The sequence below is a fragment of the Lontra canadensis genome, unplaced genomic scaffold (assembly GCF_010015895.1).
Source record: "Lontra canadensis isolate GAN:19392208 unplaced genomic scaffold, GSC_riverotter_1.0 scaffold66, whole genome shotgun sequence".
In the NCBI taxonomy this organism is placed as follows: Eukaryota; Metazoa; Chordata; class Mammalia; order Carnivora; family Mustelidae; genus Lontra; species Lontra canadensis.
The window spans coordinates 10,612,036-10,683,345 of NW_022631060.1; the positions used below are offsets into that span (position 1 = coordinate 10,612,036).

General features: G+C 49.3%; 3 protein-coding genes across 3 annotated transcripts; all 3 read right to left on the reverse strand.

Annotated features, from left to right (window-relative positions):
* Positions 1-11,713: 11,713 nt before the first annotated feature.
* On the reverse strand, positions 11,714-23,641 carry LOC116880618 (putative uncharacterized protein DDB_G0291608). Its single transcript, XM_032879927.1, is given in 5 exon segments — positions 11,714-11,933; positions 18,514-18,560; positions 18,562-18,966; positions 18,968-19,168; positions 23,594-23,641. Coding segments are annotated over 5 exon segments (921 nt in total).
* Positions 23,642-26,863: 3,222 nt separating this feature from the next.
* Positions 26,864-39,656, reverse strand: LOC116880619 (serine/arginine repetitive matrix protein 5-like). The gene is made up of 4 exons (XM_032879929.1): positions 39,583-39,656; positions 27,319-27,440; positions 27,274-27,283; positions 26,864-27,215 (listed from the first exon to the last, which is right to left on the reverse strand). Exons 1-4 carry the CDS (start codon positions 39,654-39,656, stop codon positions 26,864-26,866), a joined length of 558 nt encoding a protein of 185 aa, XP_032735820.1.
* A 182-nt stretch (positions 39,657-39,838) lies between these two features.
* On the reverse strand, positions 39,839-46,791 carry LOC116880620 (serine/arginine repetitive matrix protein 2-like). Its single transcript, XM_032879930.1, has 4 exons — positions 46,477-46,791; positions 41,464-41,633; positions 40,366-41,006; positions 39,839-39,984 (listed from the first exon to the last, which is right to left on the reverse strand). The coding sequence occupies exons 1-4, from the start codon at positions 46,789-46,791 to the stop codon at positions 39,839-39,841; spliced, it is 1,272 nt and encodes a 423-aa protein (XP_032735821.1).
* Between the last annotated feature and the right edge of the window lie 24,519 nt (positions 46,792-71,310).

A 71,310-nucleotide genomic window follows, 5' to 3' on the forward strand; every position in this document is an offset into this window, starting at 1 on the left:
AATGAAGAAGCTGTGTGAACGGCCGGGACTCACTCACTTGAGAAGATGTTCGGCAGCATGACCTTCAGAAAATTCAAATCAGGGACTCCGGGGGGGCTCAGTCGGTGAAGCGTCTGCCTTCGGCTCAGATCATGATCTGGGGGTCCTGGGATCGGGCTCCCTGCTCAGTGGGGAGTCTGCCCCCCCTCTGTCTGTGCTCGCCCTATCTCCGTCTTTCAAATAAATAAATAAAATCTTTAAGAAAACACAAATTAAAGGCGCAATGACACGCCCCCACACACTTGATAGGGTGACTTAAAGTTACTAAAAATACCAAGTGCTGATGAGGATAGAAACGACCAGGTCTATGATGCACCACAGGCAGGGACAGCCGCTCTGGCTGGAAGGCAGCTTGGCGCTCCCGAGAAAGTGAAATGAACAGTCCTGTAGGGCCCGGTGACCGCTTTCTGCGTATTCTCCCTGGAGGACGTAAAACCCAAAAATCCACACACACAGGCCTGCAGCAACTCGAGCACCCAAAAAACGGAGGCGGCTCCACGCCCTTCAGTGAGTCCCCAGACAAGAAAGCTGTAAGAGCTGTCACTTCGTCTCTGGCGTGGGACGCTGACAGCTTGTAGGCCCAGCCTCCCTCTTCCTCTTCCGCCCGGAATCGGGACAGGCTGATAGGGAAGCCTGGTGCCCCCACTACGGTGCCGGCCGGCATCCCTGGGCGTTCCCAGCCAGCCCCGCCCTTTGCCACCTGAAAACCCCACACCATCTCCTTGCACTGCTCTCTCAGACCCTTTCAGGCCTGCTTGGGAGCCACGCTGCTCTCGCCAGGAAGCCTCCTGATGTGAGCAGAACGTGCCATGTCACGCCAACACGCCAGTGCACCGTACCAGCCACACGCGGGCCTCGGTGCGTGTGGCTTCGTCTGTCTTGACGTCTAGACAGAAGTTCGCGTGGAGGTCCACCTTGTCTTTGCGGGGCTGAGAGGCGAAACGAACAACACAAAAAGCCCCACCCTCGCGAAGGCGAACAGCGGCAGGAAACTCAGCCGCCCAAGGGAGCCATCGCCCAAGGGAGCCATCGCCCAAGGGAGCCATCGCCTGACCCACACTGCAACGTGGACGCACCTCGGTGTGTTAGTCACCGTGAGCAAGAAGTCACCCAGGCGGGGCCACACGCTCTGCGGCTACGCTTACCTCACACTCCCCAGCAGAGTCACTCCCAGGGTGGCCAGGGCTGAGGACTGTGGGGACAGTGGAGTTATCCAGGGACGGATGAGGGCGTGTTTTTAGGGTGACGGGACAGCGCGGAGTCTTGGCCGCGGTCATGCTTCTCTGAAGGCTCAGAGCCTCACAGACGATGAATGACAAGGCGGAAACTGTGGGACCCGAGGAAGTCTGTGCCCGAGCACACTGTGCTGCCCCGATGTCAACTTCTAGTGTTTGACAATGTCCTGTGGTTACGAGATAATTGAGCAGAGAGAGTGGGGGTGTCCGTGTCTCGGGGGAACCGAGTTTCTACCTGGGAAGATGGAAAGTTCTGGAGACGGATGGTGGGGACGGTGGCACAGCATGAAGATACTTGGTGCCCTGAGCTGTGGACTTAGACACGGTGAACACGGTACATTTTATGTTCTCTGCACTTTACCACAATAATAAAAAACAAATACTACCATGGGAGGGAGCAGGGTGAGGGGTGCAGAGGGCACCCGAGAGGACTTTGCATTTCTTGTGAGTCCTGAACATTTCAATATGAAAGCTGGACTTTGTAGGTGCTCCGCAGGCTTGTATGATGAGTGATGCGATCACCCACGTACCCCCAGACCCCTGGGGGGATCTGCCCTCCTGGGTTTCAAGCCTTCCTGGGACTGGCGACCTGCTCATTCCTTTCCTTTCTTCCTGCCGCCGCGAGGATGCCCGTACCTGCCACGTCTGCGTCGCCTCAGCACTGTGGTTTGGAAGCAGATAACTTATGCTCTGGTTTCCCTGCCCTCAAATGGAGAGGAAATTTGCCCCAGGACGGGTCATATCCCAAGTGTCATCCATCCTTGATTCAGATGGTTCTGTGATGGGATTTGGGACTCTCGACCTAATGGTGTTTGATGCGACCTGAGTCTGTAACGGGCTGGGAATTTAGGGGCTCTCGGGATACAGTGTGTGCATCCTGCACACGGGACAAAGGTGGACGTTTGGGGTCCACAAGGCAGACAGTCGTGGGCTGAATGGTGGCCCCCCAAAATTTAGGTCCTGTCCTAATTCCTAGAATCTGCGAACGTTCCCTTATGTAAGAAAAAAGTAAATGTGAATCTTATTTTGAAAAAAGGTCTTCGCAGATATAACAAGTTAAGGATCTTGAGGAGGGGACATTGCCCAGATTATAGGCGGGATATAGATGCCAACAGGTGTCCTTACAAGAGAGAGGCAGAGACAGACAGACAGACAGAACAGGAGGCAGCAGTGTGACCAAGGACAGTGTTTGGCATGAGATGGACATAAGCCCAAGATGCCACCAGTAGCTAGAAGAGGACAAAGAACAGCCCCTCCCCTAAACACCCCCAGGGAGTGTGGTCCTAATACCTTGATTTAGGATCTGGCCTCCAGAAGCGTGAGAGAATAAATTCTCTTGTTTTAAGTCAGCCAGTGTGACGTAACTTTTGACAGCAACCAAACCCACCTACCCAGTACTTGCATCGAGAAATGGACCTGGACCCCAGCTCTCGGTTCTAGGTGACACATCCAGTATGGGGCTCGGTCCTGTTCCTACCAGAGCTGCCACAGAGCTTTCTGCTTTTTTTTTTTAATTTTTATTTTATCATATTACCTTTGTCACCATACAGTACATCATTAGTTTTTGATGTCGTGTTCCCTGATTCATTGTTTTCATATAACACCCACTGCTCCATGCAATCCGTGCCCTCCTTAATACCCATCACCGGGCTGACCCAACCCCCCTCTCCCTCCCCTCTAAAACCCTCAGTTTGTTTCCCAGAGTCCATAACCTCTCATGGTTCATCTCCCCCTATCTCTCCCTCTTCATTTTCCCCTTCCTTCTCCTAATGTCCTCCATGCTATTTCTTATTTTCCACAAATAAGTGAAACCATATGATAATTGACTTTCTCTGCTTGACTTACTTCACTCAGCACAATCCCCTCCAGTCCCGTCCACGTCGATGCAAATGGTGGGTATGCATCCTTTCTGATGGCGGAGTGATGTTCCATCATGCATATGAACCACATCTTCTTTATCCATTCGTCTATTGAAGGGCATCTTGGCTCTTTTCACAGTTTGGTGATTGTGGACATTGCTACTATGAACACTGGGGTACAGATGGCTCTTCTGTTCACTACATCTGTATCTTCGGGGTAAATCCTCAGTAGTGCAATTGCTCTAAAGGCAAAGGAAACAAAAGCGAAAATGAACTTCTGGGACTTCGTCAAGATCAAAAGCTTCTGCACAGCAAAGGAAACAGTCAACAAAACAAAGAGGCAACCCACGGAATGGGAGAAGATATTCAAAAATAACACTAGAGATAAAGGGCTGGTATCCAGGATCTATAAAGAACTCCTCAAACTCAACACACACAAAACAGATAATCATAGCAAAAAATGGGCAGAAGACATGAACAGACACTTCTCCAATGAAGACATACAAGTGGCTAACAGACATGTGAAAAAACGTTCATCATCACTAGCCATCAGGGAGACTGAAATCAAAACCACACTGAGATACCATCTTACGCTGGTTAGAATGGCCTGAATTAACAGGACAGGAAGCAACGTGTGTTGGCGAGGATGTGGAGAAAGGGGAACCTCCTACACTGTCGGTGGGAAAGCAAGCTGGCGCAGCCACTCTGGAAAACAATGTGGAGGTTCTTTAAGAAGTTAAAAATAGAGCTTCCCTACGAGTGTTCCGCTTTTTGATGGACACGTGGGGTGTGAGCTGTCCTGTGAGCCCAGCACTGACCACAAGAGGCCACTGCGGGCTTGAAACAGGCGGGTGCCTGAGGACCTGAAGCATTTACTTCACCGGACGTTTTACCAATTTGAATACAAACAGCACCCTGGTTGGCGGCAACCTTAGTGACAGCTCAGAGTGGGCCTCTGGTGCTGGCACGTCCCCCTGCCCAGCTGTGGATCTCATCTCCTGCACACCTTGCTTCGGGGAATGCGGGGCAGAAGGTCCCACATTCGGACTCTGTAGAAGCATCCGTAGCCCACACAGGCTGCAGAGCGTCTGCTAAATGGACACCAGAATGAAGGACCACAGTGAGAACAACATTGGGGGTGGGAGAGTGTTTATTTGGGGATTTCATGGTGCAGCTCCTGCCTCAGTACACACACCAGAGGGATCAGGGAACAGGAGCCAGCCACACAGAGATGCTCAGGAGTGGGGCCAACTCTTGGTGGCAAAGGGTCCCTCAGATTAGGAGAACCCACCATCTGCTGCTCCCCTGGGACTTGGCTCCCACTGGAGTCAGAGGTGAGACAGGCAGGAGGATGAGGCTTAGGGGCAGAGTATCTTCAGGAGGAGGGATGGGCCAAGAGGCTATCATATCTGCAGGAGTCCAGGTCAAGCCAGAGCCCGAGACGGGGCTGGTGTCGGGTCCCCGCAGGGGCCGCAGAGTGACCTGGGCAAAAATGTATGGTTCCCCAAGAACAGGTAAGAGGGACCCAATTCTACCATGTGAATGACGTCTGTCTTCTATAGCAGCAGAACAGGGTCCTCCTGGGTCTGTAGACCAAGTTCCCTCACACAGAGAGATAAAGGCTCCAGAAGTGAGCTTCAGGATAGGACACGTAAAAGGAGCTGATTCAGGGAAATCACAAGAATACAGGTTTCACCAAACATTGAGAAAGAAACCCAAGATCTGGGTTCAGAGCTTTAGATCTTCATTGACAGCAAATGGGGACACAGCAGCTGGACTGGGAGCAGCAGGGCTTGCAGCAGCTGGACTGGGAGCAGCAAACGGGGACACAGCAGCTGGATTGGGAGCAGCAGGGCTTGCAGCAGCTGGACTGGGAGCAGCAGGGCTTGCAGCAGCTGGACTGGGAGCAGCAAACGGGGACACAGCAGCTGGACTGGGAGCAGCAGGGCTTGCAGCAGCTGGACTGGGAGCAGCAGGGCTTACAGCAGCTGGACTGGGAGCAACCACAGGAGCCACAGCTAGAGCAGGAACAGGCTGGCACACAGTAGCACACGGGCTTGCAGCAGCAGACGGGGACACAGCAGCCGGAGCCACAGCCCCCACAGCCGGAGCCACAGCCCCCGGAACAGCCACAGCAGCCCATGGTTCTGGTGGGTTGAGGGTGGAGCAGGTCAGAGGAGCAGGTGTGGAGGACAGGTGCTCAGGTGTGGGGCCTCCTGGGCTGGGGCCCTCTATATACCCGCCCAGGGTCAGGTGAGATGCTGGACACAGGGTCACTTCCTTGTTTCTATTCACGTTCTCTTCCCAGGGAAAAAAGTGTCCTTTTAAAATAACATAAATATTGCTTTATGCCTGTGACACAGTTCTTCTTTACACAATGTTTCCCCTCTAAACCTTCAAGGTCAGAGTCCTCTCTTCTCCAGTGATCCTTTGGAAACGAGGCAAGATTGATCGGCTCCCGCGCACCGGGTCCCTTTGTGCCCTAGATAGGCTTCTCTCGATCTTCCAGAAAGACTCATTACAGAGTTTTTAGTGGTTTCTTTGTTTTGTGGGAACATTTATAAATCTTGGGCTCTCCCTATTCATGACCCAAATCAAGCATAATCAGAAGCTATGTTCTACACTACGTCTGAGAGCAGAAGCACCCAAGAGGTCTCTGCCCTTGTCCGTCATTTGGGAATCTGGCATTTTCTCAGGCTCCTGAGTCACCAGGCTTCCCTGGAGCTTGTCTTTGTCTGCGACCCCACGACCAGTCCTGTTTCTGCCCTTCTTGGAGTTCAGTGTTCTCCAGTGTCCGTGCCCCCCCGCCCGGCCCTGTCCTTGCCCCCGCTGCCAGGCTGTGGGTTCCTGGAGGAGTTCCCCTTCTGCCTGTCACTGCCCCTGCTCCCTGCACACCGGGGTGGCATCTCTCTGTCAGTCCCGAGTCTGAAAGGCTCAGGGGCTTCTCTTAGTTCTTCTTCCTTATCCTAGTTTTCCCTTCTTTTTTACAAATTTTTATAGTAAAATACATATAACGTAGAATTTACCATCTTAAGCATCTGTAAAAGATTTTATTTGTTTTTTTGAGAGAGAGCATGAGTGAGAGAGCACAAGCGGGGGGAGCAGCAGAGGACCCCCCACTGAGCCGGGAGCCCGACGCGGGGCTCGATCCCAGGACCCCGGGATCATGACCTGAGCCGAAGGCAGAGGCCTTAACCCACTGAGCCGACCAGGCGCTCCCCCGTCTTAACCATTTTTCAGTGCACATTCAGTGACATTCACACTGTACTCACCCATCACTACTGTCCGTCTCCCCAACTCTTCATTTTGCAAAACTGAGACTCTGTCCCCCTGAGACACCGACCCCATGCGTCCCCCGGCCCCAGCGCCCGCCGTCCACTGTCCGTCCCCGTGAATGTGACTGCTCAATAGATCTCATATGAGTCGAACACCCAGGCTGTGTCCTCTGTGTCTGGCCCATTTTCACTCAGCGTCATGTACCCACGTTTCCTCCACGTTGTAGCAGGCGTCAGGACTCCCGTCCTTGTCATGGCTGAGTGACGGTCCCATGAAGGCTGGACCACACTTGGCTCATTCTCTCTCCCGAGGATGGACAGCTGGGTTGTGTCCACCCCTTCGTGGCTGGGAACGTGGCTCTTCGAGACCCAGCTTTCAGCTCTCCCGGGGACGTGGCCAGAAGCGGGGCCGCTGGGGCCCACGGTGATTCTGTCTGTAACTTTCTGAGCAGCCACCACGCTGTTCCATGGAAGCTGCCCCGGCGGACATCCCCGCCGACACCGCACGGCGTCCCCGTGTCCCCACTGCCTCGCTCACACGTGCCACTTTGTGTTTCTTGGAGAGCAGGCGTCCCACGGCGTGTGAGGTGCCCGGGTTTTCCGCCTTAAGGAACCAGAGAGGCTCAGGGGCCTCTCGCTCGGCTCCCAGCATTTTCTGGTCACTGGACACGGTGAAGCCCCCCTGCCCTCATAAGGGAAGCCTCTTGGGTGTTGTTCCTGCCCCTCCTTCCAAGCCCCTGGAGATCCAGGAGAAGAGTGGGCAGGTGGCCAAAGCTCTGAGTCGGGTCTGCGGGGGCTCTCGCCTGTCCCCCGGCCCACGTGAACTTCTTAAGAATTTCTCAGCGTCTCTGCTCGTCCCTCTGGCCTCCGTCTGGGGCACTTTGACCACCGAACCCCCGACAGGCAGGAGAGCTGCCCTGGGGCTCTTCTCCCCTGGAGTTTAGTGAGTGTTTATTTCCTTGCGTCCCTGCCTCTTTGGTGGGTTCCCCACAACATCTCTGCTCTTGTAGTTTGAGTCGATTTAGTTGATAAGAGCAACGGTCTCTCGTGCCGTTCTCCATCCGAATGAGCGTGCCACCTCCAGCCTCTCTCGGGGGTAAATTCTATCACAGAGAAAGAATATGGACATCTGAAAAAAGACAACTATCGAAAACACGGCGTTTGCTACCAAAAAGAGAAAAAAGCAACTGACCCCCCACCCACCCCGGAGACGTGTAGCACAGATGAGGCACAGTCCCTGATGGTCATCGTCGGGCTGGAGTCGTTGGCGACCCCGCCTGACTGACCGCTCTCACCGGCCCAGGACTGATTTCTTTAAGAGGAATTGATTCTTAAAGCGTCCGTGTATGGATAGAGTCCTTAGGCGAGACACGGAATGGGAGGGAGTATCCAGACCAAGAAGTCTTCACCTCATTCATAAGAACACAAGCAACCCAGCGGAGAACGGACGAAATATTTACAGAGACATTTCCCTGGAGAGGACGTGTGAATGGAAAACGCCCCGGGAAGAAGGCCGGACCGCACTGGCCATTTCGGAAATGAAAACGGAAGCAAGATCCCGTCTCGCACCCAGCAGCGCGGCCGTGGTCCGGGAGACGGGCAGGAGCAGGTGCGGGACAGCACGCGGAGACAGGCCCGGCCGCACGCTGCTGGCCGCAGTGTCACGCGGGGCAGCCAACGTGGACGATGATTTCTGTGAATTCTCAAAGAGTCAAACATGCATTTACCGTGAGACTCACGCGTTCCGGCGCGAGGCACCTTCCCAGAAGGAAACACACAACCACAGCAGGGTCTGCGCACGAGCGTCCACTAACCAAAGAGCCCAAGAGCGTGAGTGACGCAACCATCACCTGTCGCCAGCGGGGGAACAGGGCATCCCGTCCCCACACATCAGCAAGCACCGCGGGCCATGGGGAGCGCAGCAGCAGGCCGGCACCGCAGACCCCCGGTTCGGCGAAAGAAGCCGGACGCAGGGAGCACGTAACGTCCTGCTTCCGGAAATCGTCCCCAGGGGACAGCTGCCCAGAACCGGGGGGTCTCTCACCGTCCTGGGCAGGCGGCGGGAAGAGGAGCCAAGCACAGAAGCATCCGGGATCTCACGGGGGTGAGGAGAAGGTCCCCAAACTGAGCGGTGGGGACACTTTGCCCACCTTCGTCCGTATAATGAACATCACTGATTTGTGCACGAAGTTGTTCTGGGATGCCGGCACTGAGTGTGCTGCGACATGGGGCGGCCCGAAGCAGAGGGAACCGGTGACGGCCACGTCGCTGCTGCCTGCCTGGAGGCGCGTCCGACCGCAGCTGCGGAAAGGGGTCCACAGGGCACGGAGTCGGCGCTGAGCTGGTGTTGGGAGAGGCTGCGACAGCTGGGAGGTGTGGGGACACAGCCCGCAGGAAGCTCGGAGTCTTTCCGAGACAAAGAAGACACACGCGGGAGAGAAATGCCTGGGATTCCGCGGACGCGAGACCCTGCAGAAGCGACGTCTCACCCAGCGCTCCCGGGACAGTAGGGGTGGTGGGCACTGACCGGAGGGGACACTAGGGAAGGTTCTGGGCCGATGGCCGTGTCCTTCATCCCATTTGTGTTGTGGGGACAGGGGTGCACGGTTTTGCTGAAACTTCTCAGAGCCGCGCTACGAACGGGTGCCTCTTAGGGGGCATGAATCTGTCCCGGCGCCAGGAGGGGAAAACGCCTCTATGGGCAAGTGAGGAAAGATCCGCACGTAAGTACCTGCTCGCCGGGGTCTTCCCACGCAGGAACGTTCTCCCACAAACAGGTATCGATTATTCCTAAATTAACCCGCGCATCGACGTGAACCCAGGGAAGAGCCCCAACAAGAGTCCTTTTCGCACCCAAGAACTGACCCTCACGCTTGCGCGTGTGCTGGGGGTCAGTGGCGGCTGACATTCCGTCTGGGGCAGAATGACGTCCGTTCGCGTGCCCTTCGGAATAAAACAACGAGAAGACACAAGTCCCCAGTTAAGAGGAGGAAAGAAAACAGAACAACCACGTCGTACTGGAACCAGAGAGCCGAGCGGCGCGGGCGTGACCGTGGAGGAGAAGCCGCGGCAACGCCCTGGGGGGGGCACCCGGAGCAAGCGGATGGGAAGGGTCGCCCCGGACCGAAGGAGGTAGGGACTCAGCCACAGGGACCCCCGAGGCTGGGCACAGGCTGCGGGTGTGACGAAAACCTGGCAGGCGGTTGAAATTCTCTACAAGAAGGAGTGAGAGCCTTAGATTCCGTGCCCGCTCCTGGGGAAACTGGGGGAGGGAGACCATGGGACACGGGGCACGCTGAGTCCCAGAGTGCCATGCTGGAGTCAGGGACACACGCGAGTACACGCGCAAACTCTGAGACCTCAGCTTCTCCCTCACGCCCTCCTGACAACCCCAGGGACCCGTCATGCCTTCCACCCGAGAGCATGAGCCATTCCTGCACAGAAAAGCAGAGCGTCCCGGAGAAGCGAGACACGGATCCTGCTGCTGGGGGCAGGCCATCCCAACAGCCGACAGGGGAAGCCAAGGGTCACAGTGTGGGAACGTGGCCACCCCCGGGGACCCTGGACGGTGTCTTCAGGTGGATATGATGGTATTTCAAACAGAGAAGAGCCATGAGACCACAGTGGCCAGTTGTGCAAAAGGAAAACACGGCGTCCGAGAGGAATCTGACAAACGTAAAGTCCGGGGCCAGAACGAGGACTCGGGAGAGAGGCCGAGTGCCAGGCTTGAGCAGCGATCCCAGGGTACGGGATGGAAAGGCAGAGGTGAATTCTGGAAGGACAGATAAGGCCCTCGGAGGCCCTAGCGGAGGAGGCCCTCGTCTCAAACCAGCAAACAAGACCTGTGGGGAGACGAGAGGCAGAGAGAGAGGACGGTGCGGTCACAAAGACCCCCTTCAGGAACGTTCCCTGCGGAAAGACCTCTGCTTCCAGACCCACACAGGGCGGCCCAGCATCAGCCCAACAGGCCACAGAAGTAAGAGACCCAGAACCCGGGAGCATCCGGTGAAATCGCAGATGGTTTCCCAGGAAGGGGCCTCAAAACTTCCAGAAAGGAGCCACGGTGGGTGGCCAAAGAGGCAAGGGTAAGTGTCTGGGTTCTCAACGGTCCCGCTGAGAGCCGGAAGGACACAGCAGTGTCATCCCTGTTCTGGGGGAAATTTCCTAGCCCAGAAGGGCGTATCCGGCCAAACTGCGGATCGGGTCTGAAGGGAGAACTAAGCGTCACTCTCGGAAAGGCAGATTTCTCATCCTAGAGCCCCCGTTGCTTTCTCGGTCAAGAAAGTGCAGGAGGGGGAGCCCCGGCAAGACAAGGGAGGAAACCGAAGTAGATCGGTGGGATCCAGTCACGGGGACACGCGTCGGAGGACGCGGCGGGAAGCCCCAGGAAGAGGAGGAAGGAGTAGCCCCAGGATCCTCCCCAAGGAAGCAGCCGGCCAGCCCTGGCGTCTGGGGGCTGACTCTGTGGCCCGGCCCGGGAGCCGGTGCCAGGCGGGCGGGCAGCCGGGGACAAGAGAAAACCCTCAGACCATTTATGCAGGAGACCAGCGGATGGGAAGCAGCCCCGTATTTTAAAATCAGCGCTGAGCTCCCAGCAGAAGACACAGCTGGAAAGTGTGAGGCGGCCGCCATCGCCGTTGCTGTGTGTTTGCCGTAGGCGTGACGCTGGTCCCATGTAACTCGGGTCAGAGCAAAGTGGAAGACCAGAAAGACGGAGGGAGGGAGGGAGGGAGCTGAGGGCGCAGTGGGTCTGCCAGCCGTGACACACGTTGTAGGACCACAGGCACCGCGTGGCACATGGATGGACAGACGTTTGAGGAGAACAAAACACAAGTTTCAGGGGTTTGAATTCTAAAAGAGCCCAGAGTCCGGACGTGGGACAGAAGCCAGATCTGGAATACAGGGCTTCACGCCCTGCACCCAACACAGGGATGACGGAAGGCGATCGCAAGCAGTAAACGTGCAAAAACCGTGACACAATGACGAAGTCTGTAATACCTATTTTTAGTATATGGTCAACAGAATTTCCCTGAGAACACAGCACAGACACAAGGAAGTGAACATATACTCAGGTATATAAAGGCTCCCGGCCCAGGAGACCCCACGCCTGAGCACCTGTCCTCTGCACCTGTTCCTCTGACCTGATCCACCCTCAACCCACCAGAACCATGGGCTGCTGTGGCTGTTCTGGGGGCTGCGGCTCTGGCTGTGGGGGCTGCGGCTCTGGCTGTGGGGGCTGCGGCTCCGGCTGTGGGGGCTGTGGCTCCGGCTGCTGTGTCCCCGTCTGCTGCTGCAAGCCCGTGTGCTACTGTGTGCCAGCCTGTTCCTGCTCCAGCTGTGGCTCGTGTGGGGGCTCCAAGGGGGGCTGTGGCTCCTGTGGGGACTCCAAGGGGGGCTGTGGCTTCTGTGGCTCCTGTGGATGCTCCCAGTCCAGCTGCTGCAAGCCCTGCTGCTCCCAGTCCAGCTGCTGTGTCCCCGTCTGCTGCCAGTGCAAGATCTGAGGCTCTAAGGACCTCAGGTAGCTCCTAAAGACATATGCTTCCCCTCAAGCGACCACAGGTCCATCTGGACCCCCTAAACACTTCCTCTCCGCGTGCTGGACAACAGAATCATCTGACTTGGGACTTATCCCCCAGCCTTTGAGGAAAGGGAACGGACTATTCCATACCCATTCCCTAAAAAGGGATCCCACCCTCCAAGCACTTTTGCCGCTCCTACTCACATGCCCCAGTGCCTGCGCCAGACCGCATGGAAATGACCAGAGCAACAGGGTAGCCGGAAACCCCCCCACACCGAGATCGGTCGTGTCAGGCACCAAGTCTTTGCTTTCCGCCCTCAGGAGGAGCGTGTGGCATCTGCATACGAATGTCTCCTGTACCAGGCCTGATTAAGTCAAGTGTAGTAAGATCCTGAGGGAGCTGGGGGCCCCACTAAATAAACTCTACACCCATAAGCCTTGGTCTCCCTGTGACTTTGTCCTTCCCTCCCGTCTCATCAACAAAACGGACCGTGTTTCCCTCGTCTCACCACTTACGGGGGCGTCGCTCCCCTGTTGTCCACCACTGTCGTTCCACTGTGGGCCCAGGGCTCCTGCCACGCACATTTGTTAAATTAATTAATGAGGGGGTCACTACGTGCATGTGTGAATGAGTAAGGAATTAACGAATGGATTGGAAGGTCCCCCAATAACGGGTCCGTGATTAGAGGAGCGAGACGGATACAAAGTGAAGGTCAAGCAAAGCTTTATTTTGCACCAGGCATTAAGAATCTAACCGACCGGCGGGGGCTGCGCCTCTTACAGAGAGAGCGACCCCTCCCTGCCTTACAGACTAGCCTTTAAGGGCAAAGGCCATGCGGTTGGGCCTGGCCACGCACAGGTGGACAACGAGATTGCAACACACAGAGAAAGCTGCACAGTCATGCTAGGTCACACATGGGGGGCCAATTGAACTACAATTTACCCTAGTAGACATTTGAACCTGCCTATCACCTTGGTCAGCATTGGCGCCCAAAAGGTGCCCAAAGGCCGGGGCCCACACTCCTTGGTAGCTAGGGAGACAGTATGCGCCCCCAATGACTGGATACCTCCACCTGGCCTGACTCACCCTTGTATTTGGGCTCTGTTACCTGGGACTGGTTTCCCAGGCTTGCTTTTAAGTAAGTCCCTGGTGGGGGGCAGGGTCAGTTTAAGTTTTACTGCATAAACAACAAAATCACTGTTTACCCCAAGACGGAATCCCTCTGGCTAAATAGGCCCTCACAGGATGAGTGAATGAAGGAGGCCTCTCGTTAGCGTAGAGGGAGATCCCGCTGAGCCGAGGTGGGTTTCAGAGTCTGTTTGTCGGAGCGGTGGACACGGCTCCTGCCGCAAGAGACGATCGTCCTCAGAAGGGATCCAGCGTGCGATCTCCGTGCCCACCCAGGCCCCAGCGCACGAGCCAAGTCCTCAGAGAGGCAAGTGAGGCGAAAGCAACCTGTGTTCCCAACATGTCCTGTAGGATGAAAGAAGCTGAGCGGCACCTGGGACCAGAGACAGTGTGGCTCAGCGCAGAAGCACGAGCACGTTCTCCGTGTCTGGGCTCAGGGTGCCGGATGCCACAGCTTTGGTTCAGCCCAGGGAGGAACACAAGGGGAGCTCCTCAACCGGATACAGGGCATCCACCAGTACCCACCGCTGACACCACACTTCATGGACAAAGCCTGGATGCTTTCCTTCTAGGTCGGGGACAAGAAAAACGTGCCACATTCGCCACGTCTCGTCCACACTCCACTGCAGGTCTACCCAGGGCAGTAAGGCAAGAGAAATAAATAAAAAGCATCCAGGTTGGGAAAGAAAACTGAAACTCTCTCAATTTACAGAACCCATCATCTTGCTTATGAAAAGCCCCTAAGAAATTCACACACACACACACATGAATTCAGCAGGTTGTAGGATACAATGTCAATATACAAAAGCCACTTGTATTTTTATACACTAGCAAGGAGCAATCGTCATTGAAATTAAGAAAATTAAAAAAATAAAAAATAAAAATAAAGAAAATAATCTCATCAAAAAGAACAAAATACTGGGGCACCTGGGTGGCTCAGTGGGTTAAGCCTCTGCCTTCAGCTCAAATCATGATCTCAGGGTCCTAGGATCAAGCCCTACATCGGGCTCTCTGCTCAGCGGGGAGCCTGCTTCCCTCTCTCTCTCTGCCTGCCTCTCTGCCTGCTTGTGATCTCTCTCTCTGTGTCAAATAAATAAATAAAACCTTTAAAAAAAGAAAAAAGAACAAAACACTGAAGAATAAACTTAACCAAAGAAGAAGAAGAAGAAGAAAGCGAGACTTGCATACTGAAAACTGCGAAACATCATTGAGAGACATTGAAGACCAAGATAGGCAGAAAGGCACCCGCGTCCACGCACCAGGAGATGTACCATTGTTGAAACGACAATCTTCCCCAAACGGATTGGTGGCCTGAACACAATCCTACCAAAATCCCAGGTTGCTTTTTGCAGAAACTGACAATCTGAACCTACAACTCATGAAAATTCAAGGAATTTCAGATAATCAAAACAATCCTGGAAAAAAAAAAAAAAGGTGGAGAGGTCACTGCTCCCAATTTTGAGATGTGCTTCAGGGTGGTGCGATGCTGCTCTGAGGACAGACGCATGGACCAGTGCAATGGAACTGAGAGTGCAGAGATGAGGAGTTACATCCCACGGATCGTCCACAAGCATCCCAAAACAACTCCGTGGAGCCTCTTATTAACAGATCCCACTGAGACAACGAGATAGCCACCATCACAGGGAGGACGTTGGATCTTCGCCTCCCATCCTATACAAAAAGCAGCAACAACCGCAAAAAAACCTCTACCTGGATCAAGTACTTAATCATAAAAGTTGAAACTATAAACCACAGGGGCCCCTGCGGGGCTCCGTCACTTAAGCCTCTGCCTTCAGCTCAGGTCATGATCTCTGGGTCCTGGAATCGAGCCCCACGTCAGGGTCCCTGCTCAGTGGGGAGCCTGCTTCTCCCTCTCCCTCCCTCTACTCATGCTTTCTCTCTCTCTCTCTCTCAAATAAATAAATAAAATTTTTAAAAACTATAAACCACAAGACTCTCAGAAGAAAACATGAGCTAGGTCCTTGTGACCTTAGATCAGGCAACCGCTCTGAGATGTGACATCAAAAGCACAAGAAAAAAAAATCAGATAAATTTGACTCCATCAAAATTTAAAATCTTGTGATTCAAAGAACACTGTCAAAAAAATGAAAAGACAGCCTACAGAGGGGAGAAAATATTTGCAAACCACACATTTCTCAACTGGCTTATATTCAGAATACACAAAAACTCTTACTACTCGAAAAAACTATTTTTAAGACAAATAATCCAATTAAAAATTTAGTAAAGGGTTTGAATAGGCATTTTTCCAGGAAGACACACAAATAGATAATAAGCCAATGAAAAATGCTGAACATTATTAGGAAGCAGGGATGTGCCATTCAGAACCCAGGGAGGTCCCGTTTCACACTGCCTTGGACGGCAATGATCAAAAAGTCAGAAATAACGAGTATTGGTGAGGGTGAGGAGAAACTGGAACCCTTGCGCATTGCCAGTGGGAGCCCAAAATGGGGCAGCTACTTTGAAAACTATTTCGGCAGCTCCTCAAATGGTAAACAGTGTTACCACAGGACTCAGAAGTTCCACTGCTAGACATTCCCAAGAGATCTGAAAACTGAAGTCACGCAAAAACTCGTGCAGTAATGTTCATAGCAGCATGGCTCCCAGCTGCCACGAAGCGGAAATGCCCACATGTCTACCAACAGATGCATGGATAAACAAAATGTGGTATATCTCATTGCCCACGATGGAATGTTACTTAGCCCTAAAACGCTACAAAGTTCTGATCCATGCTACAACATAAACAAACTTCAAAGAAACTACACTGAGGGAAAGAAGACAGACACAAAAGGCCACATAGAACCCCATTTATATGAAATGTCCAAAGTAGGTGAATCCACAAAGCCAGAAAGAAGGTCAGTATTCTCGGGGGGCTGGGTGGGAAGGGAGGAATGGATGCTACCTGCTTACATTACGGGGTTTCTTTGGGGGGTGATGAAAATGTCTGGAAGGAGATGGGAGTAATAGTTGTATTACTTTGTGAATCTACTAAAAACCACTGAATTGTATTCATTAAAGGGTTATTTTGTCATATATGAATTATATCTCAATTTTAAAATTCATGTCCTATGACTTTGTTTTGAAATAACCCGTATAGTAAACATACCAAATCACCCTGCGTTTTCCACGGAAGGTGTGTAGTTGTCACTGACTTTAGACTTTCAAGGTAAAAATCGTAAGTAACCGTAAGTAAATTTAAAGGCAGGACTGACATATTTAGAATAAGTTGGTGTTTACTATATTCGAAGGCTGTATTTATCTGGTCCATATACATTACATAGTAAAAGAGTCTTCGATTTTTAGGGGATTTTAAAGTGTCTTACAGAGGGAAACCACTCCAGTCAGGCATGTAGGGAGTTTGGAAGTGGTCACTTTCAACCACACAAGAAAACGCTGACCTGAAAACCAACACCCTGCGACAGACCCACCGGAGAACAGAGGTCACTGGGCACACGGCTGCCACTAGTACCTGGAGGGACAGAGAATCACGACTTAAAGAAGCAGAGACCTCTGTGGGAACCAGTGCCACAGTGCTGACGTGTCTGAGAGTTATGAACTCCAGGTGGACACAACCAAGATTCCCTCATGCTTTTGGCCAGAGAGGATGGAAGTAGACTTTTTGAAACATGCCAGAGAACTCTGTTCTCAGTAAGGTCTGCCCTCAGGATAAATCATTTTACCAAGCCTAACCTTGCTGGGGTTTTCTCAGAGCCCAAGGGACCTGGAGGGAGGGAAATGCCCAGCTCCAGCCCCCAGCCCTCACAACCAGCTGGTTGGGAGGAGGAGAAACTAGGGTACATGTGTAAAGGTCACGGGCCTGCTCACTAAGAGACTGAGAACACTTCCCCTCCCCCCACACCTTATTAACACACCCCTACGGGCCTGTTTACCACAACTCCACCCACCTGGTACGTCATGTCTGGCTTTCAACAAAGAGTTACAAGGCAGACTAGAAGGCAAACAGCGTAGCTAGAAGACGCAGAGCAAGCGCCCGAGTTGGACCCAGACATGGCCGGGATTTTGAAATGAACAGACAAGGAGGCCGGCAGTGCTCTAAGGAGACAGGCAAGAGCAAACGGGCAAATGTGAGCTGCAAGAAGGAAATCCCAAGAAAGAATCAGAGAAAAGCTGAGATCAAGTACCCCGAGACAGAAATGAAAATCCTTGATGGGCTCTTCAGTAGACCAGACATAATGAGGAAAGAATCCATGAACTCAGAGGCAGGTCAGTAGAAACCTCCCAAATTGGGGGCCCCTGTGAAGCGTCTGCCTTCGGCTCAGGTCATGATCCGGGTCCTGGGATCGAGCCTCCTGTCAGGTTCCCTGCTCAGCGGGGAGCCTGCTTCTCCCTCACTCTCCCTCTGCCCCCCTACCCTGCTCATGTGCTCTCTCTCTCTCTCTCTCTGCTCTCCCTTTCAAATAAATAAATAAAAATCTGAAAGAAAGAAAGAAAGAAAGAAAGAGAGAGAGAAAGTTCCCAAGCTGAAAGAGAAGAGAAAAGTCTGTGGAAATAGAACAGAACATCCAAGAACTGTGGGATTTCAAGACCTCAGCAATCTAAACTTTGGGGGATAAACGTGCTCACGCGTGGTTCCCTGTTCTACCTGGAACGTAAAGGTGGGGAGGCCAGATGGAGCCACCAGACACCGTCCCTGCAAAGAGAATTTCCCTAGACACACAGGTCACTTTTGCCACCACAGCCTCCCCCACTATTTTCCCTACAGACCCACTAGCAAAATGTTCATTTCCAAACCCCATGACCTTGTGTTCTGCTGGTGAAAAGGTCTTAGATCCAGAGGGAGAAATGCTCCCCCCAGGGACACACAGACCTTCCCCTGGACTCAAACTTCAGGTGGCCACTCTGCCACTTTGGGCCCCTCACGCCTCGGAGTCAACAGGCAGCCGGGGGGCTTTGTACTGACTGCAGTGACTGATCCTGATTCCCAGGAAAACTCTGGCCGCTGCCCACAGTGGAAGTACGGAAGAGGAGACCGCGCCCAGCAATTGAAGTCAGAGGAAAACTATGTCCGTGCAGCTCAAGAAGGGCTGCAAATAGCCCAGGCTCTGCACCAGGTCCCAGCCAGAAACCTGGGTGCCACCTGCTCCGAATCCCTAACCCAGATGAGCAGGAGGGACACGTCCCCGCTCCCCACCGCCATGGTGGCTTCTGGCTTCCCCCGCTGCCCACACCCTGAGCCCACCCCTCCCACGTCTCACGTGCTGTTTGGGATTCTGTCGAGACTGTTTAGGCTCCACACAGGGTCAAGAGCTGTGTCGGGGTGACGACCAATAGGGCCCTGAGGCACTGCTTCTGTCTCCCGACAAAACCCAAGACAGGAGCCCTGTCAGGGGATGGAAGCCATGTGCTGGGGGACGTGCAGAACACAACAGGGGTGCTCGGAAATACCAGAACATGTGCATTATTAAATTCTAAAAAATACTTGGAATTTTTCTGCTGGAAAGCGGCACAAACAGGAACCAGGAAGTGACCATGTGTCCAGCATCTCACCTGACCCTGAGCAGGTGTATAAAGGGCTCCTGGCCCAGGAGGCCCCACACCTGAGCACCTGTCCTCCGCACCTGCTCGTCTGACCTGCTCCACCCTCAACCCACCAGAACCATGGGCTGCTGTGGCTGTTCCGGGGGCTGCGGCTCCGGCTATGGGGGCTGCGGCTCCGGCTGTGGGGGCTGCGGCTCCGGCTGTGGGGGCTGCGGCTCCGGCTGTGGGGGCTGCGGCTCCGGCTGTGGGGGCTGTGGCTCCGGCTGCTGTGTCCCCATCTGCTGCTGTAAGCCCGTGTGCTGCTGTGTGCCAGCCTGTTCCTGCTCCAGCTGTGGCTTGTGTGGGGGCTCCAAGGGGGGCTGTGGCTCCTGTGGGGGTTCCAAGGGGGGCTGTGGCTCCTGTGGGGGCTCCAAGGGGGGCTGTGGCTCCTGTGGGGGCTCCAAGGGGGGTTGTGGCTCTTGTGGGGGCTCCAAGGGGGGCTGTGGCTCCTGTGGCTGCTCCCAGTCCAGCTGTTGCAAACCCTGTTGCTGCTCTTCAGGCTGTGGGTCATCCTGCTGCCAATCCTGCTGCTGTGTCCCCTGCTGCTCCCAGTCCAGCTGCTGTAAGCCCTGCTGCTCCCAGTCCAGCTGCTGTGTCCCCATTTGCTGCCAGCGCAAGATCTGATTCTTCAACACACACCCCCGCTGGCTACAGATCCAGTGCCCCGGGCAGAACTCAGGACTCCATCTCAAACCCCTGAGTCACAGCCCTGGCCTGCTGTTTCCTGGAATCAGAAGCAGATGTGTTTGGGGCAAGAATAGCCCACAACACCTGAGAGGGGCCTGTCCCCCTTGCCACCTGTCGTCTCATCCGGGAAGGCTCTCAACAACTCCGTCTCCCCGGTCACCGCAACCTACCAGGATGTTCTGATGACTTCTCCCAGCCCCAGCCCCAGCCCCAGCCCCAGCCCCTGCCCCTGGGCGTCTCTCTGAGGAAAGCTCCTGGTGCTCTCGTCCCCCACATATTGCAGTACAAGAATTCTGAGATTCTTGACCTTGTCAGACCTTTAAATAAACGCATCCATTTCCCACAAGTCCTAACGATAGCATGATTCTTTCCTTCCTGCTTCTGTCAGTCTCCCACTTCCAACCTCTCCCTGGAGTGCCCCCCCTTTGGACTTCCTGGGTCCCAGCAGGGTATCCAGGAACCCCCTCTTCCAGGGAACACGGTGTGCTCAGCATCCCCTGCACGCAACACACAAGCGCCTGGGGCCCAGGAAAGAACATGCCTGACACCTGCTCAGAGCCGACCGGGACTGTGGTGCTAGAGGACAGCAAAGGCCCAGACAGCCACGAGGGCCGCCAGACAACACAGGGAGCTAGGGACCGGCCAAGGCAGGAGTCGGGACAAGCCAACACTCTGGCGTGGTTTGGGGGTAGAATTTTGGGCTGGGGAGTTGAGGGGAAGACAAGGCTGCCCCCCTTGTTTCTGAGACAGAGAACCCAAAGTGACCTTCTCCGTTGGTCTTAGACATAATTTTGCATAAATATCACAGGATAGTATCAGAGTTGATTTAATGGTTTGCAGTTTGTTCAAAAGGGATTTATATTTTCAAATCTTAATAAAACAAAATGGGAAATGCCACGCTATCCATCTATCATGCTTTGAAATTGCTTGTGTCTTGGAGGCAACCAGACCATCTCCAGAAAAGCCATTCTCTAATCAGGGGAAGAGTGAGCTCTCTGCACAGAAACCCATTTCTCCCAAGATCTGAAAGTCTGAAGCCCTCAGACACCAGACGGGTGTGTGGATGTGTGTGTGTGCATGCATGTGTATGTGTGTGTGTGTGACAGTGTGTGCGGATGTGTGCAGGCTTGTGCGTGCATGCAAGGGTGTGTGCACGAGTACGTGCATGTGTGCAACCATGTGCAAGCGTGTGGGTGTGCATGTGTGGCAAGCGTGTGCGTGTCCACATGTGCAAGTGTGTAAGGGTTGCAAGCATGCCCTGTTTTCAAGAGCAGGAGCCAGCACTTTTACCATCAAAGTCTTGAATGAGCCTCTGCCCCAGTATGACCTTTATTTTCAGTGCCACGGTCTCCTGTGGGGAAAGTAAAACCTTCCTGTCCCCTGGGGGACATGGGTCTGGATGAAGAGCAGAGGATGAGGACAGGGAAGGAAACCGACAGTGGTGCTTCTCAGCCCACCTTTGTGGGCACCAGCAGAGAAACATTTCCCTGCTCTGACCCACCCTGGATTCAGACTGGGGCCAGGGTAAGTTCAAGCGACAGGAGCGGCGAGGGTCACCAGAAGCACCATGGGTGAGGGCGGCCACTTCTGACTGTCCTGGGAGAGACCAGGACAAGATAAACCTAAGTCATGACTCTCACGTGGATTGTGAGTGGGAAAGCGAAGCACCTCTCTGTGCTTTCCTCTATTTTCCTGCGACTCTAAAACTGCTCTAAAAAGTCTATTAAAACTAGGGGCACCTGGGGGGCTCAGTCAGTTAAGCCTCTGCTTCCAGCTCAGGTCATGATCTTGGGGTCCTGGGTCCCTGCTCAGCAGGGAGTGTGCTTCTCTCTCTCCTCCCCACTCATACTCTCTCTCACTTGCTTTGCTCGCTCAAATAAATAAATAAATAAATACTCCTTTTAAAAAATATATGGACTGATAAATCCAGGGTGAGGGGATCATTTGCCCCTTGGCTGGGCCTGTGTGGCTGTTAATGCAACATAAAATCACATGTAGCACATGTGGCAGCCGCACCACACAGAGCCCCACCTTGAATGCGCACAGAGCTCAAGCACCCCAGGCATTTTTTCTACTAGCCAGGTCACCCCCTCTGTGATCTTGCGATGGTTTGGGATGAGAGAGCAGGGTTGGTTGCATACAGTCCTGTCACATCTTTTCCTACAATTCTATTTTTAACAAGTGGATTTGCACAGGAACGTTGGAATGCAGTAGTTGGGGGATTTAGAGCAAAGGGTGATCTTTGTTTTCAGAATGATTCTGTGTATGGTTGCTGCGATGTTACAGTGTGAGAATCAAGAGCAGCAACCACAGCGGAAGCAGACCCTGAGATGCAGAGTCAGTGGCATGCCCGCACAGCGCCCCGACCCATGGGCTGTGCTGGCGAAGGCCGTGCTCACATTCGTGAGGGTGCAGAGCGGTGACAGTAATGAGAGAAGCTCCAGGACCATGCAGGTGGAGTGAGCAAGAGTCCTGAGAGGGGCCGTCTGCAAACCAGGAAGGGGCCAGATGCTGCCTGTCGTGTTACCGGGAGTCTGGGAAGCTGGAGTGAGCAAGGGTAACCAGTCAAATAGGGTCAGGCCAAGGGGGGTGCACCTGGCATCACAGTTGTAATACACGGGCTCAAGCACAAGGGTTAGGGTCAGGGTTAGGTTGCCCGCCATCTCCTGGACTGGGTGGCAGAGGACCAAACTGCATAAAGTGCCACAGTCAGAAGGCTGGCTTGCCGGGACTTCCCGGGCACACGGTAGAGCCTGTGTTGGCAAACCTCTTCTATGATGAGCCAGGTGGGACATGCCGCAGGCTTCACAAGTCAGCAGGCCACTGAGGTGAGAACCAGCCGTAGACTATGCAAATGAACAGGCAAGGCTGTTCTCCAGTAAACTTCATGGATGAAAATGGAAGGCTGTACTGCCAGCCCCCGCTGTAAGGGGAGGGGCCCAGGGGTCCAGGGAGAGGAGGACGTTTCGTGGGGTCGATTAGGGATGACTTGTCTGCTCCCCTCCCCCATGAAACACTACCTGGTGAGGTCAGGAGGCCGAGTCCCTGTTGAGGGTTGAAGAAATGCGTTGGTGAGGAGTCTTGGCATCCTTGCAAAGCTCTTTGTGGCTGTCCTCTTCTGGCCAGAGATATTTACCATGGGGGTTGCCACAGGCATCCCAGGCCCCCTCACACCCTCGCAACTCCAGCTGGCCCTTAGCTGTCAGAGGCAAGTGCTCCACTCACCCCAGGAACCTGCAGGCAGGGACCGATGAGACCGAGTGTGCTTTGACCACAGGCATTTATAGCAGGGGTAGCTGATCGGGGCTGGATGGCCCACTGAGCTGCTACTTGATTTTATCAGCAGAAAAACTCTAGGTCCAGTGGCAGAAACACCACCCAAAGCACCATGGTGGAGATTTTCAGCCTCTGGCCACGTTCCTAAACCTGAGTCACATCACAGGTCTGGAGCCCACTGATCAGCAGCAAAGCCAGATCCTCCTGCAGGAGGGCCCTGCAGACAGTAACACGCACGGCTGTTCTCCTCGGCCCCCCTGGAGGGGTCCACAGCCTGGCCCTAGAGAAAGGGCAAGAGGGTCACCAGATACCAGCCTTAAATCAGTGCTGGTCCTCGGGGCCCCAAATACTACAGTGGTGCACTACTCAGAGTAAAGGCCCACGGAAGTCAGCAGGAGCACATGTCGTGGCCTTGGGGGGCCTTAGAGTGGTTCTCGTGGGTCTGTGGACCCATCCTGAGTCTGCGTGCCCACGGGGAATAGATAACAGGAAAACACTACTGACGGAATCTCCGTACTGGTTTCCAGAACAAAAGATAGTGCACACACGCACACACGCACACGCACACACATACACGCACGCACACGCACATGCATGCACACACGTGCGCACACATACACGCACGCACACACACATGCATGCACACGCGCGCACGCACACGTGCACACGCACATGTGCACAAACAAACGCTAAACCAAAGTCAGCATGGCTTTCCCAGGGGAATCCAGAGATCAGTGCCTCCAGTACAGATCTGGAAGATGCAGGACCAATGATCCCAGCCCGCCCTCATGGGCCTCTCCTGTCTGACCTGTACAAAATCCAGATGGGTCTCAGAGAAAGGTCGTGGGTTATTTGAACAAGTGCGTGGTGATGTCACTCACAGCTGCTTTTCTGGGCAGTGACTGACCAGAGATGCAGTATGACCTAGCAGAGGTCTTCTCCTCCAGTCCGCACAGCAGAGATCATCAGGGTAGTAACACACTCCTGCTGTTTCCCTCAATGTGAGACCACGCCTCCACCTGGATGTTCTCCATGACTGCTTCAATGGTCCACATGTCCAGGAACATGACACTGCTCTGCTCCACGATGGAACCGTGTCAGCTGACCCAGCAGAAACACTTCACCCCCAGGAGAAGCCCCTCAGTCCCACAGTGGGACACAGACGTACTCGAGGACAGGTGCAGACCCTGTAACACGGGTGTGGTTCCTATGGTTCCCGCGGTCGGGGAAGCCTCAAAACGTTCCTTCTGAAGTGGGGCAAGGTTGCCGCACCTTCCAAAACACACCATTTGCTGAGCCTTGTAGGATTTTCACATATCCTACATTTGGGCGTGTCAGGTTCAACCATTAAGTAAACCACTTCCAGGTGTTCGCAGGCTCCGCCCGACGGACTTTGCAGGAGAGCCAGGCTGTGACCCAGCTGACCGTTAGAGCCACATGAGCACGTGCACCCACTGGCGCATGAAGTGTCCGTGGTGGGCAAACACTTACCGGAGCCTGGCAGACCCCACGCAGCTGGTCCCCTATGCCAGAAGCAAGCCCGAGTTCTCACCCACACCTCCAGCCACAGACCGAAGCCACAGGGCTCAGCACGAGGGCGGGTGGGGCACTCCACGGTGTGACAGGTCAACCCCCTTGGGAGGAAGCCCCGTGTGGCTTCCATCTCTGTGTCAACCGCAGCCCTGCAAAAGAACCAGGAATGACTGTTCAAAGAGGAAGGCATCCCGCAGAATGGGCCGCCTTGTCTACCTGCCTATGGGGAGGTCCTCTGAGGTGGGTGCCCTCCCCAGGGCACATAGACAGGACATGAGTAACTGCATACTCCATGCCCATTTCTCACCACGGAGCTTCCAGTTGTGCAAACCTTCAGTGGCTTGTGATGGTGCAGCCGTCCACCTCTGGTGCAGAGAGAGGCCAGGCCAGGTCTGGGGGTTCTTCATCCATGGGGGCCATTGGGAAATCTGCTTGAGGCCCCACATGGAGGACAGAAGCTAACCTGGAAGTCCTCCATGTGAGCCGAAGTCCAAAGGGATGGCAGAGGGGACCCAGGAGGCATCTTCAGTGTGGGTCAGAGGGAGCATGAGGGGAGCCACCAGCTGGCGTGCGGGACAGAAAGCACACCTTGGGATTCACGGGCACACGTTATTGAACAAGGACAGCTCACACTCACCGGGACAAGGGCTCGGATAATTCTTATCTGGCTAGTGAAGAAACTGTACTTCAGGAGCTCAACAACGCACAGGACGTGAGATGACAGACCCTGAGATCTGTCTGTTTTTAAAGAATTCCATGGGATCAACCAAGATCTTAGTGGTCTTGGGCCTGGGGTAATGGGTGATTTGTTTCCTTCTCGAATTCTCTACTTGTATTTAACTAAGACTGCATTGTTCTTTCAGATACAATATGTAACACAGTCTTGGTTTCAAGTGTGCAGCACAACGGCCGTGTTTGTACCTGTTGTGATGTGATCGTAGCGTGATCAACACCCATCACCACTCATGGTCACAAAGCTGTTTCTCATGGTGGGAACGTCCAAGAAGTACTCTCAGCGGCGTTCAAATAGGCAGCACAGTCTTGCTGGGGCACCTAGGCGGCTCCATGGGTTGGACATCCCGTTCTTGGTTTGGCTCAGGTTATGATCTCAGGATCGTGGGACTGAACCCCATGTCGGGCTCCATACTCAGCAGGGAGTCTGCTGGAGATTCTCACTCTCCCCTCTGCCCCTTCCCCCACTCTCTCTCTCTCTTTCTCCAAAACAAACCAAAAAACCAAACATGTGACACAGTTGGCTGTTGGCTGTTGACTCTGGCCACCATGCTGTCCGCCACATGCACAGGACTTACCTATTTCACAACTGAAGTTGGTAACTTTTGCCCCTTCACCCATCTTGCCCACTCCCAAGCCCCATCTGGGCAACCACCAGTCTCTTCTCTGTGTCTGTGGACTTGGTCTTGGGGTGTTGTTGTTTTTAGATCCCACATGTAAGTGAGATCACATGGTGTTTTTCTCCCACTATCTCGTTTCACTGAGCATCATGGTCACAGGGTCCATCCCTGATGCTGAAAATGGCAAGATATCCTTCCGTTCATGGCTGAGTAATATTCCATTGTTGGTGTACACCACATCCTCTCTACCCGTTCATCTCCAGCAGACACAGGCTGCTTCCATATCTTGGCTGTTGTCAATAGTGCTACAATGAACATGGGGGTGCAGGGATCTTTTCAAGTTAGTGTTTTGGTTTTATTTGGATAAAGACCCAGAACTAGAAAAACTGGATCATATGGTAATTCTATTCTTCATTTTTTGAGGAACCTCCATACTCTTTTCCACAGAGGCTGCACCAGCTTCCATTGCCACCAACAGGACACGAGGGTTCCCTTTCTCTGCATCCTTACCAACACCTGTTGTTTCTTGTCTTTTTGATTCTAGGTATTCTGATAGGTGTGAGGTGATACCTGACTGTGGTTTTGATTTGTATTTCCCTGATGGTCAGTGATGTTGAGCATCTTTTCATGTGTCTGTTGATATCTGTAGGTCTTCTTTGGAAAACTGAACATTTCTTAATCAGATTGTTCTTTATTGAGTTGTATAAGTTCTTTATATATTTTGGATATTAATCCCTTATCAGATAAGCAATTTGCAAATATTTTCTCCCATTCAGTAGGTTTCATTTTCATTTTGTGGATGGTTTCCTTGGCTGTACAGAAGCTTTTCAGTTTGATGTAATCCCACTTGTTTATTTTTGCTTCTGTTGCCTTTGCAAAGACCTCATTTTTATTTATTTACTTATTTTTTAAATAATGTCTACACCCAACATGGGGTTCCAACTCACGATCCCAAGATCAAGAGTTACTCTACTAACTGAGCCAGGCATGTGTCTCTGCAAAGATCTCATTTCTAAAAATGAAAAATATTAAAATTAAATATGGGCAGTTTGGGTACCAAAAACTACAGCAAAGGTAAGAAAGAGCCTGGGATCCATCAGTTACATGTTGCTACAAGATAACTAGAAACATCATAAATCCTGGAATTGTTCCTTTTTACAGGAAATAAACAAGATGAGGATGAAGACAAATTGAGACACTTAAGAAGGCATCTGTTGGATGAAAGCCAACAGAGGGCCATGGATTCCTGAAGCACAAAAAAAGACATCACTCCAGAAAAATAGCACAAGCAGAAACCAGGAAGTGGCAGTGTGCCCAGCATCTCAGCTTACCCTGAGCAGGAGTATAAAGGGCCCCAGCCCAGAAGGCTCCACACCTGAGCATCTGTCCTCTGCACCTGCTCCTCTAACCTGCTCCACCCTCAACCCACAAGAACCATGAGCTGCTGTGGCTGTTCTGGGGGCTGTGGCTCCTGCTGTGAGGGCTGCAGCTCCAGCTGTGGGGGCTGTGGTTCCAGTTGTGGGGGCTGCGGCTCTGGCTGCTGTGTCCCCGTCTGCTGCTGCAAACCTGTGTGCTGCTGTGTGCCAGCCTGTTCCTGCTCCAGCTGTGGCTCCTGTGGGGGCTCCAAGGGGGGCTGTGGCTCCTGTGGGGGCTCCAAGGGGGGCTGTGGTTCCTGTGGGGGCTCCAAGGGGGGCTGTGGCTCCTGTGGCTGCTCCCAGTCCAGCTGCTGTAAGCCCTGCTGCTCCCAGTCCAGCTGCTGCAATCCTTGCTGCTCCCAGTCCAGCTGCTGTAAGCCCTGCTGCTCCCAGTCCAGCTGCTGCAATCCTTGCTGCTCCCAGTCCAGCTGCTGCAATCCTTGCTGCTCCCAGTCCAGCTGTTGCAAGCCCTGCTGCTCCCAGTCCAGCTGCTGTGTCCCCTGCTGCTCCCAGTCCAGCTGCTGCAAGCCCTGCTGCTCCCAGTCCAGCTGCTGCGTCCCCATTTGCTGCCAGTGCAAGATCTGAGGCTATGTCCATGGACTTCAAGTGGTCCCCCCAGATCTGGGATCTCTAGGAAATGATCAGTGCTCCATACCAAAGCCACTAATTGCAGATCTAAATCCATCTTTTCCAGAATTGGCAGCCCAAATCTCCAGTCCCAGTGGGGTTGCTCCCCAGATTATGAAAGAGAAGTGCATCTAGTCTTACCTTTTGTCCTACTCTAGATCCCCTGCCTCGTTTGCCTTGGAGAAAAGTACTTTCCTCCTCCCTCAACAATTACAGTCCCCTCAAGACCGATCTGCAGAGTCATTACCCCCTGCCCCACACGTGGGACTTGGCTGAGCCTGGAAATACCACCAGGTCAGTGGCTGGAGTCCAGGCTTGGGAGGTACGCACCGCTCTCCCCTCCCCCACACGTCACCAGGCTCAGCTGTGCACCTCCTTCTGACTCCCCTGTGCTTCTTTCACCTAGGAAGGTCCAGAGTGGACCTTGTGACCATGCTAAATAAACACATTTCTAGCTCAAGCACTCTCTGTCTCCACGATGCCTCTTTAATAGATATTCCAATGACAAATTAACAAACACCCGTGCATCACCGATGAGAGTAGAAACAGGTGCAATTATTTTTTCTGAAGACGACTTGGCAATATTTACACCAATTTCACTGTTGTCAGTATTATTTTACTTGCTTTGGGGACATTATTCAATGTAATTATTAAAGAGAATGAAATGCAAAATATAACAATTGAAAAGAAAAAGCAAAATGATCATTATTTACAAATGGTTGCATTGTATAACTGGAAAAAAATAAAAACAAGTCAAATGAATCATACTCAAAATGGAAGTATTCGGATAGAGGGTCAGGCATATAATTAACATTTGAAATTAATATCTCTCTATTCACACATAACAGACAGAAATACGATAAAAGGAAGCCCACCCAGTAAATAGGAGGCTTGTAAGAAACACTTTTAAAAGAAAAGCAGCACTTCTAGTGCTAAAAACTGAAGCTGTCCAGATGGCCACTAATAGCAGGAAAGAATGTTTGTGACATAGTCACTCAGTGAGCTACTTCGTGGCAATGGGAACCCTACGGACACAGTGTTGAGTAAAAGAAGCCATAACGGGGCACCTGGGGGCTCAAATGGTTAAATGTCTGCCTTCGGCTCAGGTCATGATCCCAGGGTCCTGGGGTTGAGCTCGGATGGAGCTCCCTGCTCTGCAGGGAGTCTGCTTCTCCCTCTCCCCACCACTCACACTCACTCTCTCTCTCCCTCATATATAAAACCTTAAAAACAAAAAGAAGCCAGACAAAGGGATATATATTGTATGACTCCTTCTATATGAAGCACACATGAGAAAACAACAACAAAAAACACTAATCTATTTCACTAAAGGTCAGGATAGGGGTCCCTTTATTGGGAAAGTGGCTGGGAGGGGGACACAAAGATAGTTTCTATGGTCTGGTGATGATCTATTTCTAAATCTGAGTACTGGTTACAGGTGTATCCCATTGGTGGAAATTCAACATGCTGCCTTACATTCATTTTTCTCCGTGAATTTGTATTTCAGTAAAATTTTTCGTGGAAGTCTTTAAAAATCTATGTGAAGAAAGCTGGAAATACTGAGACAAACAAAAGAATAGATAATTCTTATTTTAATAGGAAGTTTTAATATTTTAATCAAGTCAATTCTCCCTAAATTAATCTAGACATTTGATCTGAATAAATATACCAAGAAGGTATTTTAAGTAGCTTTGCTGGTTGTAACATTTATACTGAAAACAATAGCCATGAAAATGCTAAAAAGGAAGTGGGCCAGATATCAAAACTTACTACAAAGTATGATAATTCAAACAACCTAACATAAACACATGAAAATCCAGTAGATAAATATAAAAGAAAAGAGATACCAGAAACAGAACCAAACATGCATGAAATACCTACATGAAAAAGATAGCATTTTAAATTCATAAGAAAAAATATCGTTCCATATATGGTGTTAAAACAATTATGTAGGATCTAGGAAAATTAAAATTGGGTGCTTACCTCACCTCTTAATCCAAAAATAAATTCCATACAGAGTATGGGATAAAGACATAAACAGAAATAAAAATAAAAATAATTAAAAGTAAATAGGAATTTTAAAGTAACATTGTAATAGAATAGTTCTCTCTAAGCATGACACAAAATTCAGCTGTCCACTAAAGAAATGAGTGATAAAATTTGGTATAAAAGAAAAATAAACGGGAAAAATAAAAGAAAATACCTGCATGGCAAAAGGAAAAATTTCTAACAATGTCAACAGATAATTAACAAAGAACAATCTGATGTCTGAGGTGCTGGCATCTGTCTTGTCTGACACACAGAACTGACTAGAATGGTGACTTTGTTTAGAAGCCACTCAAAAAAAAAAAAAAAAGCCACTGCAAGCATACACGATCACATGACACATTAGAACCACAGTTCCAGAGCAGATGCCAAGGGGTTTCAAAGATTACAGACTTCTGAGAAACAGGGACAAAATGTTTAGAGATTTTGGGATGGCTGAGAGCACACATACACAAACCCCAAGAAGACACATATCCTCAGAAAAGGTTTGAGAGATTCCAGAACCTCTAGCTAGGCTAATCAGTGAATGTCACCCACTGTACAAAGCCAGTCAGTAAGACTGGGAGGGGTCTTTGGTTTTTTAAATAACCAAGTCTCAATGACAACAATAAAAATGCAAATCATACAAAGAAACAGGGAAACATGGGCCAACCAAATGAATAAAATAAAACCCTAGAAACCAACCAACCCTAAAGAAATAGAGATCTATGAGCTGTCTGACAAAGAGTTTAAAATAAATTTCATAAAGAGGCTCAATGAGCTAAAAGAGAGCACAGAATGACAACTGAATGAAATCAGGAAAATAACGCATGCACAAAATGAGAATATCAACAAAGAGAAAAAATATTTTTCAAAAAAAAAAACAAATACTAGAGCTGAAAAATACAATAATGGAACTGAAAAAATTTACTAGAGGGATTAAATTGAAAACTTGTGAGTTTGAAGACAGGTTGTTGAAATCAAATCAGAAAAGCATGAAGAAAAAAGAATGAAGAAAAGTGAAGAGAGCCTAAGGGATGTGTGGGTCATCAAAAAGGAGATTGATATATGCATTGTGGGAGTTCCAACAGAAGCAGCAGAAGAGAAAGAGGCAGAGAGTTTATTTGAAGAAATAATGGACAAAAAATTCTAATCTGAGGAAATAAATAGACGTATAAATTCAAGAAGCTCAAAGAACTCCAGTCATATTAAATCCAAAAAGATCTACATTGAGATACATTACAAACTGTCATTTGCAATTTTTCCCTTAGAACATATTTCCTGAAGGTTATTTGCTAGGCAAATGGGTATATACATTAAGTGCAGATAAATATATATTTTGAATTACTGATTTGTTTTTGATAAGTAGTAACCCCACATAGTAAATATAACACAGCCTATTGCTGCTGTGCAAATTATCACAAATTTAAAGTCTTAAAACAACACCAATTTATTATCTTACAGTTCTGGGGATAGGAAGACTCACCAGGTCTAAATAAAGGAGTCAGCAAGTCTGCATCTCTCCTGGAGGCTCAAGGGAAGAATCCATTTCCTTGCCTTTTCTAGTTCCTAGGAATTGCCTGTGTTCCTTGGCTCATCCCCAACCCCCTTCCGTCTTCAAAGCACATCACTCCAGTCTCCAGTTTTGTGGTTATTTGGCTCTCAAAGGACCTTCATATAAAGATTCCCTCTCACAAAGACCTTGGTGATTCCACTGGGTACGCCAGGATTATCCAGCATAATCTCCCATCTCAAGGCTGTTAATCACATCTGCACAGTCTCCTTTACCATGTGAGGTAACATATTCATAAGTCCCAGGGATTAGGACATCTTTGGGGGACTGGAATCCAAACCACCCAGGATATAGGATTTGCCCTGGGAATGGATTAGGAGTGAAGGGAAAGGAACAGAAGAATAAGCACTGCTAAGGATGAGTTTATAATATATAAAAATTAAAAAATAAACTTTCATGAGCTAGAGTCAGTATTTACAATAAACAGAAGGATCAGGAACCTAAACTTATAAATTAAAAGAAAAACAATATGAAAAAATGCTATAAACACATATATCTAAAACTATTAAAAATGTAAATAACTGCATTTGTATAGAAAGAATAAACTTTAAAAAATAGATTTATAAGAGTGTTCATAGAGAATTACCAATATGAAATACAATGTCACTAAAATTAAAAATCCAAAATTTCAGTTAAACAGAAAAGTACATACAGATACAGGAGGGTAATAGCAAAGGAAATTAATTGGAATGCAGTATGGAAAAATATTTAAATATGAAAATATGAAATATTTAAATATGAAAATATGAAAAGACCCTTAAGGCTAGAACAAAAATGTTCAATATATAGCTTACGTGAATTTTGGAAGAAGAGTACAGAAACAGTAGATAAAATTCAGTATTTGGACACAATAATCATCCAAAATTAATAAAAGGATGAATTTCATATTGGATAATCACAAATCTAAAGCATGACAAATAAAAATATAAGTAAATCCAAACCTAGTCCCATCATAGCAAAACCTCAGAATACAATGGTAAGTAAAAAAATATTAAAAGGTATCAGAGAAAAAAATTAACTAATAATTCAACTGACAACAAACTTCTCAATGAAAGGGCAAGGAAGTAAAAAAAAGTGGGGAGGGTTCAAATACTAAGCAGAAATTTTTCAACCTGGAATTCTATATCCAGCTGAATTATCAGCCAATAATTAAGTATAAAATAAAGATACTTCCAGAAAAATTCAGACTGATGGAACTTACCCACCATCAGACCTTTGCAGTAGTAACTTATTAAGAATATAATTCAGGAAGAAGGAAATTAAACCGAGAGGCAAGGAACAGGTTACTAAAGGAAACCATCATGTGAGTAGAAATAAATCATGTTGGCTAACAAAAACAAACAAAAAAATCATGACTGCTTTGGGGAGTATTATAAACAAGATGGCAAAAGAAATGCCAGCACTGATAACATGAGTAGCTCCAGAGGAATCCTTGTCATGAGAGTTAAAATGATGCAAGACTCTTCAGTTGACTATGGAGACGTGCGTAGAAAGAAGTTGCTGTGGCCGAGGTCAGAGAGGTTTCCACCTGTGTTCTCCACTAGGATTTTGATGGATTCCTGTCTCACATTTAGGTCTTTCATCCTTTTAAGTCTATTTTTGTGTATGGTGTACAGAAACGGTCCAGTTTCATTCTTTTGCATGTGGCTGTCCAATTTTCCATTTGTTGGAAAACAAAAAACAAAACACCATTTGTTGAAGAGACTTTTTTCCACTGGACATTCTTTCCTGCTTTGTCAAAGATTAGTTGACCATAGAGTTGAGGGTCCATTTCAGGGGTCTCTCTTCTGTTCCATTGATCTATGTGTCTGTTCTTGTGCCAGAACCATACTGTCTTGGTGATTACAGCTTTGTAATAGAGCTTGAAGTCCAGAATTGTGATGCCGCCAGCTTTAGTTTTCTTTTTCAGCATTGCTTTGGCTATTCGGGGTCTTTTCTGGTTCCATACAAATTTTAGGATTGTTTGTTCCAGCTCTGGGAAAAATGTTGTAGTATTTTGATAGGGATTGCACTGAATATGTAGATTGCTTTGGGTAGCATAGATATTTTAAAAGCAAAAGTGAACTACTGGGACCTCATCAAAATAAAAAGCTTTTGTGCACAAATGAAACAGACAACAAAACCTAAAAAGAAACCTACAGAATGGAGGAAGATATTTGCAAATGTTTTATCAGATAAAGGGCTAGTATGCAAGAACTGTAAAAAACTTATCAAACTCAATATCCAAAAAAACACAAAAAATAGAGTCAAGAAATGGGCAGAAAACATGAACAGACATTTCTCCAAAGAAGACATATAAAATACGATACATGAAAAAATGCCCAACAACACTCGGCATCAGGGAAATATAAATCAAAACCACAATGAGATACTATCTCACACCAGTCAGAATGGCTAAAATTAACAACTCAGGAAACAACAGATGTTGGTGAGGATTCAAAAAGAGGCGAAACCTCTTACACCATTGGTGGGAATGTAAGCTGGTGCAGCCCCTGTGGAAAACAGTGTGGAGGTTCCTCAAGAAGTTGAAAATAGAGCTACCCTATGACCCAGCAATCACACTACTCGCTATTTAGTCAAGGGATACAAACATAGTGATTCAAGAGGTCACATGCACCCCAATGTTTATGGCAGCAATGTCCACAATAGCCAAACTACGGGAAGATCCCAGATGTCCCCTGACAGATGAATGGATAAGTAAGATGCAAGATATATATTATTCACCCATCAAAAGAATGAGATCTTGCCATTTGTGTTGACATGGATAGAACTAGAGGGTATTATGTATGCTAAGTGAAGTAAGTCAGTCAGAGAAAAACAAACACTGTATGATTTCACTCATATGTGGCATTTAAGAAACAAATGAACACAGGGGAAGAGAAGGAAGAATAAGATGAAAATTGAGAGGGAGGCAAACCATAAGAGACTCTTAACTCTAGGAAATAAACTTGGGGTTGCTGGAGGGGAGGGGGGGTAGGGTAGCTGGGGGGTGGGCATGAAGGAGGCACTTGACAGAATGAGCACTGTGCGTTATATGCAACTGATGAATCACTACATTCTACCTCTGAAACCAGTTTTTAAAAAGTGAAAAATAAAAATCTTGCAAAAGCAAAAAAGTGTACAAAAAGATTCTTCAGTTGGTAAGTGGGATCAATAAGCTTTAGACTCTACTTCAGAATTAGAATCGCTTTGCCTTTAGTAATGCTTTAACCTTCATTTATTCTCACTCAAAGAAGTTGGTCCATAGTGGAGAAAGATCTGAAGTCGTACGGTCTCTGATTTTAGAATCCTGATTTCCTATGGTTTTTAGAAAACTGGTACCCATGTCCTGAGTTAACTGTGCATATGCTACACAGATTCTTCTGTGTTTGTGTAGAGTAGGGATTGAGTGTCATGACTTCTCCCACATCTTTGCTCTCAACCGACTACCTTCCATCCTATTTCATGGAGAAAACGGAACCCTCAGAAGAGGACCGCCGTAGCTTCGTGACCCACATCTTCTTCCCGTAGCACCTGTGCCCATCACCTGGCCCACCTCCTGGGATAGCACATGAGCAGTCCCTGCTCCAGCCTAAGGCCAACCCCAGCCCAATTTGTCCCTTCTTGTCCATTCAAGGTGTCTCTCCAAGACTCTTCCCCACTCACCTGCATCACCTAGGGAAGCACTCCATTATGATCATGCATAAAATAACTTGGCCTGGGAAAGTTCTGAAGGCGGGTGGTGGTAATAATGGTACAACACGAATGCACTTAATACTACTGACTGTTGGCTTTAAAATGGTGAAGGTGGCAAATTCTAAGTTTTGTGTTTCATTGTTTTCACATTAAAAAAAAACATGGTGCTATTTTTCACATCTTAATCTCTTGAATCCACTTATCTCTCAAACTATTGTCCTACTTCCCTACTCAACTTACCAGGACAGCCTTTGAAAGACTTATGTTCACCGTCTCCTGTTCCTCTCTCCTCACTCCCACCCTTCCTCTTGTGAAACTTTGTCTTAAAAGTCTACTTTATCGGGCGCCTGGGTGGCTCAGTGGGTTAAAGCCTCTGCCTTCGGCTCAGGTCATGATCTCAGGGTCCTGGGATCGAGGCCCGCATCGGGCTCTCTGCTCAGCGGGGAGCCTGCTTTCTCCTCTCTCTCTCTATGCCTGCCTCTCTGCATACTTGTGATCTCTCTCTCTCTCTGTTTCAAATAAATAAATAAAATCTTTAAAAAAAAAAAAAGTCTACTTTATCTAACACTAAAGCAAAAATATACTCTGGTCTTTTGGGTTAATATTTTCCTTCTGTATATTTTCCTGTTTATTTTCAACATTCCTGTGCCATTACATTTATAACTATTCTCTTAACAGATTTTAAAAACCCTGAAAATTTGTCTTGGAAATGATGAGATCAATTCTTTTTCATTGGGATCATGGATATACCTGGCTGGAATTCTTCTCTGTTCTCTCTCTCTTTGATGCTTTCCACTCACCATGTTTTTTCCTTACCCTCCCTTTCTTTAATGTCCTCAATTGTATTAATCTAATTTTTCCTTCTTTCTTTCCACCCCCACTGGAAACTCCAGGGTTTTTAAGAAAGTTTGTGATTTATTTCTGTTGATTTAGGCATGGGTTTCAGTTGTGTGTCAGGGGAAATGTTTCTGGGAGATTAGAGACACGATGTCGAGTACCCACTGCATTGCCTTCCCAAACATGGGAGCCTGAGCGGTGAGAAAAGCTACTGCCAAAACCAGTTAGTGTAGAAACAACTGCTGTCCTTGCCGAACGCGTCCACACAGCCCTCACTGGGGCATGACCAGCCATGGACACAGGACAGTACCACCAGCACCACTTTTTACGATGCCAATCTTTGAGCCAGTTGTCTGGGCAGGTTGCTCCAAATGGACAAGTCTTGGTCATATGTCCCTGCCCTCAAGAATGGAAGGTCAGGAGAGAGAAAATCGGCCATTCTACCGTTTATCCTGGAAGACAACTTGGTCTCTGAATTTCCCAAATACAAGCAAGCGATGGCTCCAAAACATGCCAAATGGTGCCAAAATGCTCTTTTAGCATCGCTTTTAAATATTAAAAGCAATTCATGGTCCAAGGACAAATCCACGAGGCAGACGCAACATTCGCAAACAGGAATGCACCTACCAACACAGATTCAAAATACAGAAAACAAAAATGGAGGATTATAAGGAGAAATGGATACACTGACAAATGTCTCTTAGTAATTAGGAGAAAAATAAAATGTGATTAGTACAATTACAGAAAATTCAAATAGTCCAACTAAAAAGACGTATCCCTGGAATATATATTGAACACAGCGCCCAACAGTTAGAGAACACACGTCCTGTTCTCAGAGACACGTGGAGCATTGGTCAAAATTAACCTTATTACTGAACTGGACCCATTTTCGCACAAGCCCTGAAAAAGACGTCAAAATGCAAAAACCAACGTGATAAATTTGTCCAAAAAACCTTATAAGCATCCCACCCCAACAAATAAGGATGTGTACAAACCAAAGTGATATGAAAATCAACCAGACTGAAAGTACTTCTCCACCGTCATAGCTCGAGCTCCACCATCATAGCTCTGCGCAGGTGGCAAGTACCGGGCATTGCTGCTGCAACAGAAAGCCCTATAAGCAGTGTGAAATATTCCCACCAACTGGAAATCATTACCTGCGATTTTCTTCAACAAAGTGAAACAATATGAAAACAGTGCCAGCTGTTGGATAGCACGTGCTGTTGGTCAGAGAAGTTTGCACAGGTACCCGTCTGGGACTGCCGGCTGCCCTCAGAAACACGAGTGCACGTGCTGGACACTGTGTCCTCGCAGCTCACCACCCCAGTCACCCCCAAACACAGCTGCCTCCAGACTCCCTGAAGGCACCCCCTTCCCATCCTGCTGAGGTCGTCCCTCTGTAACTGGCCGATACTGACCTCACACGGCGACTGGCATTTTTTTCTGTAAAGAATCTAAAGGGAACGAAATGATCGGCCAGGGGCGCCTGGGGGTCTCCGTGGGTTGAGCCTCTGCCTTCAGCTCAGGTCATGATCTCAGGATCCTGGGATGGAGCCTCCCATCGGGCTCTCTGCTCGGTGAGGAGCCTGCATCCCCCCTTCTCTCTCTCTGCCTGCCTCTCTGCCTACTTGTGATCTCTGTCAAATAAATAAATAAAATCTTAAAAAAAAAAGAAAGAAAGAAATGATCTGCCCAATTTAAGGCAGCTCCAGCCCTGCAACACAGGTTCAATGATTTAAGAATTCTGAAGTATATTTTCAAGAATTCACAAGAGAAGTCTGAACACAAACAACATGCAAAAAGTGCATGCAAACGTGGTTCGAGTACAAATGTGTCTCCTGCGTTTGGAAGTACGTTGTTGGACGTTCCAATTAAAAAGTGAGATCGCACTGGATCCTGGGTAGAACATGAGTAAAGCAAACCTTCTTCCACCGTCTTTACATGTATTTGTTAAGGAACTGAAGGAGACCTCACGAAATTAACAGAATGGGAAGTAAGCGTGATAAAATAAGGTATACATTACTCTGACCGGAGACACAGGCGACAGCAAAATTCTCACGTCACACCAAGAGCAGAATCCGGTAACAGGAGGTACGGTTCAAACAGAAGTAATCAAGGCTCATGAATTGTTTGGTCACCCAATTAAGGTACAGTAGCGAATCATAAGTATTTTAGAAAAGATGTCAGCCTCCTGCTGATTTGATGTAAAAATACTGAGCAGCCAGAGACGCTGTTGAGCGTGCCACAGGCCACCGCGAGCGGGATGTCACGGCAGCTGCGGATGGAAGGAGCTGATCGTAAGAGAACGTGAAATCACACGCAACACCGTGTGAAAATAGAAATGCCGGTGCCCGGAGGTTGGCCGCACGTGCGCGAACACCTCTGACACCTAATAATTGACGCGACAATACCACGAGGGCAAAGGAAACTTCCAGACCCAACAATCAAGAAAGAAACCGGGAGCATCAGAGCGATAAGAAAACACTGAGACGTCTTTGTGCTCTCTCTCTAGGAAACAAAATCACAAGATCGTTGCCATATGAAGAGCGACCAACAAGTACCTGGCCAAAACGCAGAGTGGAAGGGCGTAGCCTGGGGTCCGGAGGGCGTTCAGGCCATCAGTTCAATAAAATCATGTTACTTTCCTAGATTGGACTGTGTTGTCTTTGCCAACTTCTTTAAATGTCTGGTCTGTTATGACGTCCATTATTATTATTGTTATTAAACTACAATAAATACACACCCTTCCTCCAAAATCAGAAGCAGCACACAGGGCTTCTTATAATCAAGAGTTTAGGCTTCAAATGAGGCCGACGCTCCGTCAGCCAGAGCAATCTGCAGGACCGGCGTCCCCTACGGCACCTGGGAAAGCTCGGGAGGACGACAGGGGCACTGCGTCCCGGGGGCCCCTGGATGGCACCTTCCCCCTAAAGCCTTTGGACGAGGAATCCCCAAATCCCCCAGGATAAACACCATTATTAAAAAATCCAATTAAAGAAATAAAATCCGGTAAGTAAAATCCTAACACTCTAGATCGTGTGCCGCCTGGAAACCATACCAAGCCCGGATATTTCCAGAACAACTTTGATGAAACATTCAAGGAACATCATCCTCTGCCCATAAACTGCTCGTGGGATGGAAGAAGACGGCACGCTCTCCGGGTCTCTCCTGGGGCGCTTGGTGACTGGGCGGGGTCCGGCCAGAGGCAGATGCCTGACGGAGGCTCTTGTGTGTAAAACCACACAAGAGGTTCAGGGGGTCCGGGGGGCCTGGTGCACCGACTCAAAGTTTTATTCCGTTTCCTTTCTTCCCCATTTTTCCATATGTCAGAGGCAGGAGACTTCCCCCACGGCCTCCCCAGTTTGACCCATGATAAGCTTAGCTTTGGCCCATGATAACCTTAGAAGGAGGGAGACCCACCTTCTGCACAGAACGGAGACCTCTTTGTGAGGTTCACCCAGAGCAACCCCCCCACCGCCCCCACCTGCCCCGCTCCCACCCACACGGTCTCCGCTCCCCACCTACGGAGCCTGAAGCGGGTACCGCCAGCTCACACACACCCCGAGCCCTTTCCCTGCCTTGTGGCCTTTACACCTGCTCCTCCCCCACATGGAATGCCTTTCTGAATGCTGTTTACCGGCCTCACCTCTCCAAGGGATTTTCTGTGGAGGGAGCCTGGGGGTCTCAGTTCGTTGAGCATCTGACTCCTGGTTTCGCCTCGGGTCATGATCTCAGGGTCGTGATCTCAGGGTCGTGAGATAGAGCCCGTGTCCGGCTCTGTGCTGAGCGTAGAGCCTGCTTGGGGTTCTCTCTCTCCCTCTCCCTCTGACCCTCCACCCCTGCACTCTCTCTCTCTCTGCCCCTGCAAAAGAATATTCTCTTGGCCAAACCCCCAAACACACACACAGGAGTCCCCTCCCAGAAGCAGCCCCATCCACCGGGTGCACGAGAAACAAGAAGAAAGCCTTCACCTCCCCGCCGCCGTCCTGGTGTGGCGCCCGCAGGGGGCTGACAGCTCCAGTGCGGGCACGTGGCAGCTCCCCATGTCCAGGACTGCTCTCTGTTAGCTTGCTGCTAAGCATTCACCCTTCTCGGTGGGCCAGCCTGGGCCACAGCCCCTGCCTGCCAGTCTGAGGTCACTGGGCGCCGCCCAGCAACCGATCCTGGCCCGTGGCCATGCAGTCTCCAGCAGAATGCGGGAGCACTGGCCCCCCGCACTGCCCGGGCTCACAGGCAGCCTGCCCATCTCCTCTCCACAAGCCTCGGGGCTTCTCTCTCCAGCTGTCCTCCACGTCCGCCGCGGTTCAGAGCCCAGCTCTCCCGAGCACACCCCAGCTTTGGGGAGAACTCCACGCAGGGCCCCCAGGCCTTATCTGAGGTCCCACCAGGGACAGAGGGAGGGGGGAGGGGGCTGCAACCCAGGCCCGACTAAGAAGAGGGTGTCCCCGTGGGGCACACTCTCATGATCCTGGGATGTTGCCAAACAAAGTCAGAAAAATGTTCAGGCATCTTCAGCAGAAAAACAAACCTCTGCCCAAGATGGGACAGAATGAGCAGAACACCACCACGGCGGGTGAGAGTCCGCGGCTTCTGGGAAGGAGGAAACACAAGGAACAAAGGGCCAGGGGAGGCAGTAACAACAGGGAAGTGACCATGTGCCCAGCATCTCAGCTGACCCCGGGCAGGTGTATAAAAGGCCCCGGCCCAGAAGTCTCCACACCTGAGCACCTGTCCTCTGCACCTGCTCGTCTGACCTGCTCCACCCTCAACCCACCAGAACCATGGGCTGCTGTGGCTGTTCCGGGGGCTGCGGCTCCGGCTGTTCCGGGGGCTGCGGCTCCGGCTGTGGGGGCTGTGGCTCCAGCTGTGGGGGCTGCGGCTCTGGCTGCGGGGGCTGCGGCTCCGGCTGTGGGGGCTGCGGCTCCGGCTGCTGTGTCCCCGTCTGCTGCTGCAAGCCCGTGTGCTGCTGTGTGCCAGCCTGTTCCTGCTCCAGCTGTGGCTCCTGTGGGGGCTCCAAGGGGGGCTGTGGCTCCTGTGGGGGCTCCAAGGGGGGCTGTGGCTCATGTGGGGGCTCCAAGGGGGGCTGTGGCTCGTGTGGGGGCTCCAAGGGGGGCTGTGGCTCCTGTGGGGGCTGTGGTTCCTGTGGCTCCTGTGGCTGCTCCCAGTCCAGCTGCTGCAAACCGTGCTGCTGCCCTTCAGGCTGTGGGTCATCCTGCTGCCAGTCCTGCTGCTGTGTCCCCTGCTGCTCCCAGTCCAGCTGCTGTGTCCCCGTTTGCTGCTCCCAGTCCAGCTGCTGCAAGCCCTGCTGCTCCCAGTCCAGCTGCTGCGTCCCCGTCTGCTGCCAGTGCAAGATCTGATGGCACGGCCCATCCAGGCTTCTGCTAACTTCCTACGGCTGCAGTGTGCAGTGAGGCCCCTGGTCCCATCAACCCCCAAAGAGCTCTCGCCCTCTCACCCATCCTTCCTGCACGTGCCCATCTCCAGCACCTGAAGCTCCGTTCTGCATGACGGGCCACGGCTCTCTCTGCTGTCCCCCGAGAGAGTCTTGCCCAGAGGAAGGGCATAGTCTAATGCTGACCCAGTCCCATAAAAGGCAAGTGGCCCCTTCCAGGCGCTGACCCCACGTTCAGGCTTTACCAGTGACGGGTCAGCAACGTCCCCCACTGGCCCCGCACTCCGAGGAAGCACGGTCTCATCACGTCTGAGCCGCCTCCTCCCACCGACAATGTCCAGTCCAGGAAGGCTCCTTCCTTCCCAACATGTTGCCATATTTGTCTGTTAAAATACACCAAAATCCCCTTTCAATAAAGTCATTGGTCACCACGAAACAACTTCGTTTCATTCGGTTTGACGCTTCCGTTGTGGTGTCTTCACTGCGCACAGATGAACAAGGAAGGTCTCTGGCAATGGGCTTGGGGAAACGCCGGTTGGCCACGTGCCGCCCCCGCGAATGCAGCTGCTCCAAGTGTCCTCCACCGCCCCGAGTGTCCTCCACCAAGGTTTTGGCATGGGGCGTCTCAGGCTTGGTGAGGGGGCACAGAGGTCCGGGCTCCAGGTCAGGACACGGGGCTGGAGTCTTACACCGGTGACCGTCCAGCTGTGGGACCCCCTCATGGGGCAGTGACCTTGGAGTGTTGGGGCCGGCAGCTTCTCTGTCCTGCTCCCCTGGCCCAGCAGAGCCTGGGAAACACTCTCCAGACTCCCTTGCAGCTCTGGCTGCAGACGGGATCAGGCTCAGCCCACCTGCCTTTGCCTTCTCGTGATGTTTGGACAGAAAACAAGGCGGGAGTGCCAGGACCTCTGGGACCTCGTGAGGTGACATTCACAATATGCCCCGATCGATGGGCCTGGTGCTTGTCAAGGTGCAGGGCCTGGATCTGGATTCGGCGGGCAGCCGGCCCTCTGAGCAACCCGCACTGCAGTAGTGGGACGGTGCCTCCCCAGAGACATCTTGTCCTCATCCCCGCACCTGGTGCACCTGCTATGCGGCAAAGGGGGCCTCACGGTCCTCGTCAGCCGGCCCCAGAGAGATCGTCCTGGGTTACCCACTATGGGGTCCTGAAATGGGGAGGGAGCGGCAGCTGAGGCAGCGTGAGGGCTCCACTGCTGGCTCGGGAGATGAGACAGCGGTCCTGACCAAGGGAAGCTGGCGGCTGCCAGAAGCCGGAAAAGACAAGGGGAAGCTGCTCCCCAACGTCTCCACAAATGAACAGGGCCCTCCAATGCCTCGACGCTCACACGAGGAGACCCGCCACGGACTCTGACCCAGAACCGGCGAGGTGACCGTGTGTTATGGCAGCCCCGGGACCCAACCCAGTTGCAGAACTGTCTGTTACCTGAAATAAAGCCCAGTCTTGGGGTATTGGGGTTCCCGTGGCTCTGGCACCCCGGAATGTAATGTAAGTACGGGGTGTGCGTCCCCTTCTCTGAACTACACCAGGTTTCCTCCTGGAGCGGCAAGACCCTGAATCTCACACCTCTTTGACTCGATCCTGTGACGCCCACGGAGTCCCCAAAGGGCCGGTGCTTGGCCAGGGGTCCCTTGACCCAAGGGCAGACACGGGCTGCACCAGCTGTCCCTCTGACCGCATGCCTGTCCCTCGGAGATGGTAGCGGGCCGGGACCCTCATTCCCGCATCCCTGCACGGCCCCCCAGAGCAAACACAGCCACGACATTTCATACCAGCGAACTCTCGCTTCAAGAAATGCAGAAAGAGGGGCGCCTGGGTGGCTCAGTGGGTTAAGCCTCTGCCTTCGGCTCAGGTCATGATCTCAGGGTCCTGGGATCAAGGCCCACATCAGCCTCTCTGCTCGGCAGGGAGCCTGCTTCCTTCTCTCTCTCTGCCTGCCTCTCTGCCTACTTGTGATCTCTCTCTGTGTCGAACAAATAAATAAAATGTTTAAAAAAAAATGAAATGCAGAAAGAAGCTCCTCAGGCGGAAGGAAAACAATCCCATAAAAACACGGATGTGCAGGAAGGAACAGAGAGCCCGAGCCCGGGAACATACGGCAAGGGCTTGTCACAGACGGAGTCATGTCCCCAAACTTTCACACACTGAAGCCCAGCGCCCCAGGTGAGGGGACTGTGAGGGACGGTGGTCTACAGGGGGGACTGTGAAGGGACAGCATGTCTGCAGAGGTCACTACGGTTGAGTGAGGCCATAAGGGCAAGCCCCAGACCTAATAGGACTGGGGTCCTTATGGAAGAGGAGGAGACACCAGATCTCCCTGCTCTGTGCACAAGCGAAGGCCGTGTGTGGACACAGCGGGCCGGTGGCCAACGGCAAGTCGGGAAGAGAGGCCTCACCTGAAACCAAGCTTCCTCTGGGGCGTCCGGCCTCTGGGGTGGTGAGGGAGAGAATGTCTGTTCTTGAAGCCCCGGCGTGGTGCTCTGCTCTGGCAGCCCCAGCAGAGACGGTGACGGATGAGGGAGACGGCAGCTCAGAGTCTACACATGGTCCGAGGGAACCAGCAGGACGGGTGGGGCTGACGCACCCTCGGGCCCCTGGATGGGAGCAAAGCGCCAAGCGTGAAGGCAGGCTGTGTGTGTCAAGGAAGGGACAGGAAACAAGTGCACAGACACAGAAGGAAATTCAAAATAATCTACAAATTCAGTATTCTAATCAAGAAGTAGATTAGCAAGAGCGCTGGGTAAAAGGTCAGCATAAAATCGATTTCCCTTATATGCCAACAACACTTAGAAGAGTGCATCACCCAGATGGCCCACGGACACGTGACAAAATGCTCCACATCACAGGGCCTCAGGGAAAACACATCAAAACCACGACGAGATGCCCTGTGACGCCTGTCAGAACGGCCGGAGTGAGTTGGGAAATGCCAGGTGTCAGCAAGGATGCGGACAAAGGGGAGCCTCGTCCCTGCGGGCCGGATGTGAGCTGGGACAGCCACGCAGGGATGTGGCAGGTAGGGTCCTCGGGGAGGGGACATGGAGCCACCCCCGCCCCAGCGGTCACACTCTGGGGACTCACCCAAAGGATACAAATGTAACGAAAAGGAAGGGCACGTGCACCCGAATGTTTATAGCAGCAATGTCCACAATGGCCAAACTACGGAAAGAACCCAGATGTCCATCAACGGGTGAGCAAATAAAGAAAACGTGGTCCATATGCACAGTGGAATATTACTCAGCCATCAAAAAAGGGGAAATCCTGCCTTTGCAATGACGTGGATGGAACCCGAGGATATAATGCTCAGTGAAATCAGTCGATTGGGGAAAGACAACAATCGACTGATTTTACTCAAATATGTAATTTAAGAAAGAAAACAGAGGGTCACAGGGGAAGGGAGGGGAAAGTATAAACGAGGCGAAATCAAACCATAAGGGACTCATAAGTCTAGGAAACAAACTGAGGGTTGGAGGGGATGGGAATGGGGGATGGGTAACCGGGTGGTGGGCTTTAAGGAGGGCACGTGTTGGAGTGAGCACTGGGGGTCACTCACGACTGAGGAATCACCAACCTCTAGTCCTGAAACCGGGAACATGCTCTATGTTAACTATTGAACTTAAGTAAGTCATAAAAAAGGGGGGAAGTACATTAAAAACCAACAGCATTTATAATTCATCCCCCCAAAATCATATACCTAGAAATGTAAGTCATACAAAAAATTGCACAACACTTTAAAACGAAAATCACGACACGTCACTGGGAGAAATTAAAGAGGGTTTGATGAGCAGAAAGCAGCCTTACATTCACGCGCTGTACTGAAGACCATGATTTCCCCAAAACTCATCAGCACATGCCATCGCGCCACTGAAAGCCCAGAGGATGCTTCTGTCGTCCCGCACTCTGAGAGGCTCGCTCTGAGCGGAGTCGCGATCCTGGGCTCCCACGGGCGCGTGGGGAGCGCGCTGAGGAAGCCAATCTTCCTCCGCCCCGAGTGTGTCCGTCTGTCCGTTTTGTCGCTGCCGGCCTGACGCTCACTGGATGCGTCGACAAGACCGTGTGGGTTTTCTCCCGATTCCCTCACGTGGTTAGTTCCATGGACTCGGGAAACCAACTCCGAATCCCAGGGGTAAAGCCCACTTCGCCAAAGTGCGTTACCCATGTTGTGTTCCACCAGATTCCTTTCCGTTGAGCATTTTTTAAGTTCCCAAGAAGCAAGTGGTGATGGTTTTCTCTTTCTGAGCCTCCCGAGGTTCACACCAGCAGAAACACCCTGCGGACCCGCGTGGCCCGTCCGTGCTCTTCCAGCCGCACGGAACCGAGGGAAAGCGGCCGCGCGGCCCCGGCTGGAGGACTGTGAAGGCAGAGCCAACCGGCACCTGGCGGCAGCTCCGAGCCACAGGGAGGAGCGCAGGGAGGAAAGGATAACGCCAAAGAGCTCTGGGCTCCACAGACTGTGGGGCTTACGTTTTACACAAAATTAGGAGCCACGATGTGGGAAACGTGGGATGAGGAGCGTGGCCAGGGGTCCTCCGTTCTCTGCCACGCAGAACCAGAAAATACTTACAGTTGATGTGATTTTTATGCGTCAGAAAAGTGCATTTTCAGATCCAGGGTAAGCATGGAAAGAAGAGTAAAACGAGCTCGATACCTCACAGGAGCAGAAAGGGTAAAAATCAGGTTTTCTGTCAGTGGAGAGAGAGGACAGACCCCAGGAAAGCGAGGCGTGAAATGGGGCATTTAAGCCTGAATAGTGATGGCAGGAGATGTTGACGCCCTGAGTGTCCAGTTAAAGGACAAGTGTGGACAGGCTAGTTTTTAAAAACGAAACAAAAAACATTTTTTTAAGTTTTTTTACTTATTTGTTTAAGAGAGAGAGCACAGAGCAGAAAAGAACATGAGTAGGAGGAGAGGCAGGCAGAGGGAGGGGGAAGCAGGCTCTCCGCCGAGCAGGGAGCCTGATGTGGGACTCGATCCTGGGACCCTGGGATCATGACCTGAGCTGAAGGCAGACGCTTAATGACTGAGCCACTCAAGTGTCCCTAAACAAAATTTCTTAAATGCTGCTACAACGACACCCGTAGAAATAAAACCACAGACACGTCGACAGCAAAGGATAGGCAGATAAGCAACTTGCAAATAGAGCATTGGGCCAGGATTTCTCCACAGGGAAGGGATGGTGGCCACGGTGAGCATGGGGCTGGTGGCCCCCCTGCACCCGCCCGGCCCAAGAAGGAGACAGGACACCCAGCACCAGACCCAGGTCTGTGCCCAGCCGCTCTGGGGCCAGTGCTCCAGAGGGAGTACGATTCCCGCGGAATGATGGTGTTAATGAGCGATGGACACAGGGCAGAGAAATGGGAGGAGACCAGAGCACACACTGTTCAGACAAGGACCTCCTATCCAGTTCTCTGCCTCATGAGAAATACCAAGTAAAACCCAACCATGCTGTCCACGCACACAGGACGGGAGCCGTCGAGCGGAAGCCCGGCCAGAGCGCGCACAGGCAAGGACGTGAGCGGCTAGAGCCCCCGAACGCGGCAGATAGCCGTGGGAGCTGCCACGGGCCCTGCTGCACTGGGTCCCACCCGCCAACATGGGACGCTGTCCCGAGAGGTAGCGACTCCGCCCTGGGGCGCCCGCACAGCGGAGCGAGCCCCGAGCTTCACGGGTCCCGTGCAGAGATGTCCCCAGGACGCCGTGCACAGCAGCCCAAAGCCGGACCCACGTGTGTACCCGCAGCAGATGGGACACACAAGCGGGGGCGTCCGTCATTTCGAGGTGGTGCTGCTAAGTAGTGAGAAGAAAAGGGCTCCAGGACACCATAAACACACGCAGAGTGGGGTCAGCGAACACGTGGCCTAGAACTCCACAGACGTCAACGTCCACCAGTGGGGGCACAGATCAGGACAGCAGGTCTTTGAGGAGAGGGGATGCCGTCTGCAGAGGGGCTGTGGGCTCCGGGTTTGGCGTGGGGGCCGCTCTGCACCAGACGCAAGCAGTGGGGGCCGCGCGGGGCTCCCTCTGCGGAGCGTCCTGGTCTGTGGGCTCGCAGCGTGCGGGTTTCCCGTGGGGCCAGCACACTCTACCGAAGCACAGTGGATTCAAAAGCAGATGCCGGACCTGCGCTCTTTTGCTTCTGTCCTGAACTCCCGGGAAAACCCACGAGTCCATTCAGCAAGTTTGTGGGGCACCTGTTACGTCTCAGGGGCTCTTCAAGGTACGGGGAAGACAGGAGGGTAGAAGGTTCGCGCTTTTACTGAGCTCCCCTGCGGGGCGGGAGAGGCCGGCGAGCGGAACAGAAGGTCCCTGTCCGTGAATGGGGTGGGTGAGCCAGGAAGGAAGGAAGAGGGCAGGCCGAGCGGGGCAAGCTGAGGAACGGCGACATTTCTGGAGTTAAGACCCTGCTGAGACCGTGTCACTTGAGCAAAGATCGGAAGGAAGTGAGGACATCGGGACAGCTAGGGCAGAAGCCAAGGGCACTGGGCTGCGGGTGGGACGTCAGGAGGGAGCTGGAGACTCGGGAGCCAGAGGGGCAGTGAGAGAACCCGAGGTCCCAGAGGGGACCAGACAGGTCTGGTCTCACAGCCCCTGAGGACACGGGGTCTGTCGTGAGTGGAACGGGCTGCCCAGGGAATATGTAAGGCAGAAAACTGACAGACCAGCAAGCACGTGAGGGTCCCGTGGTGACAACAGGCTGGTGAGGGACGAGGGAGGAGCTCCCGGAACCCGGACCTCACCGGGTGGGTGGAGCGCCCAGGGTGGAAGCCGGCAGACACTGGGTGAAGCAGAGCGGCGGGGGCCGCCCCAGGCCGGCAGACCCCGCTTCCAGCCCCCCCCCCCACAGGCTGCAGGAGCCCCTATGACCTCAGTAGTGCAGACAGCCCTGCAGGGACAGAGGGCCTGGCGGGAACACCAGGTCCTTAAGAGAATAGTAAAAATTTTTAAATCATGCATTTGTTGCTTCAAATAAAAAAATTAATTTTAGTATACTAAATAATAAAATTAGTCTAAAAATTAATTGGAAATTAGCAGTCTTCCAAATCTGCTGGAAGGAGCCAGATCCTGGGCAGTAAATCAATGAGCCCTGACTGCAGGCCACGGGCCCCTCCCCGCAGTGCCGCTGAGAAGCCAGGCCCGTGGGGACTGGGCCGTGCAGGGCTTGCAGGTCTCCTCTCCCCTCGCAGCCCACTCATGGTCAGCACGAAAGACAGGTGACCAGTTCCTAGGAATGCCAAGAAGCAGAACAGGCCAGAGCTTGGTTTATAGTTATAGGGACCACCGAGAGCGGAAGACACCACATTTAGAACGTGGTGCAGCCGGAGCCAGTGAGAGGGACAGAGAGAAAGTCACCAGTCGGCAGGAGTGGCACAACAGGAACCAGGAAGTGACCGTGTGCCCAGCATCCCAGCTGACCTGAGCAGGTGTATAAAGGGCCCCAGCCCAGGAGGCCCCACACCTGAGCACCTGTCCTCTGCACCTGCTCCTCTAACCTGCTCTACCCTCAACCCACCAGAACCATGGGCTGCTGTGGCTGTTCCGGGGGCTGTGGCTCCGGCTGTGGGGGCTGCGGCTCTGGTTGTGGGGGCTGCGGCTCACGCTGCTGTGTCCCCGTCTGCTGCTGCAAGCCCATGTGCTGCTGTGTGCCAGCCTGTTCCTGCTCCAGCTGTGGCTCCTGTGGGGGCTCCAAGGGGGGCTGTGGCTCCTGTGGGGGCTGTAGTTCCTGTGGCTCCTGTGGCTGCTCCCAGTCCAGCTGCTGCAAACCGTGCTGCTGCCCTTCAGGCTGTGGGTCATCCTGCTGCCAGTCCTGCTGCTGTGTCCCCTGCTGCTCCCAGTCCAGCTGCTGCAAGCCCTGCTGCTCCCAGTCCAGCTGCTGTGTCCCCGTCTGCTGTCAGTGCAAAATCTGAGATATAAGCAGAGGCTCAGGGCGGCTCCCGCCAATCCCGGCTTCTGACCACACATGATGACTCATCCCATAGCCCCAACACACCGTTCTGCGCCCATCCCCTTCAGGAATGACGCAGACTGAGTCTTCAGGACCAGACATCCTGTTCCACGTTTCCCTAGGGAGAAGGGGGTCTCCCTCATACTCTGATCCATCCATGGACCAGATTTGACCAAAGAGAAACTTCCTCCTTGCCAGCTCGGCTTTGCCATCTGCAGGCTCCTTGGTCACTGAGCCTCAGAAAACCCACCTCTCGTGTGCTGACGAGGTCCCAGTGCTGTCCCAGCCATGCTCCCTTCCCCACCTCTTCCTGCTCAGCCCTCCTCCCCACCTCCGCTGGCGCTGATCCCTGGAGCCGGGGCTGCCCAGATCCAGCACCCACACTTCCCCCCCTCCCCGGGTATCTCCCCTGACACCAGCTCCTCCTGATGCTCGGTCTGGTAAATCTGACCGTGAACTTTGTGACGCTTCCACATAAACCAATCCTCTAAGAGCTGGGCTCATTCTTACAGCTGTGGTGCGTGCAGTGGTGGAGACCAGGGCGCACTGTCCCGGTGCCTGGGGACACTTGTATTTAGTGCACACGCTTCTCAGAGTTTATCCGGGAGAAAGGACTGGATGCTCACAGATTTTGTGGATAAGGTTGGTTCACACAAAATTGTCTAGAAGAGGATGGGATTAGGAACCACCTGAAATTGCAGGACGGATGCTCGTCTGTGTGATGTGGAGGACGCTGGGCGCGTCGGGCAAGAAGGACCCCAGGAGCCGGGGCAAATGCCTGTGCTCCTTTACAACCTGGGGATACGGTTTTCTTACTACGCAGTGGAAAAAAAGCCGGACACGAGACATTATAGAGCTGTGATCACAGCCGTGTGTGCCAGACAGATGGATGATGATAATCTTTAATAATCTCATGTTTAATATTAAAAAAGTAATAAACTTTAACAAGTGCACAGGGGCGGGACCCATGAGCCTTCCTTACCGTGAAGCGGGTGCTGCTTACACAGGGACGAGCTCTGGGAGCTGTGAGCTCTCGGACAGGCCCTTCCACACTCAAATCCACAGCAAAGCACAGAACAGAAACACAGCGCCCGGGTGCTGTTCTCTGACCCACATGGACAAACAGCTGCGCGCGGCCGGTGCTGGGAACCACAGAGGAGAGCGCGAGCCTGTGGTCCTTGGCAGAGGCCACACCCCGACATTCAGTTTCGGGTGGACCCTGCCCCTCTGAGCCCCTGTTGGCCTTGGCAACACCCAAGAAGAGTGAGGCTGCTTTTCAAGAGGGCCCTGAAAGCTCCTGTGAAACCCAATCCACTTTCCACTCAAAGTTAGGAAACCGTTAGGGGGGCCACAGCGGGTCAGGCCAAGCGCCCCGCGAGGGCAGGTGACACAGAGGTGGCAGAGCCAGTGCCCAGGAAGGCAGGGGGTGTCGGGGAGGGCTCGCGCACGGGACCGGTGCGCTCCCAGCAAGGCTGGACGCCCGCTGGCATCACTCACGGGTGACCACCATCAGCCAAGTGAGTGTGTGAGGACGCGTGGCCGGTAGCGTGGCCTTTCCCGTGACCGCGAGCCAGCAACGCGGCTGTCCCCGCGGCCCCACACGGCGCCAGGCTGGGACGGGGGCTGCGTCTTCCCGCTGGCTCCGGGTCCTCCGCGCAGAGGGCGGGGGAGTCAACAGTGATTAGGACCCGCACGCAGGGGAGCCCCCGGGAAGACATCCGAGAGGGACAAAGCTCATTGGTCACCGGGAGAGGCGGCTTCACAGCCGCCGCACTGTGTACCCGAGGGAGCCCTGGAGGCGCAGAGTCAGCGGCCACAGCAGAGACACGAGCAGCGGGGCTGAGCCTGCGGGACCCGCAAGAGCGCGGCGGATCCCAGCGCCCCGGCGCGGTCCACCGCGTGTCCACACACCTGCGGGGACCGCAGCTCCGAGGCGGCGCGGGGCAGGGCGCGGACGCGCGTGGACGCGGTGCCCCCTCATCGCAGACCCAGCCTGGGAACCGTCCAAGGACCCGCCGCAGGCAGAGCGCGCAAGGAAACGCCCCTGGAGTGGCGGGGCGGAGGAGCGGGCAACGCGGAAAACGAGGGGCTTGGGCTGGACGGGAACCGCGGAGGATGCCACGCGGGAAGGGGGGAGCCCGTGGGCAGCGCACGCAGGAGGCCGCCCAGGCCCGTGCGGTCAGCGGCACCGCTTCCCCCAGCCGCTCGGAAGCTCCGCGTCTCCCTTCGCACCCGGATCCGGGCGTCACGCTGTTTCAGGGTCGGGTCGGCCTCGGGGCTCCAAGCTCTGCCGGGAGCTGGCGAGGACTCCCCGCGCCCGGAGCCCCTCCCCCGCCGTCCCCTTGCCCTGGACCGCAGCCTACCACCTGCCTGCCGGGGTCCCAGCTGGACAGTCCCCTTCAGCGGGTCTCTAAAAACCACAGCGGCTGAGGACACTTCTGAATCCTGTGCCCGAGACCTCTGGGGACGCCCATCTCAGTCACACCTGGGGAGGTGCGGTCCCACCCAAGGCACTGCAGACCAGGACAGCCGTAGTCATAGTACCTCTGGCAAATGAGTCAACTTCTCGTAAGGAACTAAATATGTTTCATTTAAAAAAAAAAAAAAAACTTTTTTGCCAAATAAAAAAATCCATCTTAATACATATAAGGAATTTCCAGAGACCCAATAGCCCAGCTATCTTGAAAAAGAACAAAGTTCAAGGACTCACACTTCTTGATTTTAAAACTTACTATGAAATACAGTAATCAAAACAGTGTGACGCTGGCTTATAGACCAGGGCCAGAGAACACGACGCCCAGAAGTAGCCCTCCCCTCACACAGCCCGGCCGCTGGTCTTCAACGGGAATGCCAAGACCAGTCAGTCACAGCAAATGGTTCTGGAATGAATGGGTGTCCACAGGCAGAGGACAAGAGTGAAGCTGGACCCCCACCCTCATACCATATACAAAAATTAACTCAAAATGGATCAAAGATTTAAATGTAAGAGCTAACACTATAAAATGCAGAGGAAAACATCTATGTAGTCAAAGCACACCACCAAGAGAGTGAAAAGATAACCCACAAAAGGGAAGAAAATATTTTCATATCATATATCAGATAAGGGCTTAATATCCAGGATATTTAAAGAACTCCTACAACCGAACAATAAACAACCTAATTAAAAAATAGGTAAAAGATTGAACACGTTTGGTTCCAAAGAAGACACCACTGGCCTGTTGATGGTCATTAAGTGTTTGAAACCCTTAACCATCACAGACATACAAATCAAAACCACAATGAGTTGCCACCTACAGCTGCAATGGCAGTGACAATTAAAAAAAAAAAGAAAGAATTAGGACAAGTGTTAGAGAAAAGGATTCGGAGCCCTTGTACACAGCTGGTAGGAAGTAAAACGGGGCTGTCACTGTGCAAACAGCAGGGCAGTTCCTCTGACTGTTACACACAGAATTGCCATCTGACTCAGCAATTCTGCTCCCCAGTGTTTCCCCAAAGGAAGCAAGGGCAGAGCACAGACACTTGACACCCAGAGTCACAGGGGCAGTGTGCTCAGCAGCCAAATGTGGAAACCACCAAAGAGCCCATCAACAGAAAACAGGTAACAAATGTGGTCTATCCACACGTGGAATGTTATTCGGCCATAAACAAGAACAGGACCCTGAGCCCTGCTAAAATGTGAGTGACCCTGGAACATGACCCGCCGAGTGCAATAAGTCGGTCACTAAAGGATTAACACTGTCTTACTTCGTGCATATGAAATAGCTAGAATGGGCAAATTCCTGGAGGTGGAAAGTAGATTAGAAGCTATCACGGCTAGGGAGAGGGGGGAATGGGGAGTTCCTGCTTAATGGGGACAGAATTTTCTCTGAGGTGATGAAAGAAATCCAGAAATGGGGGAGAGGTGATGATTCCAGAAAATCGTTAACATGCTTAAAGCCACAGAATTGTAGGGGTAAAATGACTTTAAAATATTACTTTAAAACAACAATAAGTCAACCAAATATCTTATTTAGAAATTATGATTCCCCTGGTATTTTGACGGGGACTGTATTAAATGTCGATTGCTGTGGGTAGTGTAGGCATTTTAACAAGCCCTATTAATATACCAATGGAATTTCTCACAGAGCTGGAACAAACAATCCTAAAATTTGTATGGAACCAGAAAAGCCCAAAATAGCCAAAGGAATGTTGACAAAGAAAACCAAAGCTGGGGAGGAGTCAAGATGGCGGAGAAGTAGCAGGCTGGGATGACATCAGGTAGCAGGAGATCAGCTAGATAGCTTATCAAACCATTGCGAACACCTACAAATCCAACAGGAGATCACAGAGAAGAAGAGCAGCAATTCTAGAAACAGAAAATCGACCACATTCTGAAAGGTAGCACCTGCAGAGAAGTGAATCCAAAGCGATGGGAAGATAGACCGCAGGGGGAGGGACAGGCTCCCAGCAAGAGGCAGAGCAATGGGGCACAAAATCAGGACTTTTAAAAGTCTGCTCCATGGAGGGACAGCGCTCCAGAGGCTAAGCTGGGGTGAAGCCCATGGCCCCAGGTCCCACGGGGTCACAGAAAGATCAGGGTGTCTGAGTGTCGCAGAGCTCACAGGTATTAGAGCGGGGAAGCCGGCCACAGAGAAGGAGCCGAGGAGTGAGCTCTCAACTCGGGGTTACCTTGAACCATAATCCATGGCACAGGCCACTGCTCTGTGAGCGGGGACCCCACAAGATCCGGGGAGACCCCTGGAAGAGCTCAGGGGTCTGCGGGGTTCAGAGACTCTAGGCAGGTCTGTGTGCCAGAGACAGAGACGCTTGGGCACAGGCCAGGTGAGTTTGGAGGGCAGCCAGAGGCCAGGGAGACTGGAGTGATTGAGCGCTTCTCTCTGAGGGCGCACTGAGTAGTGGGGCCCCGGGCTCTCGGCTCCTCCGGGCTGGAGATTGGGCGGCCGCCATCTTCATTCCCGTCCTCCAAAGCAGTACGGAAAGCGCTCAGGGAACAAAAGCTCCCGAAAGCAAACCCGAGCGGATTACTTAGCCCGGCCCCTGGCAAGGGCGGTGCAATTCTGCCCGGGTAAAGACACTTGAGAATCACTACCACAGGCCCCTCCCCCAGAAGGTCAACAAGAAACCCAGCCAAGACCAAGTTCACTTACTAAGGAGAACAGCGGAATTCCAGAGGAGGAGAAAGCAAAGCACGGAATTCATGGCTTTCACCCCATGATTCTTTAGTCTTGCAATTAATTTTTATTATTTTATTTTTTTTCTTCTGCTACATTTTTTAAACTTTTACCCTTTTCTCTTTTAACATTTTTTAACTAGTTTATCTTAACAATACCTTTCATTAAAAAAAATAATCTTTTCTGAAACTTCATTCTTATATTTTATCTTTCATTGTATCTAACTTTATTTTTTGTATACACATAGGGTTTTTTCTTCTAAAAAATTTGGGGTACAACTTCTTCTAATAGATCAAAATATACCCTAAATCTAGCTCCAGGCTTGTTCTAGGCTCCAATCCGAGCAAATTCTCTCCACTTTCTTTTTCTTTATTCTCCCAACCAACTTCCTCTATCAACTCCTTTTTTAGAAAGTTTAAAAAATTTTCTTTTTCATCTTTATAGTCATATTCCATCCCTTCATTGTGTTTACCCTTATATATGTTTTTCATTCTTTAAAATTTTGGGAGTAGTTTCTTCTAAGAGACCAAAATACTACCAAAATTAAGTGGGTGACCCTGTTCTAGTCACCAGTCTAATATATATATATTTTTTTTTCTTTTTTATATTTTTTCTTTATGCGTTTTCTTTTTTAATTTTTTTTTCTCTGAACTTCTTTTTATCCCCTTTCTCCTCTCCATGATTTGCGGTCTCTTCTGATTTGGTTAAAGCACATTTTCCTGGGGTCTTTGCCACCCTTTTAGTATTTTATTTGCTCCTTCATATATTCTTATCTGGACAAAATGACAAGGCGGAAAAACTTACCACAAAAAAAAAAAGAACAAGAGGCAGTACCGAAGACTAGGGACCTAATCAATACAGACATTGGTAATATGTCAGATCTAGAGTTCAGAATGACGATTCTCAAGGTTGTAGATGGGCTTGAAAAAGGCATGGAAGATATTAAAGAAACCCTCTCTGGAGAGATAAAAGCCCTTTCTGGAGAAATAAAGGAACTAAAATCTAACCAAGTTGAAATCAAAAAAGCTATTAATGAGGTGCAATCAAAAATGGAGGCTCTTACTGCTAGGATAAATGAGGCAGAAGAAAGGATTAGTGATATAGAAGATAAAATGACAGAGAATAAAGAAGCTGAGAAAAAGAGAGACAAACAACTACTGGACTATGAGGGGAGAATTTGAGAGATAAGTGACACCATAAGATGAAACAACATTAGAATAATTGGGATTCCAGAAGAAGAAGAAAGAGAGAGGGGAGCAGAAGATATATTGGAGAGAATTATTGTAGGGAATTTCCCTAATATTGCAAAGGGAACAAGCATCAAAATCCAGGAAGTGCAGAGAACCCCCCTCAAAATCAATAAGAATAGGTCCACACCCCGTCACCTAGTAGTAAAATTTACAAGTCTTAGCGACAAAGAGGAAATCCTGAAAGCAGCCTGGGACAAGAAGTCTGTAACATACAATGGTAAAAATATTAGATTGGCAGCAGACTTATCCACAGAGACCTGGCAGGCCAGAAAGAGCTGGAATGATATATTCAGAGCACTAAACGAGAAAAACATGCAGCCAAGAATACTATATCCAGCTAGGCTGTCACTGAAAACAGAGGAGAGATTAAAAAAGTTTCCAGGACAAACAAAAACTAAAAGAATTTGCAAACACCAAACCAGCTCTACAGGAAATATTGAAAAGGGTCCTCTAAGCAAAGAGAGAGCCTAAAAATAGTAGATCAGAAAGGAAAGACAGGAGACAATATACAGTAACAGTCAGCTTATAGACAATACAATGGCACTAAATTCATATCTCTCAATAGTTACCCTGAATGTAAATGGGCTAAATGCCCCAATCAAAAGACACAGGGTATCAGAATACATAAAAAAACAAAACCCATCAATATGCTGCCTGCAAGAAACTCATTTTAGACCCAAAGACACCTCCAGCTTTGAACTGAGGGGGTGGAAAACTATTTACCATGCTAATGGACAACAGAAGAAAGCTGGGGTGGCAATACTTATATCAGATCAATTAGATTTTAAGCCAAACACTATAATAAGAGATGAGGAAGGACACTATATCATACTCAAAGAGTCTGTCCAACAAGAAGATCTAACAATTTTAAATATCTATACCCCAAACATGGGAGCAGCCAACTATATAAACCAATTAATAACAAAATCAAAGAAACACATTGACAATGATACAATAATAGTAGGGGACTTTAACACTCCCCTCACTGAAATGGACAGATCATCCAAGCAAAAGATCAACAAGGAAATAAAGGTTCAAATGACACACTGGACCAGATGGACGTCACAGATATATTCAGAACATTCCATCCCAAAGCAACAGAATACACATTCTTCTCTAGTGCACATAGAACATTCTCCAGAATAGATCACATCCTGGGTCACAAATCAGGTATCAACCGGTATCAAAAGATTGGGATCATTCCCTGCATATTTTCAGACCACAATGCTCTGAAGCTAGAACTCAATCACAGGAGGAAATTTGGAAAGAACACAAATACATGGAGATTAAACAGCATCCTTGTAAAGAATGAATGGGCCAACCAGGAAATTAAAGAAGAATTGAATAAAATTCATGGAAACAAATGATAATGAAAACACAATGGTTCAAAATCTGTGGGACACAGCAAAGGCAGTCCTGAGAGGGAAATATATAGTGATACAAGCCTTTCTCGTGAAACAAGAAAGTTCTCAAATACACAACCTAACCCTACACCTAAAGGAGCTGGAGAAAGAACAACAAAGAAATCCTAAACCCAGCAGGAGAAGAGAAATAATCAAGATCAAAGCAGAAATCCATGAAATAGAATCTAAAAAAAAAAAAAAAATAGAGCAAATCAATGAAACTAGGAGCTGGTTCTTTGAGAGAATTCATAAGATTGATAAACCCCTGGCCAGACTTACCAAAAAGAAGAGAGAAAGGACCCAAATAAATAAAATCATGAATGAAAGAGGAGAGATCACAACCAACACCAAAGAAATACAAACAATTGTAAGAACATACTATGAGCAACTCTACGCCAACAAATTTGACAATCTGGAAGAAATGGATGCATTCTTAGAAATATATAAACTACCACAACTGAACCAGGAAGAGATAGAAAACCTAAACAGACATATAACCAGTAAGGAGATTGAAACAGTCATCAAAAATCTCCAAACAAATAAAAGCCCAGGGCAGACGGCTTCCCAGGGGAATTCTACCAAACGTTTAAAGAAGAATTAATTCCTATTCTCCTGAAATTGTTCCAAAAAATAGAAATGGAAGGAAAACTTCCAAACTCATTTTATGAGGCCAGCATCACCTTGATCCCAAAACCAGACAAGGATCCCATCAAAAAAGAGAATTACAAACCGATATCCTTGATGAACACAGATGCAAAAATTCTCACCAAAATACTAGCCAATAGGATCCAACAGTACATTAAAAGGATTATGCACCGCGACCAAGTGGGATTTATTCCGGAGCTGCAAGGTTGGTTCAACATCTGCAAATCAATCAATGTGATACAACACATTAATAAAAGAAAGGACAAGAACCATATGATACTCTCAATAGATGCTGAAAAAGCATTTGACAAAGTATAGCATTGTTTCTTGATCAAAACTCTTCACAGTGTAGGGACAAAGGGTACATACCTCAATATCATCAAAGCCATCTATGAAAAACCCACAGCGAATACATTCTTAATGGGGAAAAACTGAAAACTTTTCCCCTAAGGTCAGGAACACAGTGGGACTGTCCACTATCACCACTGCTATTCAACATAGTACTGGAAGTCCTAGCCTCAGCAATCAGACAACAAAAAGAAATTAAAGGCATCCAAATTGGCAAAGAAGAGGTCAAACTATCACTCTTTGCAGATGATATGATACTATATGTGAAAACCCAAAAGACTCCACTCCAAAACTGCTAGAACTTGTACAGGAATTCAGTAAAGTGTCAGGAGAGAAAATCAATGCACAGAAATCAGTTGCATTTCTTTACATCAACAACAAGACAGAAGAAAGAGAAATTAAGGAGTCAATCCCATTTACAATTGCACCCAAAACCATAAGATACCTAGGAATAAAACTAACCAAAGAGGCAAAGAATCTGTACTCAGAAAACTATAAAGTACTCATGAAATAAATTGAGGAAGACACAAAGAAATGGAAAAATGTTCCATGCTACTGGATTGGAAGAACAAATATTGTGAAAATATCTATGCTACTTAAAGCAATCTACACATTTAATGCAATCCCTATCAAAATCCAATCCATTTTTTTTTCAAAGAAATGGAACAAATAATCCTAAAATGTATATGGAACCATAAAGGACCTCAAGTAGCCAAAGGAATATTGAAAAAGAAAGCTAAAGTTGGTGGCATCACAATTCTGGACTTTAAGCTCTATTACAAAGCTGTCATCATCAAGACAATATGGTACTGGCACAAAAACAGACACATAGATCAATGGAACAGATAGAGAGCCCAGGAATGGACCCTCAACTCTATGGTCAACCAATCTTCGACAAAGCAAGAAAGAATGTCCAGTGGAAAAAAGACAGCCTCTTCAACAAATGGTGTTGGGAAAATTGGACAGCCACATGCAGAAAAATGAAACTGGGCCATTTCCTTACACCACACATGAAAATAGACTCAAAATGGATGAAGGACCTCAATGTGAGACAGGAATCCATCAAAATCCTTGAGGAGAACACAGGCAGCAACCTCTTTGACCTCAGCCACAGCAACTTCTTCCTAGGAACATCGCCAAAGGCAAGGAAGCAAGGGCAAAAGTGAACTATTGGGACTTCATCAAGATCAAAAGCTTTTGCACAGCAAAGGAAACGGTTAACAAAACCAAAAGACAACTGGCAGAATGGGAGGAGATATTTGCAAATGACATATCAGATAAAGGACTAGTATCAAAAATCTATAAAGTGCTTATCAAACTCAACACCCAAAGAACAAATAATCCAATCAAGAAATGGGCAGAGGACATGAACAGACATTTCTGCAAAGAAAACATCCAGATGGCCAACAGACACATGAGAAAGTGCTCCACACCACTCGGCATCAGGGAAGTACAAATCAAAACTGCAGTGAGATACCACCTCACACCAGTCAGAATGGCTAAAATTAACAAGTCAGGAAATGACAGATGCTGGCGAGGATGCGGAGAAAGGGGAATCCTCCTATACTGTTGGTGGGAATGCAAGCTGGTGCAACCACTCTGGAAAACAGCATGGAGGTTCCTCAGAAAGTTGAAAATAGAGCTACCCTACGACCCAGCAATCGCGCTACTGGGTATTTACCCTAAAGATACAAATGTAGTGATCCAAAGGGGCACGTGCACCTGAATGTTTATAGCAGCAATGTCTACAATAGCCAAACTATGGAAAGAACCTAGATGCCCACCAACAGATGAATGGATAAAGAAGATGTGGTATATATATACAATGGAATACTATGCAGCCATCAAAAGAAATGAAATCTTGCCATTTGCAATGACGTGGATGGAACTAGAGGGTATTATGCTTAACAAGATAAGTCAACCGGAGAAAGACAACTATCATATGATCTCCCTAATATGAGGAAGTGAAGATACAACGTTGGGGGCTTGAGGGGTAGGAAAAGAATAAATGAAACAAGATGGGATCAGGAGGGAGACAAGCCATAAGAGACTCTTAATCTCACAAAATAAACTGAGGGTTGCCCGGGGGAGGGGGGAGGGAGAGGGTCATGGGGTTATGGACATTGGGGAGGGTATGTGCTATGGTGAGTGCTGTGAAGTGTGTAAACCTGGCGATTTACAGACCTGTACCCCTGAGAATAATACCTTATATGTTTATTAAAAAAAAAAATCTTCGAAAAAGAAAACCAAAGCTGGTGGCATCACAATTCTGGACTTCAAGCTGTATTATAAAATTATGATCACCAAGACAGTATGGTACTGGTTCAAGAACAGACACATAGATCAATGGAACAGAGAGCCCAGGAATGGACCCTCAACTCTATGGTCAACTAATCTTTGAAGGAAAGAATGTCCAGTGGAAAAAAAGGCAGTATCTTTAACAAATGGTACTGGGAAAATTGGACAGCCACATGCAGAAGAAAGAAACTGGACCACTTTCTTAGACCACACACAAAGATGAACTCAAAATGGATGAAAGACCTAAATGTGAGACAGGAATCCATCAAAATCCTAGAGGAGAACTCAGGCAGTAAACTCTTTGATATTGGCTGTAGCAACTTCTTGCTAGACACATCTCTGAAGGCAAGAGAAACAAAAGCAAAAAATGAACTATTGGAACTTCAAGATAAAAAGCTTCTGTACAGGGCCACCTGGGTGGCTCAGTGGGTTTAGCCTCTGCCTTCAGCTCAGGTCATGATCCCAGAGTCCTGGGATCAAGCCCCACATCGGGGGTCTCTGCTCAGTGGGGAGCCTGCTTGCCCCTCTCTCTCTGCCTGCTTCTCTGCCTACTTGTGATCTCTCGCTCTGTGTGTGTGTCAAATAAATAAATAAAATCTTTAAAAAAAAAAGCTTTTGCACAACAAAGGAATCAGTCAACAAAACCAAAAGCTGTCTACAGAATGGGAGAAGATATTTGCAAATGACTTATCAGATAAAGGATTAGTATCCAAAATCTATAAAGAACTGATACAACTCAACACCCAAAGAACAAATAATCCAGTTAAGAAATGGGCAGAAGACATGAACAGTCATTTCTCCAAAGAAGACATCCACATGGTCAATAGACACATGAAAAAATGCTCAACGTCACTTGGCATCAGGAAAGTACAAATCAAACCACAGTGAGTTACCAGTTCACACCAGTCAAAATGGCTAAAATTAACCAGGAAAAAACAAGTGTTAGTGAAGATGTGGAGAAAGGGGAACCCTCTTACACTGGGGTGGGAATGTGAGCTGGGGCAGCCACTCTGGAAAACAGCATGGAGGTTCCTCAAAAAGGACTGCATGGAGCACTAGGTGTTATATGCAAACAATGAATCATGGAACGTGACATTGAAAACTAATGATGTACTGTATGGTGACTAACAGAATTTTTTTTTAAAGTCAAAAATAGAACAACCCTATGACCCAGCAATTGCACTACTAGCTATTTACACAAAGGATACAAAAATATAGATTCAAAGGGACAGCTGCACCCCAATGTTTATAGCAGCAATGTCCTCAATAGCAAAACTATGGTAAGAGGGGTAAGAGCCCAGATGTCCATCAACAGACGAATGGGTAAAGAAGATGCTATATATATACACACACACACACACACACACACACACACACAATGGAATATTATGCAGCTGTGAAAAGGAATGAACTCTTGTCATTTGCAATGACATGGGTGGAACTAGAGGGTATTATTTTAAACAAAATAAGTCAGAAAAGACAAATACCATATGATCTCATTCATATGTGGAATACAAGAAACAAAACAGATGAGCATAGGGGAAGGAAAAAAGGAGAGAGAGACAGAGAAGGAAGACGGCCATAAGAGACTCTCAGAGAACAGACAGAGGGTGGGGGGAGGGAGGTGGGAGATGGGCTGGCTGGGGGTGGGGATTAAGGAGGGCACCTGTTGTGATGAGGATTGGGTGTTGTGTGTAAAGTGAATCACTGAACTCTATTCCAGAAACCAGTGTTGCGCTATATGCTAACGAACTAGAATTTAAACAAATATTTTAAAAGAAAAAGAATTACAATTCTCCCTAGTCATCTCTATAGGAGGCAGTGGTGGGAATTGGGCCAGCTCCACCGGCACCTGCAAATAAGCCTGGCCTTCGTGTGCAGCCTGCCAGAGAGAAGCACACACACCTAAGAACTGCAGATACTCCAGTCTCTGAAAATTCAAGAAAAGCTAAGAATCCTAGAAATTAGTTTCTATTAATAACAGTGAAACAAAATGGGAAGAAGTTAAATTTAGAAACATGAAAAAGGATGTCAAAGCCAATGGGAGGTCAGGGATGGCAGCACATACACACACACACACACACACACTGATTGTGCCGTGGAGAAAAGGCACAAACAGGAAGTAGGAAGTCAGTATGTGATCAGCCTGATCTCTGGGCAGGTATATAAAGGGTCCTGGCCCAGAAGTCTCCACACCTGAGCACCTGTCCTCTGCACCTGCTCCTCTGACCTGCTCCACCCTCAACCCACCAGAACCATGGGCTGCTGTGGCTGTTCCGGGGGCTGTGGCTCCAGCTGTGGGGGCTGTGGCTCCAGCTGTGGGGGCTGCGGCTCTGGCTGTGGGGGCTGCGGCTCCGGCTGTGGGGGCTGTGGCTCTGGCTGCTGTGTCCCTGTCTGCTGCTGCAAGCCCGTGTGCTGCTGTGTGCCAGCCTGTTCCTACTCCAGCTGTGGCTCCTGTGGGGGCTCCAAGGGGGGCTGTGGCTCGTGTGGGGGCTCCAAGGGGGGCTGTGGCTCCTGTGGGGGCTCCAAGGGGGGCTGTGGCTCCTGTGGCTGCTCCCAGTCCAGCTGCTGTAAGCCCTGCTGCTGCTCTTCAGGCTGTGGGTCATCCTGCTGTCAATCTAGCTGCTGTGTCCCCTGCTGCTCCCAGTCCAGCTGCTGCAATCCTTGCTGCTCCCAGTCCAGCTGCTGTAAGCCCTGCTGCTCCCAGTCCAGCTGCTGCAATCCTTGCTGCTCCCAGTCCAGCTGCTGCAAGCCCTGCTGCTCCCAGTCCAGCTGCTGTGTCCCCTGCTGCTCCCAGTCCAGCTGCTGCAAACCCTGCTGCTCCCAGTCCAGCTGCTGTATCCCCATTTGCTGCCAGTGCAAGATCTGAGGCTCTGACCACAGACCCCAGGTATCTCCAATCTGAGTTCCCCTGGCCATGACCAGTGAGACATTCCATATTCCCGGAGCCCAAATCCCTGTCCATCTTCATCTGAAAAGGAGTGGCTGAGACTTTGGGCCCAGAGTCCCAGCTCACCAGATGCTGTTCTCTTATCCATCCTGGAATCCCTCCCACTCACCTTCCAGAGGGCCCTTCCTCCTTGTCCACTGCATTTGTATCTCAGCTCCTTGGGATCTGAGCCTCTAAACACCCACCACTCACCCCAGTGAATTTGGTTAGGACTAGGCTTGCGCTATTACCATCAGAGACCTACCTCCCCTTCCCACCACCTGTCTTCTCCACCTGTAACACCTGAGCTGAGGCTGGTGTAGGACTCCTGGGAGGCAGTCTACCCCCAGCTCTGGAGCTGTGAGGGACCCAAACCATCACTCCTCTTCCCTGAGCCTTCCTCCCCAGCCCTGTTCTCTGTCTACCAAGGTCTGCTCCAGACCCTGAAAAGCCCCTAAATAAATACATTGTCAAACCACAAGCCTTGGGCTCCCTGTGATTCCTTTCTTCCTTCTCTTGCAGTTGAAGAAGGTGCCCAAAACACTGGCATGAAAACCAGTGAAGTATATGATGTTACAAGTGTTTAGCTGGTAATGCCTTTTCAAGATGCACATATTCTCAGAATATATCCTTGGGTGCAGAAGCTGAGCTCTCGGACCTGGACCACATCCACCGGTAGGTGTTCTGGCCAAGGCACTCCCCCCACCCCACACCCCAGGCATCAGTTTCCTGGTGGCTCACACAGTTCAGCTACCTGTGGTCAACCTCCATCTGGAAGTAGATGGTTCCTTGAGGTGGTGTCAGAAGTCGAGAGCAGAGGTTATGCTGTGGCCCCATACCCACATCATCCACCTCACTTCATCTCAACACACAGGTATTTTATAATCTCACATCATCACAAGAAGGGTTAAAAACTTGAACTTGGAGCTTCAGGGGGGAGGACAAGATGGCGGCCGAGTAGGGGGTCTCATTTCTTCTGGTCCCTTGAATTTAGCTAGATATCTATCAAACCATTCTGAACACACATGAATTCAACCTGAGATGTAAGATTTATCTGGATCTGCACAAGCAGAAAAATAACATCAACAGATGAATGGATAAAGAAGATGTGGTCCATATATACAATGGAGTATTACTCAGCCGTCAGAAAGGATGAGTACCCAACTTTTGCATTAACATGGATGGGACTGGAGGGGATTATGCTGAGTGAAATAAGTCAGCAGAGAAAAAACAATTATCATATGGTTTCATTTATTTGTGGAACATAAGGAATAGCACAGAGGACATTAGGAGAAGGAAGGAAAAAAATGAAGGGGGGAATCAGAAGGGGGAGATGAACCATGAGAGGCTAGGGACTCTGGGAATCAAACTGAGGGTTTCAAAGGGGAGGTGGGTGAGGGGATGTGTTAGCCCAGTGATGGGTATTGAGGAGGGCACGGACTGCATGGAGCACTGGGTGTTATACGCAAACAGTGAATCATGGAACACATCAAAAACTAATGATGTACTATATGGTGACTCATATAACTGAACCTTTGGGGGAAATAGAGGAAGATAAACAGAGAGGGGAGTGAGCTTCCATAAGCTGGCCACTAGAAAGTGATATAACACTGGAGCAAAATTTCAGGACCCTTGGAAATCTGCTCTAGTGAGAGGCACCCCCAAGGGCACAAGGGATGAATAGGGCAGAATTCTAGGTGGATCATTGTGGTCTCAGGATTCCAGGAGACTCAGAAAGAATGGGGAAGCCTGAACCGACAGAGTACTCAAGCAGTGATATGGGGAGACTGGTTATGGTCAGCAAGTCCAGAAGGGACTTTCAGCTCTGGACACCATAAACCATGAGCCAAGCCAGGAGGGAGACCACCCTCTGCCTGGCCACCCTGAAAAGGACTAGGTGTGGGCTAACATCCTAGGGGAGATGTAGAACAGCTTGTGCCCATGACAGGGACAGCTGTCAGGGTGCTGTGGCCCACAAAGAGGTGCTGGGGCAGCACCCAGCATAATTAGGGAGCTGTGCAAGAGGGTGCACCATGAGCCCACCTCTGCTAGCAGTTGCAAAGTCACAAAGCACAGAGATGCTCATGGGTCTTCATGACTCCCTCGGGAGAGGTGTAGCAGACAAGAGCTGCATGAGTCTGTGGAGTTCCGTACACACAGAGGTGGAGATGGTTTGACCTGGAGGATTTGTTGGCAGGGAAGGGGAGCAGGGTGTACCACGAACTTGCGACTCTGGGCCAGAGATTCCTGCAAGGCCAGATTTGCTCTGACCCTCTAAAGAGACATAGAATGATGCCAGGGAACAAAAGTCACGCAACATTAAGCCCATCCCCCTGACAAGGGGAGGGGCAACTCCCCCCAGGCAAAGATGCCTATGAATCCGAGCAGCAGGCCCGGCCCCCTAGAAAACAGACTAGAAGAAGAGGTGAATGATAAGCTTATTTCCCACAGGATTGTAAAACTCCAGCACCGGGGGAAAATAATATAGGGAGCTCCAAGTGTTCCCTTACGACTTGTCTATACTTTAGGCTAAAATGTTACATTCCTTCTTTAGTTTCTTTTCTTATTTTTTCTTTCTTTTTCTTTGTTTTTACCCTGCTCCCATTTCAAATAGATTCTTACTTCCCAACCTATTTTTTTAATTTTATTTATTTATTTGTGAGAGATAGAAAGAGCAAGAGTAAGGAGGAGAGCAGAGGGAAAGGGAGAAGCAGACTCCCTGCTAAGCAGGGAGCCTGACACGGGGCTCAATCCCAGGACCTTGGGATCATGACATGAGCTGAAGGCAGCTGCTTAACTGATTGAGCCACCTGGGCACACCCCCAACCTATTTTTTTTTTATTTTTTATAAACATATAATATATTTTTATCCCCAGGGGTACAGGTCTGTGAATCGCCAGGTTTACACATTTCACAGCACTCACCATAGCACATACCCTCCCCAATGTCCATAACCCCACCCCCTCTCTCCCAACCCCCCTTTCCCCATCAACCCTCAGTTTGTTTGTTTTAAGTTGCTTCTTAATTTTTTTTTCACATCTATGTTTTAAAGATTTATGCCCCACACTAGCCTGCTTTTCACTCTACTCAATTTATCTTGATATATATAAGTTCTGATTTCTTTGCTGTTTGGGGATATAGTGCCTTCTACCACATAGACCAAAAGTCAAACAAGAACAGGCTGATCACCCTATTTTGTCCATCCTGAGAAATTATAATCTCTCTCCCCACCACCCCCATTTTTTCTTTTTTATTGTTTTAGATCATCTTGGCTTTGGTTGCATACCTGTGGTAGCATTTGACCACTTCAGATTTTTTCTAAGGTGCATTTTGCTTGGGTCATGGTTGATATTTTGGATTCTGTCCATTCACTCAACCATCCCTTAATAGAATGACTAGGAAAAGGAACTCCCAATAAAGAAAAGGACCAGAGACAATGTCCTCTGCCACAGAACTAATGGATATGGATATAAGCAAGATATCATAGATGGAATTCAGGATAGTAATCATAAAGTCAATAGCTAGGCTTGAAAAAAGCATTAGTGACAATATAGAATCTCTAAGAGCAGAAATGAGATCCAATCAAGCTGAACTTAAAAATGTTATTACTGAGATACAGTCTAAACTGGATACTCTAACAGCCAGGGTATATGAGGTAGAATAACCAATCAGTGACCTAGAAGATAAGCTGATAGGAAGGAAGCCGAGGAATATAGGAATAGGCAGCTAGTAGTCCATGAAAATAGACAGAGAGATCAATGATGCCATGAAACATTCCAATGTCAGAATTATAGGGATCTCTGAGGGAGTAGAGGGAGAGAGAGGACAAAAAGGTATATTTGAGCAAATCACAGCTGAGAACTTCCCCAGTCTGGGGAAGGAAACAAGCATTCATATCCAAGAGGAAGAGAGGACCCCACCCAAAATCAATAAAAATAGATGAACACTCTGACATATAATAGTGAAACTTGCAAATCTTAAAGCCAAGGAAGCTATCCTGAGAGAAGCTAGGTGAAAGAGATTCCTTATGTGTGGAGGGAGGAACATCAGAATAACATCAGACCTATCCACAAAGACCTGGCAAGCCAGAAAGGCCTGGCAAGACATATTCAGGGTACTAAATGAGAAGAACATGCAAGAGGGATTGGGCAGCTGGGTGATGGACATTGGGGAGGGTATGTGCTATGGTGAGTGCTGTGAATTGTGTAAGACTGATGAATCACAGACCTGTACCCCTGAAATAATACATTATATGTTAATTAATTAATTAATTAGTTAGTTAATTAATCTTTGAAATGCAGCTAAGAATACTTTATCCAGCAAGGCTGTCATTCAGAACGGATGGAGAGATAAAGAGCTTTCTGGACCAGCAGAAACTGAATGAATATGTGACCACCAAGCCAGCCCTGCAAGAAATATTAAGGGGGATTCTATAAAAGAAGAAAACCCCAAGAGTAATATGGACCAGAAATTGATAGAGACTACCTATAGAAACAGGGACTTTACAGGCAGTATGATAGCACTAAAATTGTATCTTTCAATAGTTACTCTCAATGCAAATGGATTAAATACTCCAATCAAAAGATACAGGGTTTCAGATTGGATTTAAAAAGCAGGACCCATCCACATACTGTCTACAAGAGACTCATCTTGAACCTAAAAGACACCTCCAGATTGAAAGTAAGGGCATGAAGAACAATTTACCATGCCAATAGACCTCAAAAGAAAGCTGAGGTAGCAATTCTCATATCAGACAAATTAGATTTTAAACCAAAGACTGTAGTAAGAGATGTAGAGGGACACTATATCATTCTGAAAGGGTCTATCCAAAAAAAGGTCTAACAATTGTAATTATCTATGCCCCCAACCTGGGAGCAGCCAACTACCTAAACCAACTAATAACCAAAATAAAGAATCATATTGATAATAGTACATTGATAATAGGAGACTTCAACACTCCCCTCACAGCAATGGACAGATCCCCTAAGCAGAAGATAACAAACAAGAGCTTTGAAGGACACACTGGACCAAATGGACTTCATAGATACATACAGAACCTTCCATCCTAAAACAACAGTCTTCTAATTCTTCTTGAGTGCCCACGGAAATTTCTCCAGAACAGATCACATATTGAGTCATACATCTGGTCTCAACTGATACCAAGATTAAGATTATTCCCTGCATATTTTCAGACCACAATGCTTTGAAACTGGAACTCAACCACAAGGAAAATGTTGAAAGGAACACAAACACTTAGAGGTTAAAAAGCATCCTGCTAAAGAGTGAATGGGTCAACCAGGAAATTAGAGAGGAACTTAAACAATTCATGCAAACAAATAAAAATGAAAACACATCAGTTCAAAATCTATGGGATACTGTCAAGGCAGTCCTCAGAGAGAAGTACACAGCCATCCAAGTCTCACTCAAAAAATTAGAAAATCCCAAATGCACAAGCTAACCTCACACCTGAAGGACCTGGAGAAAGAACAGCAAATAAAGCCTAAAACAAACAGAAGAAGAGAAATTATAAAGATTAGAGCAGAAATCAATGAAACAGAATTAGAAGAATAGTAGAACAGATCAATGAAACTAGAAGCTGGTTCTTTGAAAATATAAACCTCTGGCCAGACTTATCCAAAAGAAAAGAGAATTGACCCAAATTAATAAAATCTTGAATGAAAGTGGAGAAATCACAATTAATACCAAGGAAATAGAGATAATTATTATAACTTACTACCACATACCAAAGCTACATGCCAACAAACTAGGTAATCTGGAAGAAATGGATGTATTCTTGGATACTTATAAGCTACCAAGACTGAAACAGAAAGAAATAGACAATCTGAACCAACCAATAACCAGCAAGGAAATTGAAGCAGTCATCAAAAACTTCCCAAAAAACAAGAGTCCAGGGCCAGATGGCTTCCCAGGGAAATTCCACCAAAGATCTAAAGAAGAAGTCATACCTATACTACTGAAGCTATTCTGAAAAATATAAATGGAAGGAAAACTCCCAAACTTGTTCTATGAGGCCAGGATTACACCAATCCCAAAACCAGACAAAGACCCCATCAAAAAGAAGAATTACAGACCAATATTCCTGATGAACATGGATGTCAAAATATTCAACAAGATCCTAGCCAATAGGATCCAACAGTACATTAAAAGGATTATCACTAGCACCAGGTGGGATTTATCTCTGGGACACAAGGGTGTTTCAACATTTGTAAATCAATCAATGTGATGTACTACATTAAATAAAGAAACAGTAAGAACTATATGATCCTCTCAATAGATGCAGAAAAAGCATTTGACAAAATACAGCCTTCTTTCCTGATTAAAACTCTTCAAAATATAGGGATAGAGGGAACATACCTCAATATCATAAAAGCCATTTATGAAAAGCCCTCTGTGAATATCATTCTCAACAAGGAAAAACTAAGAGCTTTTTCCTTGAGGTCAGGACACAACAGGGATGCCCACTCTCACCACTTTTGCTCAACATAATGTTAGAAGTCCTAGCCTCAGCAATCACAACAAAAAGAAATGAAAAGCATTCAAACTGGCAGAGAGGTCAAACTCTCTCTCTTTGCATATGATATGATACTTTATGAGGAAAACCCAAAAGACTCCACCCCAAATTACTAGAACTCATACAGCAATTCATCAGCATGGCAGGATACAAAATCAATGCACAGAAATCAGTTGCATTTCTTTTGTTTTTTTAAGATGCAGCAACAAAAAAAAAGTTGTAGTTCCATGGTCATGGATTGGAATAAACATTGTGAAAATGTCTATGCCATCCAGAGCAATTGACACTTTCAATGCCAACCCTATCAAAATACCATCAACATTTTTTACAGAGCTAGAACAAGGAACCCTAAAATTTGTATGAAACCAGAAAAGATCCTAAATCTCCAGGGGATTGTTGAAAAAGAAAATCAAAGCTGGGGGCATCACAGTCTGACTTCAAGCTATATTATAAAGCTTTGATCATTAAGACAGTGTGGTATTGGCACAAAAACAGACACATAGATCAATGGAACAGAATAGAGAGCCCAGAAATGCACCCTCAACTCTATGGTCAACTAATCTTCAATAAATCAGGAAAGAATATCCAATGGGAAAAAGACAGTTTCTTCAATAAATGGTGCTGGGAAAATTGGACAGCCACATGCAGAAGAATGAAAGAATGTACGTTGTCTTACACCATACACAAAGATAAACTCAAAATGGATGAGACCTCAGTGTGAGATGGGAATCCATCAAAATCCTAGAGGAGAACATAGGGAGTAACCTCTTCCACATTGACCACAGTGACTTCTTTCAACATGTGTCTCTAAAGACAAGGGAAACAAAAGCAAAATGAACTTTTGGGACTTCATCAAGATAAAAATCTTTTGCACAACAAAGGAAACAGTCAACAAAACTAAGAGGTAATCTTCTCCACAGAATGGGAGAAGATATTTGCAAATGACATATCAGATAAAGAGTTGGTATCCAAGATCTCTAAAGAACTTCACAAACTCAACACCCCCCCAAAAATTAATAATAATAATAATCCAGTCAATAAATGGGCAGAAGACATGAACAGACGCTTCTCCAAAGACACACAAATGGCTAACAGACACATGAAAAAATGTTCAACATCATTAGCCATCAGGAAAATACAAATAAAGACCACTATGAGATAGTACCTTTCACCAGTTAGAATGGCAAAAATTGTGGCATCTGGATGGCTCAGTCATCAAGCGTCTGCCTTTGGCTCAGGTCATGATCCAAAAGTCCTGGGATCGAGTCCCTCACAGGGTTCCCTGTTCTGTGGGAAGCCTGTTCTCCCTCTCCCACTCCCCCTGCTTGTTCTCCCTCTCTCACTGTGTCTCTTTCTGTCAAATAAATAAAGAAAATCTTTTTTAAAAATTAGAATGGCAAAAATTAACAAGACAGGAAATGCTAACAAGGATGTAGAGAAAGGGGAATCCTCTTACACTGTTGGTGGGAATGCAAGCTGGTGCAGCCACCAGGGAAGACAGTATGGAGGGTCCTCAAGATGTTAAAAAATAGAGCTACCTTATGACCCAGAGATTGCACTACTAGGTTCTTACCCCAAAGACACAGATGTAGTAAAAAGAAGGGCCATCTGCACCCCAATGTCCATAGGTCAATGTCCACAATTGCCAAACTGTGGAAGGAGCGGAGATGCTCTTCAACAGATGAATGGATAAAGAAGATGTGGTCCATATATACGATGGATTATTCCTCAGCCATCAGAAAGGATGGATACCCACCATTTGCATCGACATGG

What these genes read in the sequence shown, in the direction of transcription:
- LOC116880619 (XM_032879929.1), bottom strand. Translation starts at nt 39,656, where the DNA reads ATGGGGAGCTGCCACGTGCCCGCACTGGAGCTGTCAGCCCCCTGCGGG. An exon ending in ACCAGGACGGCGGCGGGGAG is followed by an intron (nt 27,441 to 39,582) that starts GTGAAGGCTTTC and finishes TTGCACTGGCAG; the next exon opens with CAAATGGGGACGCAGCAGCT.
- LOC116880620 (XM_032879930.1), bottom strand. Translation starts at nt 46,791, where the DNA reads ATGACGGACGCCCCCGCTTGTGTGTCCCATCTGCTGCGGGTACACACG. An exon ending in GAAGACACCACAACGGAAGC is followed by an intron (nt 41,007 to 41,463) that starts GTCAAACCGAAT and finishes TGCACACTGCAG; the next exon opens with CCGTAGGAAGTTAGCAGAAG. An exon ending in GTGGGTTGAGGGTGGAGCAG is followed by an intron (nt 39,985 to 40,365) that starts GTCAGACGAGCA and finishes GTGGGACCTCAG; the next exon opens with ATAAGGCCTGGGGGCCCTGC.